This window comes from Glycine max, chromosome 3, assembly GCF_000004515.6.
Source record: "Glycine max cultivar Williams 82 chromosome 3, Glycine_max_v4.0, whole genome shotgun sequence".
Lineage (NCBI taxonomy): Eukaryota > Viridiplantae > Streptophyta > Magnoliopsida > Fabales > Fabaceae > Glycine > Glycine max.
The window spans coordinates 33,362,430-33,434,518 of record NC_016090.4 but is presented as its reverse complement, the minus strand read 5'-3'; the positions used below and the strand labels follow the sequence as shown (position 1 = coordinate 33,434,518).

Genomic DNA, 72,089 nt, shown 5'->3' with positions numbered 1-72,089 from the left:
TTGCTATTTGCAACCTTATGTTTGTTATTTCCAATTCCACTTGCCATTTTTTCCCCGAAAATGATTATTAAACGTGATTAAAGGATTGAAAGTTCATGTTCTTTAATTAAATTAATGTGAATGTTTTGAAATTATTGGTAACAGTAAATATATGTATATGCTATATATTTGCTTGAACGTGTTTGAATGTAAAACACAAATAAATGCAAATATTATTTTATGGCATGGAATGAAATTAATAAAATAGTTATGAAGTGCCAATAGCAATAAGTATGTGCAGACCATATATATTTGGTTGGAATTAAATGTATGTTGAATTTGTTAGTCACCAAAGTGATCAAATTTGTAAGGTTACTTAATTCCAAATTAATGATTATTTCAATTATACTTAGTTGGAATTAAATGTATGTTGAATTTGTTAGTAACCAAAGTGGCCAAATTTGTAAGGTTATTTAATTCCAAATTAATGAATATTTCAATTATACTTGATTGAAATTAAATGTATGTTGAATTTGTTAGTCACCAAAGTGGTCAAATTTGTAAGGTTATTTAATTCCAAATTAATGATTATTTCAATTATACTTGGTTGGAATTAAATGTATGTTAAATTTGTTAGTCACCAAAGTGGTCAAATTTGTAAGGTTATTTAATTCCAAATTAATGATTATTTCAATTACTCATAGAATAATGGATGCTAAATTATATGATTATTGGTTTATGGGTAATTGAAATTCATTGTTATAAGGCATTTATGGATCGCCCAAAGGTCGATTAGTTGTTCTTATAATTAATGAATATAATTGTAGGCGATTTGTGTGTATCATTAGTTTTATTTATATGGCTAAAGGAAATAGATACTACTAATTGGTGCATATTTAATTGCCAAATAATGTTAAAAATTTTTATTAGCATCATTATGTTTGTATGTTATGTGTTGGTGTATCACCCAAAGGAGAACATCAATATACGTTGACCGTTATTTGAATGAATTATATGTATGACATGTATTTTATGTCTCAAAACACTTATGTGAATTTTATTATGTAATACATGTTTTGAATTCATTGGAGTCTTATATATCATCTGTGTCAATTTTAATGGGCTTAATTTCTTTGACAAAAATGAACAAATCCAATTTCACCTTAGTGTTTTGGATCATGATCTTGCTATGTTGGAAGAGAAGTTTGTTACTATTATTGATGCTAGTAGCAATGAAGAGAAACCCACTATAAAGATTGGGAAAGATCGGATAGACTCAGCCTAATGTAAATGAGAATGATTGTTGCAAACAGTATTAAGACAACTTTCCCTAAAATTGAAAGCGCTGAAAAGTTTATGTGATTAGTGGGAGAGCGTTCTCAAACAGCTGATAAGTCTGTTGTTGGGACATTAATGAGTACATTGGCCACCATGAAGTTTGATGGTTCACGTACTATGTATGAACATGTCATTGAGATGACAAACATTACAGCAAGACTTAAGATCTTGGAAATATAATGGTTGTGAATGAGAACTTTCTTGTTCAGTTTATTCTAAACTCGTTGTCGTCTGAGTTTGGCCCGTTCTAAATGAACTATAATACCATGAAAGATAAATGGAATGTGCATGAATTACACAATATGTTAGTTCAGGAAGAAACGAGGCTTAAGAATCAAGGAAGTCACTCAGTCCATTATGTAAGCCACCAAGGAAATCAAAGAGTTGGAAAGAAATTTATGAAGAAGCATGATAAAGGCAGAGGGTAATTAAAAATCAATACTCTTTGCAAATCCAAAGAAAGGTATCAAAGGGAAATAATTGTCAATTTTGTAGGAAATTAGGACATTTCCAGAAGGATTACCTAAAGTGCAAGTCTTGGTTCGAAAAGAAAAGTGAGCTTAATGCTCATATATGTTTTGAATCAAACTTAACTGAAGTTTCCCATGTTACATGATGGATTAATTTTGGATGTATGACTCATGTTTCTAACATTATGCAGAGATTCCTTACAATCCAAACCATAAGCTCAAATAAGAAGTTCATTTTCATGGGGAATGAAGTGAAAGCTCCAGTGGAAACAGTTGAGACTTATTGTTTAAAACTCGACACTGGGAATCATTTAGATTTACTGGAAACTCCTTATGTACCTAGTTTATCTAGGAATTTAGTTTCATTATCTAAACTTGATGTTACTGGATACTCTTTTAATTTTGGTAATGGATGTTTCAATTTATTTAAGCATAATCATCTCATTGGTACTGATGTTCTTGTGATGGTTTATATAAATTAAAAATAGACAGTTTGTATGTTGAAACTGTTTTAACTCTGCATCATAATGTTGGCATTAAACATAGTTTAGTGAACGAACGATCTGCTTTCTTGTGGCATAAACGTTTAGGTCACATTTCTAGAGAAAGGATGGAAAGATTAATAAAGAATGAAATTCTTCCTTATCTAGATTTTACGGATCTAAATATTTGTGTGGGTTGTATTAAGGGAAAACAAACAAAACATACAAAGAAATGAGCTACAAGAAGCACTCAACTTCTTGAAATTGTGCATACTGATATTTGTGGACCTTTTGATGTTAGTTCTTTCAGAAAGGAAGGATACTTTATCACCATTATTGATGATTATTCACGTTAGGGTTATGTCTACTTACTGCCTAAGATTTCTCAGGCAATGGATGCCTTAGAAATCTACTAGAATGAAATAAAAAGGCAATTAGACAGAAATGTGAAAATTATTAAATATGATAGAGGTGGTGAGTATTACGAAAGATATGATGAAATTGGGCAACACCCAGGTCCATTTGCTAAGCTTCTTTAGAAATGTGGCATTTGTGCGCAATACACAATGCCCGGTACACCACGACAAAATGGTGTATCAGAAATGCGTAATAGAACTTTAATGGATATGATTAGGAGTATGTTAATCAATTTGACTTTACCCATATCTTTGTGGATGTATGTCTTGAAAACTGCCATGTATTTGTTGAATAAGGTTCCTAGTAAGGCAGTTCCAAAGACACCTTTGAACTGTGGACAAATAGGACACCTAGTATAAGGCACCTGCATGTTTGGGGTTGGCAGACAGAAATAAGGATTTATAATCCGCAAGAAAGAAAATTGGATGCAAGAACAATCAGCGAATATTTAATTGGTTATCCAGAAAAAGAAAAGGGATATATGTTTTATTGTCCTAATCATAGTATGAGAATTGTCGAAACTGGAAATGCAAGGTTCATTGAAAATGATGAAATCAGTGGGAGTACAGTTCCACGAGAAGTGGAAATTAAAGAAGTTAGAGTGCAAGTCCTTTTAGCTTGTGCCTCTAGTAGTAAGGTGATTGTTTCTTTTAGTTATTGTTACAAAATTAATGAAGAGGAGCAACACAATAATGAACCCATGATGCATAATGAACCTATTATGGAAGAATCGCAAGAAGTAGCATTAAGGAGGTCTCAAAGAGAAAGGAGACTAGCAATTTCGAATGATTATGTGGTATACCTACATGAAACAGAAACAAACTTAAGCATTAATGATAATGACCCAATTTTGTTTTCACAAGCTATAAGTTGTGATAATTCTGAGAAGTAGTTAAATGTCATGAAAGAAGAGATAAATTTCATGGAACATAATGGTGTTTGGGACCTTGTAGAATTACCAAAGGGTTGTAAGAGAGTTGGTTGTAAGTGGGTCTTCAAGACTAAACGTGACTCTCATGGCAACCTTTAACGTTACAAGGCTAGACTTGTTGCTAAGGGATTTACTCAGAAAGATGACATAGATTATAAAGAGATGTTTTCACCGATCTCACGGAAGGATTCTTTCAGAATTATCATGACATTAGCAGCCCGTTATGACTTGGAGCTACATCAGATGGATGTGAAAACTGCCTTTCTAAATGGAGATTTAGAGGATAATGTTTATATGGACCAACCAATGGGGTTTTCAGTTGAAGGAAAGGAACACATGGTGTGCAAACTAAAGAAATCAATATACAGTCTTAAAGCAAGTTTTCCGCCAATGGTATTTGAGGTTTAATGATACCATTGTTTCCTTTACATTTAAGGCAAATACTGTTTATCGGTGTATGTATTTGAAGGTCAGTGGGAGTAAAGTTATTTTCTAATTCTGTATATTGATGATATCTTGCTTGCAACTAACGATCTTGGTCTTCTTCATGAGACTAATAAATTTCTCTCTAGAAACTTTGAAGTGAAAGATATGGGTGAGGTAAGCTATGTGATAAGGATAAAAATATTTAGTAATAGATCACAAGGATTGTTAGGCTTATCTCAGAAAACATATATCAATAAAGTACTAGAGAGATTCAAAATGGAAAGGTGTTTAACATCACCTATTCTAATTTAGAAATGAGACAAAGTTAGTCTTGCACAATGTCCTAAAAATGATATGGAACGAAAACAAATGAAAGTAATTTTGTATGCATCAGTTGTTGTTGCATCTGAAAGCTAAATTTGTAGTATGTTTTGAGGCTACAATTCAGGCTAATTGACTGCAAAACTTTATTTCGGGGCTTGGAATTATCGACAGTATTGCTAGGCCGCTGAAAATATATTGTGATAACTCCGTAGCAGTATTTTGTTAAAACGACAAGTACTCTAAGGGTGCTAAGCATATGGAGTTGAAATACTTTGTCGTGAAGGAAGAAGTTCAGAAACAAAGAGTGTCAATAAAATAAATTAGCACAAACCTTATGATAGTTGACCCTTTGAATAAGGGATTACCGCCCAAGACATTATAGAACATGTTGAAAGTATGGACATTATTGTTATTGATGATCATTAAGTGTAATTTATCTTATGCATTTTAGTGACACTCTGAGCTCAATTATGATATGTTTCTGATTACCTGTTTTCTATGTTTGCATGCATGTTTGTGTTATAGTAATGTTAACAGGTTTTGTCTTGAATGAAAGACATTATGTTGGACCAATTATGTACTCCTAACTAATGGTCATATTAAGGAGAAGACTAATTTGTAGTAAATGGAAGGGATTATGTCAATTAGATGATGTACAACCGTCATGACTCGAATTGGTTCCTATTCTTAATCATGAAATTATGATGTACCCAATGTATAGAACAATTTAGTCAATTTTTAATGTGCATTATGTTAGTTAATCTATTTATTTATTTAGTCCATAATGTTTATTATTGTCACATGAGTCAAGTGGGAGAATGTTAGAATTAATGTCTCATGTGAAAGGCATGTGACTTATGTAGGGACTAATAAGTAAATAATTAATGATTAAGGGCTAGATTGTAATTGAACTTAATAGGAGAAGTTTTTAGAGCTAACTGCTACTTGATGAGAGTAGTGGTTATAAAAGAGGCTTAATAACCACTAACGTGAAATAAGGTCCCCTTCCTGGCATAAAAGTGTTTTCTCTCACTCATAGCCATCACGAATGGAGAGGGGCAGAAAGAAAGGTCAAAGGAAATGAAATCTTATTTCTCTCGTCTTTCAAGGAAATCAAAGTGCACCGGAGAGAAGTTCCTATAGAGAAAGGTACAAGTCTTCCTATGGAGAAAGGTACACATCATTATTTATTGTTTATTGATTGTTTGTGAGAATTATAGGTTTCAAGATCCTATTATTTCCTATAATTGATAATCTAGAAAACCCCTTAAGAATTTTTACACATGATTTGAATATCTACCTACCTATAATCACACCTAATAAATAATTAGATTATAAGTAAATATTATCACTATAATCATAACTAATTTTTAAAATATGAGTATATATAATTTGATATAACTAGTTATTGATTTTAAAATATAGATATATAACTAATTATATAACAAGTTATATCTAAAACCAATTATATAATTAATAAAAATAAGTTATTTAAAATACTCATTTTTATAAAATTAGTTATAATTTTATAACTATAACTATTTTTTAAATAAAAAAATAAGTTATTTGAAATATCCATGACTGTAAAATTAGTTACCTACTTTTATATAACTAGCTTTTATACAACTAGTTATAATTATTTTTTAAGAACTAATTTTTCTTAACATCCCTATACTTGCATTGGCGAGTGAATCTGCGCAAACATTCCCTTCTATGTTTGAAAGAAACATTCTTGTTCAATCAATTATAAAAAAACAAGTTTTATTTTTTTATACAAATATTTACAGTACTATTTAATATATAAAGAATGATTAATGTTATTATGAAAGTACCTTGATGCTGATATATTTTCATGAAAAACATTACATGAACATTCATATGCTATTTATCATCTAGAGAGATAAAATTTATAATGTAATAAAAAATAGATAAAATTGAAAATTTTATTATATGAATATGTGATGTGATGGTTGTTTCGTGCATACACATGTGTATTAATTAATGAATAAACAGTGTGTTAATAGAATGTAAGTAATGTAGGCAACTAAATGCAACGAATCGTGAGTTGTTATCATGCTACGCACTAGTAGTCTAGTACTATAGCCAGCTAGGTCACACTTGCCTTCATTAATTAATAGAAGAAAGAAAAAAAAATTGTGGCAGAAAGGCACGTGCAAATACTAGGGAGCTGCGTTATTAATGCACTTGCATATTCTTAACACAAAAATGATTGAGCATGCATATGCTATTTGTCCTCTAGAGATATAAAATTTATAATGTAATAAAAAAATAGATAAAGTTGAGAGATTTATTATATGATGTGATGGTTGTTTCGTGCATACAAATGCGTATTAATTAATGAATAAACACCGGTAAAGAAAAGAAAAAGGTTGTCGTTAAAAAATCAACGCAAATTTTTGTTTCCAAGTTATATGAAATGCAATTATAACATACAATAGGAGAAAAGAAAATAATATCACTCTTAAATAATGTAAATAGAAGTAATTACTTAAGATCTTGTCATTATTTAAGATCTTGGGGATATCTTTCCTTCTTTCAAACTTATGCATCTCATAACCAGGTTGAAAGCTAAATTGGATAAGATCGATGCATAAAAGGGTTGAAAAAATATATTAAGAGACATCTGAATGAAGGGCACATGATCTGTGAGAGCACTACTAAAATGAATGTTTTTTACGATGCACTTTCAAAGTTCGGTCGCAACACGACCGTCTTTGTATTAGGAGTGGTGGCATTTTAGTAAATATTTTACATATTCAATAATGTTTTTGTTTGGCACCGTTTTCGTATGCTAGACAGGGACATTTTTGTAATTATCAAAAAATTGACTAAGACAGTGTATCCTAAATACCGTCGTTGAAATCACTAAATCCAAAGATGGGTTTGAATTTGCATCGTGTGAACCATATGTTATAAAAGTTGTCATATGCTAGTTTCCTCACTTGTTTTTTCGTGAGTTTGAACGAAAACTTCCTGCGCTAACTTCCTCGTGAGTGAGTTTCTGAGTGACACTAGGTTTCGCAACACCTTGACACCTTCACACCAAAACTTCTTGCGCTTCCTTGTGAGTGAGTTTGTGAGTTTTTGAACTTTTGAGAACTCAAAGGTCGTTGCGGTGACATTGTTCACAGATGTAACACCGGCCTCGTTGCACGAAGAGTTGGGTGTGGTGGTTTGAGATATTGTATTTTCGTTGCACTAATATTGTTCAATTTTGACTTTTCAGGAATTTCAAACTTCAGAAACTTACTCCCTCAGTTCATAGGCTGGGTTGAGACCCTAGCTAGTTGTGTTTTGTGACAAGAAGATTTATCGCTTTCCAGGTTCGTGTCTTTAATGCCTAACGTTTTTTGTTTAATGAGATATAGGGTTTGTTGCTTGAATTCTTGTTTATATTTTGATTTCGTTGATTTGTCTTTTTCATTTTCATTTATGTTTGGAAGTACAAATTACCTTTTAAGTGGTGATTACAGGACTTGAAATTCCACGGTTCACAACCTAAAATAAACCCCATTTCTCATATGCTTCCCGTATTCTGCCTGCCAATGGCGTGAACTCAGTTCTTTGCCAACTTCTAAAAGGTCTATGACAGGAATAATGTGTTCTGTGGCGTGAACTCCACATTTTGTTCAACAACCTTGTCCTCTTTCTGGGGCTCAACTTACAAAAACCTCATCTGCTTGTGTCTCCTCTTGAGCCACAACCTCAACAGTCATGGTTAGAAACTGAAAATAAAAACAAAAACACAAACAAAAACAAAATGAACTTGACTTGAGACAAACCAGAACCTTAAAAAGGGTGTACTACAAATCAAAAGAGCTTTTATAGATAAGGATACAAATCTGTAATAGCTACAAATATGTATTTGGGATTAAAGCTCCTCCAATTATCATTTTGTGTGGTTTTTGATTTTATTTGAAGAATTTGATCACTGGCTCTAAAAATTGAAGGTTTTTATGAATTTGGTGCTTATAATAGAGTAATTAAATAATGAATTGTTGTTATCTTGTCTCATAAGTTTCAATTTTTTTGTGATTTTAAATTTCAGTTTAAAATTTATAAATACAAATTTGAGAATTTTTAAATATTTGTTTCATGTTGTGTTTTTTTGTTTTGTCAGCTTTTCTTTTAGTACGCTGTAAGAGATAAAATCATCGATCATGCCAAAGCCGAGGTACGTCGTTCTCTTAATTTTTTGGAAAATAATTATTTAATTTAGGATTTTCTCTTACGAATTATAATAACTTTATATCCTAAAATTATAATATCTTGTTTTTTGTATGAAATTGTCTTAACAATTTTTTTTGGTTACAGTCTTGTAATTAATATATATATATATATATATATATATATATATATATATATATATATATATATATATATATATTGATTTATAAAATTAATATTTAAATGATAGATTAAATATAAATAAGTTTACTATTAATATTAATTACAATGTTAACATATATTATTTTTAATTATTTTTATTTTTTGTGATGACTTATCATTCAGGAAAAATAAAAATAATTAAAAATAATATCTAATTCAAGGATGGTGCTCACATAAGCAATGCCTTTGAAAGTTCACAAACAAATTGTTTGCAAACTTTCAAAGACGTTGTTTACGTAAGCACCGTCTTTGTTTGTGAACTTTCAAAGACGTTGCTTACGTGAGCACCATCTTTGTTTGCAAACTTTCAAAGACGTTGCTTAAGTAAGCACCGTCTTTGTTTGTGAACTTTCAAAGACGTTACTTACGTAAGCACCGTCTTTGAAAGTGGATCCCTTTCTACGATGTTGGATTTTAACCCGTCGTTGAAAGGTTTTACTTTCCACGATGTTGGATACAACGACAGTCGTCCACCATCGTTGTATCCTATTTTCCACCGTCTTAGAAACAATTTTTTACAGTAGTGGAGTTAACAAACCGACCGTGGTAAGGGTTTAAGGACTGCATGTGTATCCAATGACAAAAGGTTTGGGGGGTTTTGTAGGGTTAATATATAAAAGGGGTAGTGCATGTATAATTAGAGGAAACCTTAGAGGAGGTTATTGTAATTTTCTCTTTTTATTGTAAAAACATATGTAAAACACTTTTTGTTCCTCTGTAAACGGGTGCATTTCAAAGATAGATCGATGAACGAAGTAAACAGACAATTTTTTTATAAATAAACTAAATTTGAACTATCTAAAGGACCAAAATATATATTTTATGGTTACTTTAGAGATTTAAATAACATATTTCATATACGACTTTCAAATAATATTTAAGTTAAACAAATATAAAAAAGGTTGCATATTTGCTAATTAAGAAAACAACAATGAAGAACACAAAAATAAAAAATATAACTTTTAAAAAAATTAACCATTTAATGAAGATGGATATCTAGGCGAGTTTGCTCAAATAAACTAATATAAGTTGTTTTTACATTTACAAATAGTTATAAGAATTACCTAATAGTTTGCATAGATACTTAGCCAGGTCAATGCATAACCAATTTGGTTTAAATCACTATCCTTTAAATTCAAAAACACCTTATACACCGAACAAAATAGGCAATAATCATATGTGTTGATTTGACAATTAGTTAGCCAGATACATTCAACAAAATAGGAAATAATCATATGTGTTGATTTGATAATTAGTTACGCCAGATACATCCAACAAAATAGGAAATAATCATATGTATCGATCGAACCATCTACTATATATAAACAACAACTCTGCATGCACATATATTTACCTCATTAAAATTTCAACAATTGTACACTTTCAGTGAAGACCAAATCTTCTCCATGGTCATCCCTATATCTTTTGCTTATATGGTCTGCAATTTTTATAATCGATGTTTTAATACTTTGCATTTCTATTTCAATCTTACTTAGTTCACCTATTTTAATGCATTTGCTTGAATTATCTACAAATTATGCATAATGGTGTGGTGAGAACATTGACCAATGTTCGTCACGTTCCTGATCTGAAGAAGAACCTTATTTTTGTGGGTGCGCTGGATGCAAAGGGGTTCGTCTGTTGTGTTGAAGGAGGGGTGATGCAAGTCAGAAAGGGGAAGTCTGTAGTACTGCAGGGAACGAGGCAAGGTAATCTCTATATCTTGCAAGGGTCCATTGTGGCAGGCAATTCCTCATTCATGTCACAATCTAAAGCCTCTGACAATTCTCTATGACACATACGTCTAAGCCATATGAGTGAGAAAGGTATGGAAATTCTATGCAAGAGAGGTTTGCTTGGCAACCTCAAGATGGACGCTCTTCAGTTCTGCGAGCATTATGTGTATAAAAAGCAGCACATACTCAAGTTCCTAAAGGGAGTACACACAACGAAGGTAACCTTAGACCTCATCCATGCTGATTGTTGGGGGCCTTTGAAAGTTCCATCTCTGGGAGGAGCTACATATTTCTTGCTTGTCATTGATGACTACTCAAGGAAGACTTGGGTATTCATGATGAAGCAAAAATCTGAAGCTTTCTAGAATTTCAAGCACTGGACGATGCTTATGCAGAACCAGACGAGTAAAAGGGTGAAGCGTCTATGGACATATAATGTCTTGGAATTCTGCTTTGAGGAGTTTAATAACTTTTGCAATGAGGAAGGCTTTGCTAGACAACACATTGTTCGTCATACTTCGCAGCAGAATGGAGTAGCTGAAAGGGTGAACAGGACCTTGCTTGAGAAGGCAAGGTGCATGTTGTCTAACTCGTGTCTGGATACCAGCTTTTGGGCTGAAGCAGTAGCTAATGGATTCAAAACCCCTGTTGAGGTCTGGTCTGATCAACCAGGTGACTACTCAATACTGAAGGTGTTTGGATGTCCAGCCTACTATCATCTGAGTGAGGGTAAGCTGGAGCTTAGAGCCAAGAAGGGTATTTTTGTAGGCTATGGATGAGGAGTCAAGGGATTCAGAATCTGGTCACCATCTGAAGGTAAGGTGATTTTGAGCAGAGACATTACTTTTGATGAAAAGTCTATGTTGCGTTCAATAGAATTTGAAGAGGGTAAAAGGAAGTTCCAAAAGGTTACTAAGAAGGTGTAGGTGAAGACCACTACCAGCAGACGCCAGGAGCAACCTCAGTCTAATGGGTCCGGTGGGGCTGGACGATACCCTCAAAAGTGCGTCCAACAACAATTCCATGGAGAGTTTGGTGTTGGGTCCAGCCAGACTGATCCTCAACCAGGAAACTCTGTAATTCAGAGGTTTGAGAGGAAAATCAGGGCCCTCGTGAGATATGGTTTCGAGGACATGGTGGCTTATGCATTATAGATAGTTGAGGAAGTTGACACATTTGAGCCAAGCTCTGTTCGAGAGGCAATCACTTGTGCTGAGTCTGCTAAGTGGATTGTGGCTATGAATGAGGAGATGGAGTCCCTTCAAAAGAACAAGACATGGGATCTGGTGAAGCTACCTGAAGGCAGAAGGACTGTTGGATGCAAGTGGATCTACAAGAAGAAGGTTGGACCTACAAATTCAATGCCATCTGAATCTGGGTCGTCCACTGCTGGTTCTTCCAATAATGGAGTCTCCAGGCCTGGTGCGTCCAATGTTGTGTCGTTCATTCCTGGATAGACTGAACCTATAGATGTCAAGTATAAGGCTCGTTTAGTAGCTAAGGGCTATAGTCAGAAGGAGGGTGTGGACTACAATGAGATCTTCTCTCCTGTAGTCAGACACACGTCCATCAGGGTCTTGCTTGCTCTAGTAACAACATTGGACATGGAACTAGAGCAGCTTGATGTCAAGACTGCCTTTCTCCATGGGCATTTGGAGGAAGAGATTTACATGGACTAGCCAGAAGGTTTCATGGCGTCTAGCAAGGACACTTGGGTGTGCAGGCCGAAGAAGTCTCTCTATGGCTTGAAGCAATCCCCAAGACAGTGGTACAAGAGGTTTGATGCTTTCATTGTCTCTTAAGGGTACGTCCAAAGTCCTTATGACTCATGTGTCTATCATAAGAAGGTGGAGGATGGTTACCGCGTCTACCTCCTTCTATATGTGGACGACATGCTAGTTGCATCCATAAACAAGGCTGAGGTCCAGACGCTGAAGTCACTACTTGGTAGTGAATTTGAGATGAAGGATTCGGGAGCAGTTGAAAAGATTTTAGGCATGGAGATCAGGAGGGATCAAGTCCAAAGGAAGATGTTCTTATGTCAGGAAGGGTATATTCTGAAGGTGTTGAAGAGGTTTGGAATGAGCGCGTCAAGACCTGTCTCTACACCTCTGACATTGTCCATTCGTCTATCGGAGCTCAATTCTACTCAATCTGAAGCAAAGAAGGAATACATGGCTCGTATTCCTTATGCTAGTGTTGTGGGTAGTCTACTGTATGCTATGGTGTGCACTAGACTGGACCTAGCACAAGCAGTTGGTGTGGTAAGTAGATTTATGAGCAATCCGAGAAAGGAGCATTGGCTTGCTGTGAAGCATATCCTCAGGTACCTTAAGGGTACATCTGACATCGGACTAGTATACAGAGGTGACAACTCTTGCTCACTTACTAGATACTCAGATTCCAACTTTGTTGTTGATCTGAACGCAAGGCGTTCTGTAACTGGGTATGCTTTCACAATTGACAACTCTCTTATCAGTTGGAAAGAAGCACTCCAGCCCACAGTTGCCCTGTCAACTACTAAAGCCGAGTACATGGCTTTGACTGAGGCTGCGAAGGAAGGGATTTGGCTGAAGGGTCTGATTTCTAAACTGGGGTTTCCACAGAAAGAGACTATCATCTCCTGTGACAGTTTGAGTGCAATCTGCTTGGCCAAAGACAACATCCACCATGAGAGGACCAAACACATTGACGTCCGCTATCACTTCATTCAAACAGATAAGAGGATAGAAGTGTAGAAGGTTGATACCAAGGACAACCCAACGGATATGTTCACCAAGCCTATTCCAAAGAGTAAGTTCATGCATTGTCTTGAATTACTCAATGTGAACTGCTGGAAGGAGCGTCTAGACGCATACATTGAGACTCTTGCGTCCAGCTCTTTTCTAAAGCTGTGTCCGCGTTCAGAAGAGTCCACATATCCGTTATCTCTATTTCTGTTATTTTGTTGTAATTGTTAGAATTAGTTACTGTTGTAACCATTTTTTGTTAGTTAGTTAGGGTCCGTCTGTATATATAGGGCCTTGTAACTAGTTGAAGAGAGATGAGACTAACTTTGTATTCATTGTATCTGATTAAATAAGAGAAAACTCCCTATTTTCTCTTGGCTGTGTTTGCTCTTCTTATTTCCTACTCTTCTTCTTCCTTATGTGTTAAATCTGCACACTATGTTTCTTAACTTTTAGATGCTAAATCCGTAACAGTACGTAAATTTTGTTGACATTTTTTCATAATTAATTTTTTATTTTAAAATTTTTATAATCTAAATAATAAAAATTTCAATTTGACTCTTAAAATAAGGTCCTGACTTTCCTTCAGCTCGACTGTGCTCGGTCACACCACTGTCCTACCTATACAAATACAGTACAGACAAAAGCTTACTAATATATATGTATATTAATAACGTTCCTTACAATATGACGCATTTTCAATACATCGCTCAACGTCATCTGAAGTAAAATTGAATGATAACAGCTGTCTCACTCAGATTCAATAAATGTGGCTTGAAGTCTTCCTCAGTCATCATCCTGTACATTTGGACACGATAAAAACGGACACATTGTGTAAGGTGGCACTATGGCAGCTATTGTTTATTTTCTCCTGATAAAAAGGTCAGGTTCTGAACTGTATCCATTGTAATTTCTAGCATTTTCCATGTTCTGTATTTGCGAGTTGTTCTCTAAGCAACATATATAATTGATTTGCTATTTGTTGGAACACACTATTCACTTTTAGTGTCTTTCTTTACTTTTTGATACTAACTGTTGTTAAAGTCATCTAAAATGCTTTCTTTTTCTTTTCTCTGTAAGCCATTTGGGAAAGTGATTGTTGTTTTCAGACTGGTTGGCAACCAAATTTCTTTCAAATATGTTGGTAGAGTGAGGGTGTGAAAAAATGAAAATGTTGCAGAGAGGAAACTCTGCTGTATGATCTGAAGTTTTATAGTTAGAAATTTAAACTAACCTTAAAGCATTTTTACAACATATTTTTCTTTCTATTCATGCGTTTTATAACATAGCCATGTCCATATTATTCTTCTCAAAATAGCCTAAGAAATTGGCTTACTGTGAAGAGATTGAGAAACGGGTATGTTGGTTTAAAATTCTGGTTTCAATTGAGACTTAAAAGAGTGAAAATGCAGGTTTTTTCAAGACTTTTTATTTGCAGGTTTCTCTGTCTAAGGTTGAATCCTGCCGTGATTAGATCAGGCTAAAAAGACTTATAGTCTGTTTGATTCTACATCTTGGATGTGATTTTAAGAAACTAATAATTGTAGTTTTTTCATGTCAAACATGATTTCTTCTTTCTTAAATGGGTTTCCAAACATGCTATTACCTTTAATTCAAATTTAAAAATTAGGGAAATTCGTTTTACATTCTCTTTTTTCTCACTGGACCACTGTATTTTTTACATTCCAAAAATTAGTTTCCAGTATGTATAATACAATTCAGAAAACTAAATAAGCAGGTGGTGTGAAGAGAAAGAAGTGTGCAAACACAATCACTTTAAAATTTAAAATTCAATACTTATATTTCATTGGATGGTTTCGTGTTAGCCGGACTCATTTTACAAATAGGTTTTTAATTGAATCTTTAATTGAAGAAAGGAAGGTACTGTTGTTCATGAATTTCACAGGTGTACAATAACGATGGCATAGTTTGATTTTGGTCTTTATATACTGAAGTTATGTGTTTGTTGAATTAGAGGAAGTTGAAGTTGGGTTGCTGCAACAATGGAACCTGCTACTAATAACAATCCTTCTCCTTCTGCTCATGCTTCATTACATGAAACCAAATATATTGAGAGGGTGAAACATGCCCTGATCGACTTTGGAGTCCCAGAAGAGCTAAGGTTGTCTGATCGTAGCATCTACAAGGTTCCTTGCTATCTCCGAAAGGTGAAGGAAGATGCCTACACTCCTCAGTGCATCTCAATAGGTCCAATTCACTTCAAAAAAGAAGAACTCAAGCCAATGCAAGAGCATAAGCTAAGATACTACCAATTCTTCGGGAGACGTGTTGGTGTCTCAGACGAACAAATGGAGGCATACAAACACTACCTTGAGACCGAAGAAAAGCAGATTCGACAATGCTATGCAGAGAAATTCCTTGACATAACCAAAGATACATTCGTGGACATGATGCTGCTGGACGCCGTATTCATCATGGAACTTATGTTGAGAAACTGCGAGTTCAAATCACACAAAGCCAAGCATGAGCAAAACCACAAGCGAACCGAATCCTTTAGAATTAAAAACAACAATGATCTGATCATGACACACTCATGGCTTAGCAGGAACATCGCTGGGGACTTGATCCTTATAGAGAACCAAATACCCTTTTTTGTGCTGCAGAAACTCTATGATGATGTTGTCCCTCGTGAAAGCAAGAAGGATGAACACACTGCGGGGTTTGTTAAGCTTGCTACTGAGTACTTTGCTTTCTATGACACCCAAATGTCTTCTTCTGGTGAAACCAAGAAACACTGTTCCTGTTACATACTCCACTGTCTGAAGGAACCTTGTAAGTCAAAAGGAAAAGATAGGAGTGAGATTTCGAAACGTCCTCTAGGAAGCAATTCTGAAGAGAATCCAGAAGGACCAAAACATTTCACTGATCTGATAAGGTGGCAATTTTACCTTCCCACCGAGTGTGAAGCCGGTCATGCTCATCAGGTTCTAAGAACTGCAACAAAGTTACAAGGCTCAGGGATAAGCTTTGAGAAAGGTGATGTGAACAAGCGGTTACTGGAAATAGCCTTCAAGAAGACCCCAATTCTGAGTTCATTTCTTTGCTTTGGTTGCTTTCCATTGTCGAAGCTCTTCAAAGCGCGTTTGAGGATTCCCCAATTGAAGGTAGACCACACAACTGAACGTGTGTTCAAGAACCTCGTTGCTTTTGAGCAGTTTCACTATCCAGACAAGCCTTACTTTTGCAACTATGTTTCTTTCATTGACTCTCTGATACACACTCAGCTTGATGTGGAGTTGCTGGTTGAGAAGGAAGTGATTGTGCATGAACTTGGGAGTGATAAGGAAGTGGCAACTCTTGTTAATGGTTTATGCAAACATGTTGTCACAAACTCAACTTGTTACCATCACATTATAAATAAGCTCAACGACCATTACATGAACGATTGGAACCACACTATTGCGGCTTTAAGGTTGGTGTACTTCAGAGATCTTTGGAGGGCAAGTGGCACTGTGGTGGGTATTGCTGTGCTGGTTTTTGCTGTCTTCCAATTCCTCCGTGTTTGTCGTTATCTCTTCTAGAATGAACAAAAATGTAACTCAGTTTGGATTATTATTGCAAATAACAGCTACAACCATGGAGTGCTTATTTTCTTCTTGTTTCTAGGGGTTTGATTTGTTGTTGTTTAGATTTCAGATTAGGAGTTCTGATTCTGTTTTTATATAAATTTAAAATATTTAAAATTATGTTGTTATACCTACAAACAATGGATGTATCAGTTATGTTTTGTGCTCTTTATATATACAGTTGTTTCAATAAAATATTAGATACTTTTCTGCACCTTATTTTTCTTCCTCTCATAAACCCAAAAACATCATATATGGCTTCCATGCTTCATCATATTACTCTTAATATTAATACTATAAACCTATGTTAGTTGTTGTGTCAGAAAATATCTTCTAGTGATGCATAACCAGGTTTTATCAATTCTTTCTAGTAATTATATTGAATATGTTATATGTCAAGTGAAAAATAACTAGTTGGAATTATGAATGCGCGCATAGTCTCAAATCATGCATTAATTTTTCCTATCGTACATGTATGCATGGATTAATGAATAAACAGTGTGTCAATAGAGAATGTAATCTCATCAATGCAATCAATTAATCCTGAATTTTTATGATACTAAAATTGTGAGTGGGTTGTGAAGTCATTGTTCGGCTTGGAATATTGAATGAATTAAATGATATGCAGTGGTAATTAGATGTCTAGCTTTATAAGGTTTCCTTGTGCAGGTGAAGGAAATTTAGCTTATGTAAATGGTACAAATTTTGGTTGAATTGGGTGTTAACAATTGGGAGGATTTGCTTAGTTGCATTGTGCTGAATGTTCTGAATTTTTTTTTTTTTTTTTTTATGTTAATTGGTTCTGATTAACACGTTTTGAAAATCTTCGTGACTTCTTTTGTTGCAATTTATGGTGTGGGTTGGGTTCCGTGATTTTTGGTTGCTGTAATGGTGGTTCCATGCTTGTTTCTTCACTTTCCTATTTTTTTTTTATATCTTTACGCATACTGCCCAAATGTTAAATGAGGAAGACAAGAATACGTTGGCCAAAAATTATTAAATATCATGTGCAACTCATCTGACATGTTTGTTAGCATTCCAAACACTATTTACAATTAAGGAGCATTTGGTAGCCGAAATTTTTTTTATATACATGATAATCATTAATGCAATCCTATCCTAGGATTCTCATAAGTTTTAGGATAGATTTTGAGCTTATAGACTAAGTATGAGTTCACTTATCTTTGTACATATGAGATTAGAGTTTCATTATCTTTGAGTCTTGTATTTAGGGCTTCTAGGGAGCAAGGTTATTAAACTCGAGAGTTTACGTAGACTCGTGAGAGTTTCATAGACTCGACTCGTGTACTCAACGTGTAGACTCGTAAGAATCAACTTCATATACAAATAATAACAAAATATCTATAAATAACATACTAATTATACAATTCAAAAAATAATAAAGTAAAATAGTAAATCATAAATTTTACAATACTTAAATAACCAAGTCTAGTAATGTATCACTACTAGATAATAACTTGCAGATGTTATAGTAGTGACAGATCATTCACATCAAGGATTTGATGTTATTAGAGAACAAGTGTTTGATGTTATTAAAGGTGAAAATTTTTGTATTTGAGAATAACACACTAAATGAAGGTATGTTGAATACTAAACAGACAAAAAATAACCTAAAATGATTTACATTTTTATCTATTTTTTTAACTTGTTGACTCGATAGTAAACTTGAGAGTCTATCAAGTTTACTTAGAGTTTATAAAGTCTACCGAGAGTCTACTAAAAAAAAAGAGTTTACTCAAGAGTCAATTCACAGAGGGTGAGTGAACTCGTAAACTCGAGAGTTTGATAACCATGGTAGGAAAGGTGCCATAGTAATATAGGATTTTTCAGTCTTGTATTTTAGGACACTTAGACTAGTTTTTGTATTGGAGATAGTTTTGTAATTTCGCATGCATTAAGTGCGCTATTTGATGTGTGTGATGGGAGATAAATTTAATTAAATTGAGATAAGTTTAATCCAATTAAATTTCGGACCAGCCTAAGGGGGAGGTGAACATTTACTTCTTACACCTCATTGTCATATCATATAGTCACACTTTGTACATGTCCTTCATGTTTTACATGTCTCATGACACCTAAGCATACCTAGTGGAAAACCTTAGATTTGATATTAGATTAGTGGGTTGAACCATAGCTGAAATTCATTAATCATAATTATTGAAATTTTGGCTCTAAATTTGACTCCACAAATTCAAATTCAAGTAAAATTTGAATAGAAATTCAAATTTTCTTAAAATTTTGTGACACTTAGGTTATAAATAGAAATCTTGTGTGTGTAATTTTTCAACTTTGATGATTTGAGAAATTAGACTTCAAAGTTCAAACCTCATTCTCCCTCTTCTCTCTTTCAAAATTTCGTTCCACTTTCTCCCTTTCCCTCTACTCATCTTTTCCTATCTCTCCAAACTTTTATCCATGTCTTCCTATGGTGGTGAGTTTGTCCTTGACTTATCTTCTTCTTGAAGTAGCGTCTCCAATTATCATTCCTCCTTCTCCATTTTGTTGCTATTGATCTTCAAAAAGCAAAGGATTCCATTGATGAAGAAGATTAAAGGCCTACAAGCTTTACATGAGTCACATTAATCATGATTTCTAAAAAACTCAACGACTAGGAATCATATGTTTGAGAATGTGTAAAATACATTTGATTAGTCTTAATATATTTTCTGGAAAATAAATATGCTCACGTTTGATTACATTGTAACTTTCGTGAGTATATAAGATTTTTTTACAAATATATCATTCATTATAAAAAACTTCCTACTAATTGAATCATTTCCTCAACAACTTTGATGTTTGTGTGTGTGATATATATAAGAGAACAAGTTTGAAACTTTGACTAGTCAAAATCTAGATTAGGGACTAAAAACATAAATCCAAAAAAATTATAAACTAAAAAATAATAAACCTTTTTCTTTTATATGGGTGCATAAATCATTGTCAACAACACCTAATTGGTCTTTAATCAATTGAAGCACACGGGTCCATTTGGTTTAAAAGAATGAAAGATATGTGAAAGTGAACAGGGATGAAAAAAATTAAATATTTGAATTAAAGTAAAATTTAAAGGTGTGAGACCTGTAATAATTTTTGAAACTTTCATCTCAAATGCATGTAAGTATAATTTAATCAAGCGCTATCTAAAGATTCTTTGAGAAAATTAAATTTGGGTCTTAAGTGGGCAATCCAATTCGAACCCCATGTGATTCAATGCCAAAAAATAATGTGTCTTATAATAGCATATTTCATAAAATATGTCAATCATAGGTGTTGTTTTGAGGTGTGTCTGCCTAGGTCTCATGGTTAAAGGGGTCCCAAAAAAAATTATGCAACTTTAATGTGAAAAGAAAAAGAAAAAAAAAAACCTTTCTTTTGGTAGCAAATTTCATCTTATTGACTTTTCTAAAACTCATTTAATTTATTAACTTCAACTTATCAACATTATTAAGCATATAGTTCGCTTTGTTGGGAGAGGCAAAATATATTCATGTGATCTATTTGCCTCGAAAGGTATTATCAATGGAAGAATACTTTTGGCAATTAAAAAAAAATAGGGATAATTGTGGGTTGGATTGATTCGATTTTAAGAGATATTTTGATTATAATCAATGTTAGCCAATGTGAAATTATTCAATTTTCTTTAAAAGAAATTGATAATTGAAACTGAACCAATTTGGTTACACTTGTTGTGTTGGTTCAAATCGGATCAATATTGGATCACTTAATAAAATAAAATAAAAATTAAAAATAACAAAAATGAAATATGATAGAGAAAAAAATAGAAAAACATAATAAAATGAAAAAAAACTAATGGATAATGTTATAAGTGGGAATTATAAAATTTATGTAGAATTATAAAATTATACAACATAAAAATTAAAAGTTTTCTAAAATAATGAGTTTGGATTGGTTTAAATTTTTTAATGTTGAAATTCAATACTCAAATCAATATCACCAGCCAATTTCATAATTTTAAAAACCAAATGGAATGGATGATTCAAACCAATCCAATTTTTTTCTTCTTTAATTTGAATTGGATTGATTGGGTCAATGAGTTGGGTTGGACTCACGCCCACCAATAATAAATTTTAATTTTTACCAAAAATTATAAAATACTAAATAAATCACACATAAAAAATTACTACATGCTACATGGATGGAAAGACAACATGTTTATTTTTTATTTAAAATAAATTTTAAACAACCATTAAAGAATAGCATTATAATAATAAGCTAAAAATATAATTAGGAAAAAACACATGCGGATACGAACAAAAAGCATAGCAAGTCTAATAGTCTAATGAAATAAAAAGCACATGCGAAAGAAAAACATTGCACATGGTCTTCGATCTTTTAAAAAAATTCTTGTAAATTAATATAAGGATAAATTTCTCCACAAATACTTATAATAGAAAATAAAATTTTTAAACTTTTTTATAAACTAAAATCAATCTATATTCACCTTAGCTTTTGGAGAAATAAAATGAAAAAAACTTCTATGAAAAAGTTTGGCATAAGCGAGAACTAACTTTGTTTTTTTACCTTGTTCTTTTCTTCTCCTGTAAACACTTATAAAAAGATTTGTCCAAACATAGTTTTAATCACTGCACTAAAATATAGTAACGTGGCTGCAAACCCAACAATTTTTTTACTGCACAACAATTAAGGGTAATTAAGGTTATTGTGTTACTGCAAACATTATTGGTGGTATTTAATTCTAGATAATCAGCATGACCCTATTTTATATATATTAAATGGAGGAAAAGAAAATATTATTTACACCAATTCATATCTATTGACTACATAAAGCAATCCTTACATTCTCGTATGTGACCCAGTGTAAATCGCTTATATATTATTGTGTGAATAGTCTATATTATTGTTCACAATAATTAAGGTTAGAACCTTAACATTAATGTGGTATGCAATAAAAGAACCTTACGTCAAACAGGATAGGGGTTAAAAGAATTATAATAATAATAATGCTATAAGAACGTTCAATTACCGCATGCATGAGCTAAATAAGCTATTTGGAAAAAATACATGAATCGTTTCACATTCAATCTTTAAATCTTTGTTTGGTAGTTATTCTGCCAAGTAAATGTAGAAATGTTCCATATGAAATTTGGATTCTAGAGTTAGAATTTCGTCATCCTTGATCTTCATATATAGTATCTGGTTTAGAATAACAATCCGACATTTTAATTAGGTAACTTCTTTCATTTTTCGCTTCCTTTTCTGTTTCATATCTTGGTGTTGAAATACATAAAATTCTTCACTCCTAAGTTAATCAAAGACATAAATTTAGAAAATGTGCATTATAGAAGTTAATATTTTACAAAGACAAATAATTAATAAAGAAATTTTACTATTAAAGAATATTCGAGACACATAAAGTTTAATAAAACTCAACCTATATCCCATGATAAAGATGATATAAGACTGACAAGATATATAAAAGATTACTTGTCCATATAGAGTTGTGTTGACAACACTAGTGTACATATGAGCATTACCATATATAAAGATATCTACCTTTTATCATTGAAATATTTGCTTTCTGGACATGAGGGAAGCCGATATGACCAATTCTTAGAATGTCATATTCTACCTATAACAAATTAAGAAATACATGTTACTAACTTCCTCACTATGTAATATATAGAAACCAAAATCAAACTAGGTCATGATTGTGTGCACATGTGAAATTCATCCACAACACTTTATATCTATATATCTGAAATAATCTTTAAAAAAACGAATTACCCATTTTGATAATTTTTTTAAAATCTATTCATTTTGATAATTTATTGAAAAAATGATATCATTTTGATAATAAAAAAATAAACCTCCAGACTTATTTTGAAAAAATCGGCAAAAGGTCCATAAACTCTAATTTTCCTCAACTTTAAACCTCATTTTCTAGATCAAAAAATGATACTCATATATATTTGTTTTCTCTTCCATCTCCACCTCATTCTTTTCTCTCCATCTATCTCTATCTCTCTCTTTTTTAATTTATCACTCTACCTATTATATTTATTACTTTTTCTCTCTATCTTCCATCCCAATTCACTCCAAAATGGAATAGACGAATATCAAGACTCTTTAAAGTCTGAACTGGAACAAGTTTGTTTGTTTAATTCACTATAATAACTCATGATGTGCATGGAGTAGCCTCATCATATCATGCTATGCATATATCTGGTTTTGCGACTTCTTCAAAGGAAGCCAATTTGTTAGGCCTTTTCACAATAATACTGACTTGGTTATATTATAAAAACATATGAATAGCAACAAAAATATGTGCTGTGAAAAAAAATTATTAAAAAAGAAACAGTTCAGTTTAATTATTAGTAATAATGATATCTAAATATCTTATTAATATCTCTCTTTTTTTATTTCTCTTTTTATTATATTATATCATCCATTATTATATTTATGTTGTTTCTCTTTTAACTCTTTCTCATTTGGAATATCCAAATATATTTTTTCTTCTTCTGCTACGAATCATAACCCGATTTAATTTGCTTTACTCTCTGCAACAGTTTCAGCTTTTCACAACTTCACTCTACAAAGTATAAACATATATCTGAAAGGAAATGGTTGCCAACCATTCCGAAAACAAATATCAGTTCCCCAAATGGCCTAGAACGTACCACTTGCATTTATAGAACATAATTTCTAGCTAGCTAAGAAAAACAATATGAAAAAGAAAGCATTTTAGAAGACTTCAACCCCAGTTGGCATATATCAAACCAAAGAAAGCTAGACACGAGGAGTGAGTAGTATGTCCCATCAAATACCCAATAAATTATGTAGCTTAGAGAACTTGCAAATATAGGAACAAGCAATAAATTGAATTACTATGATTTATAGCACCAAAATAGATAAATAAATAAAAAAGGAAAATAAGATGTGAATGAACCTGTTCGTCGGGAGATAATGGAGTGTTTCAGGATTATCTTTAATATCTGCCACCTTACTCAATTTCTCTGCTTCTATGATGGAACTTATCAAACTACATTATCTCTCGTGGTAAATGCTTTAAAGACTCATCAAATTGTTAATGTCTTGTTTCAATAAATAAAAAATGTTAATTGTATCTAAAGGAGGTAGTTCAGTTGGCCATCCAGGCTAAATTTATTAAAAAAAAGACTTTTAAATATATTTTTGGAGAAATAAGAGTCTTAAATATAACTAAATCCTGAATTCAAGTGATTATGATTGTCGTTAGTAAAAAAAATCCTAATTGTTACATCAGTTGGTGGAAAGAAACTTTTGCAGCTGATTATGTCCTTGATTGATCGAGTTGATCATGATTCTTGTAATTATTTTTTTTAGCACTTGGTGTACAATTTAATATTATTTGTTATTGCTGATAAAAAAAAATTAAAAAAATCACATTTGGAGGGTGATAAAGTCAATGTTAAAAAATAATTCATTCTTTAAGAATTAGGCATCTACTCTCTGCTGGATTATGCCTGCATCGTTCACGAAGATCATCAGCCAGAGCAAGCAGCTCCATCATGGTGCATTGGTGCTGCATGCAATCGGTATCAGAGGATAAAAACAGAAATTCATTGCATGCGTCAGAGAGAGAAAGAGAGGGATATATAATACAACTGAATAGGGTTTCACTTTTGAGTTTTGAGATAGAAACAAATGAAACTTTTTTTTTTTGTTGTTGAGCTTTAATCTTAACCTTTGCCTAAATCCAAGGGTCACAGTTACAGCTGGAGAGAGCCGAAGAGAGAGTGGTGCTGGAGAGGATACAAAAAGCCCATTACAATTCCTAGCATAATTCAGTAATTCACAAGTATACCCACAATTGGGAAAAATTCATTGTTTTCCACTACACCCCAAGATAAGGCTTACACATATCAATGATGCTAGTAGGCTTATACTGTCCATATCTCAACATATATCTCTAGAAATACAGAATATTTTTGTTAGTTTGTCTATCAATCCGATTATATAGTATTCATAATTAAGCTTACCCTATTGAAAAATATTAATAAATAAATAACTTTTAATTCTCAAATTATTTATAATCAAATGAATATAAAGAGAAGGTTACCAAATTCATGAAAATTTAATTATTTGTCGTCTTAAATAAGAAGACCAAAACTAATTAAAAATGACCAAAATTACAATTTACTTAACAAGTATGACTTCCTTCCTCGTGTTTGATATATATTTCAAATTTAATATTTAATGATAAATAAAATTAAAATCTCGTAAAAAAATAATAAAATTAAAAGCCGAAATCGTGCTCTACGCGAAAAGTGGCATGTTCAGAGTATGGAGTAGCAGTGCTAATAATACAATAACACAGTAACAGACTAATAGTGTGGTCCAGTGGCTCTTCACGCATTCCAATGGTTTTGCTATTTCAAGTTTTGGAGTAACAGTAATAATAGACTGACTAATAGTGTTCAGTGTTCACACTTCACAGCATGGAGTATGTTCTAACTTTTTCAAGTTTCAACCAACAAAGCAGACAATATTCACATGCTCAATCATTCAACTAATTAGAACTTTTCAATGAAAATTCATGGCTTCCATTTTATCTGTTATATGATACTTAAAATATATATCTGAAATTTGATTTGATCTAATGATCAAGATTCATGATTTACATGAAAGCAGAGCTTCCCCTGTATACCATAGCAAAATCCCATAATTTTACTCATGAATGGCTTGACCACTTGCTGTAACTACATAGTAAATGTATTTATGATTGTAATTCTGTTAGTTGATTTGTTAATGTAATCATTAAGTTTCCAAAAATGTATTTATGATAGCAATCATTGAGAAATACCCAAGTTCCACATCGACTGGCTCAATCTTTGGAGTGCAGTTTATATACCTGTTTGACAACTTCACTTAATGTCAATTGGTTTTAAGATGAAATCTAATATGATATTAGAGCCATATTTTTGCCTCAATCCTTGAAGAAGCATTTGTGAAAACATAAGTAACTAATTTTTCTATATAACATGATTTTTTTTATCAGGAAGATTTGAAAACAAATATCCAGGAATTTAGTTACATGAACATTGATAGATATAGTTTAACTTCTACAAGGAGGCATTTATTTTGTGCAAATTTCTATTTTCATTAAGGTAGGCTTAGTGAGATTCAGACAATTGATACAAAATTCTAAGTTCAAGCTTTATTAGTGTCATTGAAAGAAAAAAAAATTGTTGTAGATGATAAAGTTTAGATATTTAATTGAATTATTTGTGAGAAAAAGAAACTAATCTCATAATTGAGACACATTTCATTGCTATTGTTAAAAAAAAAAAAAAAATTTCAAACTAAGTGATTAGCATGTGCCAGGCAAAATTCTAAGATCATTAGTGTCAATAATTTGGACGAAACACACCAATAATCCTTAGAAAGTTAACAACAGCAAATAAGAAAACAGCAATTCCTACAATAGTTGAACTGAATCTCCAAGGGTCACGGAAGTACACAGATATCAGCATACCCATGTAGTGTTTCCAACAGCAGTTGTAGTGTTCATTGAGTTCCTTTGTGGTTTTGCCATAATAATTTGAAGTCACCAAAACATGCTTGCAAAGGCCATTTATCATAGTTGCCAATTCAGTGTGGCTTCCAAGTTCATGGTCAATGATTTCTGTGTCAACCAGCAGCTCCACATCCTCTTGAGTGTGAATCAAAGAATCAATTAGAGTCACATAGTTGCATATGAAAGGTTGGTCGGAATAGTGACACTGCTCCAAGGCAATGAGGTTCCTTAGAACACATTCTGTGACTTGGTCTACTTTCAAATGGGGTATCTGCAAACGAGCTTTGAACCATTTGGAGAATGGTAAGCAACCAAAACATAAGAACCAGCTGAGGATTGGAGTTTTCTCAAACTTTATGTCCAAATAGCTCCTACCTTGAACTTTCTCAAAGCTAACACCAGCCTCATTCAACTTTGTTGCAGTTCTAAGAACACATTCCACTTGACAAGGGGTGAAATGTTGTGATGGATTCACACTCACATTATTCACCCCCTCAACCTGGATTTTTGTAGGCAAGAAGGTGTATCTGATCAAATCAGTGAAGTGTTTGCAAGATTTACACTTCTTGATCATCTCCACTTCAAAACTTGGCTTGTGTGAAAAATAATAGTCTTCAAAGTAGTTAAAGGCAAGCTCAACAAATTTAACACTGTTTTCTTTTGTGCCATTGTCTCCAAGGATGACCCTTGTGTGCAATTCCTCCAACACAAACATGGGAATCTGATTTTCAAGTAGTAACAAATCACGTTGAGCCAACTTGCACACCCATGATGTGGTGAACATGTGATCATTCTTCTGTTCAGATTTGTTTGCTTTTCTCAAAAACAGCTCCATTATGAAGACAGAGTCTAAGAGGATCAAGTCAACAAACTTTTCCTCCTTGTGAAGTTCTGGCTTGGAATAACAATTACCTATCTTTTCTATGTTCTCTTCAAGGAAGGCTTTGTATTGTGACAAAGCTAAACCTTGCTTGTGAGATAGACGTTTCCAAAAAGCATGAAAATACCTTTGTTTCTGCTTCTCTTGCTTTAGTTCTGGCTTGTCACTGTGAAGAGGGCCTATTGAGATGAACTGTGGTGTATAAGCTTCCACATTCAATTTCAGGAGATGATGAGGAACCTTGTAAATGCAACATTGATCATGCACCTCAGGCTCCATTTGTTCAGGAATGTTAATTATGTGCTGGATCTGAGGTTTGTTTTCAGGTGAAGGAGTATAACTAGTAGCAGAAGTCATTGAAATTTGAAACACAACTTTTTCTTCCCTGAGAGTAAGAGAAAAAAAAATACATAAATCACTTGCAATAATACATTGAAACAGAACTAATAGCTACACTTTCAAGGTTTTAAATTGTAGTCACAATTAAAAAAAAAATTGCAGATAAATATGATCAATGCAGCTACAATTGCTATTACTTCGTGGTTGCAAAAACCTCCAAAACCTTTAACTGTTTTTTAAAACCTTGGCTGAGAAAAGATGGAAAACTATAAATTTTTTGAAGAAAAATTGCAATCACAAAATGCTTAATATTGTTCAAAATTGCAGGTAAATGTGATTGATGCAGCTACAAAGGCTATTACTTCGTGGTTGCAAAAACCTTCAAAACCTTTTATAGACTGTTTTTTTTTAAACCTTGGCTCTTTTCACCTTTCACAATGATCTGCATAGCACTTATATTTGAGAAAAGATGGGAAACTATAAACTTTGTGAAGAAAAATAATTAACAAGAAATTTGAACTTGACAATACAAAGACTTACACACGCAACACCAACACCAAATGAAAGATTTGTTTCACATGATAGAAGGAATCAAAACAAGGATGCCAACACAAAAGCCTTTTTCCATTGACAAATGAGACCAAGAGTTAAAAAACCACAAGCTTTGGTGGTTTTGGTAAAGTGGAATAGAAAGTAAGTGTTTCACTGAAATGGTTACAAAACTTTTTAAGGGTGTAAAGGAGTACCACCTACCGACCTCTTCCTTATGTTGCTACCTTGGTATGTGAGTTATTGTGAATTGTGATGCTCTATTTGTCTGTTTGTGCTTTTGCATGTGAATTTGTTTTCTGCAGGGTAAGAATTCTTACTTGTCGTCACTAATGGGAATATTTTATTAGAATTTCGAATAATTCAGATTGATACTTAATTATAATATTTAATTTTTTTATCGATAAATATTAATATATAATTTTGTTTGAGATGTCAGTTGTCAGAATTCGATCCTATCTCCAGTTAGGTCAACCTTAATTATAATGTTTTTTTTTTCACAAACTTGATTATAATATTTTATTTGATTATCATCATTAGATAAAAAAATTAATTCATTTTCACACACACAAAAAATAGTTCAAATTATGTATTTAGTTACAAATCATGCTTCGTATTTATTCACCAAAAGAAAAATCATGCCCGTATTTAAATATTTTCATTTATCACAATAATCAAGAATCTTGTATTTAGGTTGCAAACATGGGATTGAATTTTTAAATTAAATCAAATTCATTCTAATTTTATTGGTGAAAAATAGGATTCTAATTTGGGTTAATTATAGAGAATATTATTTTTTAAGGTTGAAATCTTTGTGAATGGATATATGTCTATATTTCTTATAGAATTGTTTTCGAAGGAAAGTATCTATATTGAAAAAGGAGAAAATATTATATCTAGTGAATAAGAAACCATAGATATTAGATTATCTTCTCAACTATCTTATAGGCATGTGGTCTTTCCCACTTGCTATCTTGTTTTACTTTGTTGTATTTTATTTTCTCACTTGCATTTACATTTGTCGACCAATTTAAAAACTTAAGTTCACTTTGTTCATTAATATTCATTAAAAAAAACATATTGTTATATTTATTTTTTCTTTGTCTTTTTTTGTTTAATTTTTACACATTAGTATAAAAAAAGTTCTTTCTAATGAATTAGAGAAAACTTGAAAGACGTGATTGAGTGAGACAAGGCAGAATATGATAGATCATATTTAAATCTCCCAATTATTTTCTTAGAGTGAAGTAATGTAAATACAATTATTTTCAAGAATTAAAAGTATTTATAAAACATCTTTGAACGAGAATAACAGTCTAGTAAATATGAATATAATCAAATTCGCGAAACAAATTTCTTCTAAGAATTGAAATTAATTGATTTGTATATCTTTTATTTCCCATTATATTTGTACATTTCTTTTACTCTCAGGACCTACAAATCACAAATATTAAGAATTAAAGATATAATATAACTTTAAATAAGTATTGGACTGCATAAGAGCTGCAAAAATCATTTTGTTAAATCAGCAAATGATGGACTGCATAAGAGCTGCAAAATTTCAGAATAATGAAGCAGGAGAATGTTAAGGAGCTGCAATTATTTTTTAAAATCAGCAAATATATACTTGTATATCTAGATATAAAAATATAAATAGAATGGCACCAGAGGTACCATTGTTTACAGAAAACATAATTTAAGAGCCCACACTTGACTTACAGGTTAATAGATATTAATATCTCAACTGATATAAATATATGTTAACCCCCATGGTAAGGTAAGGAGCTGCAATCATATCTTATCATCTTTACATAACATTCATGCTTAGTTTGTAAGTCCGCAAATGAATCTAGTTGTTCATTCTTTTGCAAGAGAAATAAGATATTTTTGCTTGTCAACAAATTTTTTTATCATGATTTTTCTTGTATTGAATCTTTTCTAATGAGTGATATAATATAATTTTATTCCCCTCAGACCAAAAAACTTTATACATTATATTTTTTTTTTTACTGTAAGTTTATACATTTTTTTTGCTCATTTACTAAAGGTTTCTGATAATATATTCATTCATTGATACGCATTTTTAATATCAATAAGACAGTAATGAATACAGATTGTTTTAATAATAATAATAATATGTTATGTGATTTGCATAAGATTTTTAACGAAATTTGCATGCAAAAAGATGGGAAATTTTCTTTTTAGAACTTCTCCACTTTAATAATAAGGGATTATTTTATAAGAAGATTTCATCCTGAAAATTATAAAATTTATTGGCTTAAAAATAATGTGGTGTTATTAAATATATTTTTTCTATTTTAAGATCTATTTGACTAGTTTCCAATCAATGATGAAAATTAAGGATACTAATTAATGATGCAATTAAGGACTGGCCATATGGTTATTACTTTGTTAACCGTTCGATTTAGATGAAAATCAACAGGCGTGCTTCTTGGTTCATTTACTATATAGATTTATGATAACATATTCATTGATTCGTGTTTTAATATCAATAAGATAATAATTAATACATATTGCTTTAATAATAATATCAATACAATTTTTTTAGTGAAGTTTGCATGCAAAAAATGCGGAAAAAATTGTAAAACTTTTATGCTTTAATAATAAAAGATTATATCAATATCTTGTGATTTTCGAGAATTTTTTTAGCAGGATTTGCATGCAAAAAAGGCAGGAAATTTTCTTTGTAAAATTTCTCTGCTTTACTAATAAGAGATAACGAGTCTTCATAACCAGTATCCATATTGATTAAGAAATTAAAAAAATATTTATTATAGAAATCATAAAAAAATATAAAGTTATGCACTTCACAATTTTAGGTATCCTAATAAAAAAAATTAGCTTCTTAATCAATATTCTAAAGACACTAATTAACATTTTTCAGGAAATATATTTTGTTTCTTCTATCTTAGATATAAGGTTAATTTATTTAAAGTTATTTGTTAAAAAAAGTATTTATTTTAATAAATATAAATAAACACCTTTTATTTTTTTTAATGTGTTTGTCTAAATTATTTTTGCTTAAAAAATAATTTTCTACTTATTTTGATAAGAAAATCCTATCTATTTATTAAATAAGCACTCTTTTAAAAATTATTTATTTTAAATTACTTATTTAAAGTTTAAATTACATATTAGTATATCACAAAAAAAAAAACAGAAATCGTCATTGGTAGTATATAGCATGTTTGGTTACAATTTGATGACCTGATTTTCCAGGTTTCTTTTGAAGCTAATAAATGTTGCTTTGTGTTTTTTAGCACCTAGATGTGGTTTATCACATTGCATCATGACTGTATTTCCAAACACATGGTATGTTGAGAGTAATTTTTTTTTATGTTTGAAAGTAACTATTTTAAAGATTAATAAATTTATCATATATAATTATTTATAATTAGATAATAGCTTGATTAAGTGCATGCGTACACTATTTCCTTTTTTTTTTAATCCAATTCATATCTCTTTTGGGATCTACAATAAACATCATTATTATATCTCATTCCTTGCATTTTCTAGAAGTAACATACATATAAGGTCAATTTTTAAATAATGGATTAGTCCCTCTAACTGTTTTATTTGTGGATTGCAATATTGTGAAAAATTGTATATGTGGTTCTTCTTGTAAATTATTCTCTCCAAAGTATTAGAGTGGTGTCTTTATTTGAGATGTCATCGGATCTGCGGCAAAACCTTCTCGGTAGACCTCCAAAACCAACCTTCATACTTTGTCCAATATCAATATTATTGAAAAAAAAATGGTTAAGCCAATATCAATATTATAAAGGATCCTTCATATACGTCCTCATTTAAAAGTAAGACTACTTTTAAATTCTGCCCCTCTAAAACAAATCTCTCATCAGGAAACATCATATTTACTGTTCTTTAGATTTTTCGGAGACAATATATATACGTAGTCATGTTTCTAGCACGCTAACTACAAATATATTTTGCGGCTTAATTATGTGATGATTTATTCATTAATTGTCATGTTTATTCAATATTTCATTCAAGAAAAATCCATAAACCATGAAATGCACTTGCTTCCTATGTAAATGTTTTGTTCTAGTTAATTAAATCCTAAATCAGGAGGTTCATGTTGTTGGCGAAGAACTAGCATGTTCCATATAAATGTTGCTAAATGCCAAAGACATAATGGGTGCATCCTTTAGGCCAGTTTCTACTATTTCATTTTGTTTAATTTTTTTTATTGAGATCATGTGAGATCTTCCATTATTATTAGGATTAATTCATTGTTATAAAAAATGATTTGTTGATTGAACCGGTTGAGATAATGGATCAGTGGTCCAATCGATGAGGTAGTAATTGGTCCGGTTTGATCCAATATATATTAAAAATTCAAAATTATATATGGATCTATTATATATAAGTACATAACTAATATTATTTGATTAAGAAAAGTTTATCCATACTCCAAAATTCAAAATAACAACTGATAATAATGAGACATCAAAATGACATTGTAGAGGTGGTTCATTTTTTTTCGCGTATAGTCCAGTGTTTGTAAAATCGGGTTCCCTCAAAATTGGTCAGGTTTAACCGAATCATCCTGAGTCATATATATGAACGGTCCAATAACGAAACTGACCCATCGGGTCAAACTGGATTTCATAACATTAGATTATTGTATCTTTAAGATTTTATAAGATTTTTCATTAATTGTGATCAATTTAATATGTTACTATAATTATTCTATAGTAATAGATTAAAATATTGATTTAGTATATATATCTTTACCGATTATTATAATTATCCTATAAGCTCCATGTTAGCTAGCTTGGAATATGATAATAGTAAGGATTACTTTCATAGTCCATAAATATATATGCAAAAAATATCTTGCTCCTTTTGTTTTCGAAAAGTGTGATATCATTTCTTAGAAGAGAAATGATAATTGTACTAATTTTTTGTACAAGTCTCGTGCACGAAGAACATGAGACTTGAGATGGCTTAAATAAAAGAATATGAGATGATCTCCGTTTAATCTTTTAATGATATTTATTTGCTATATTATATGATTATACAATAAAAAATGAACAAGAGTAGATATATAAAAAATGAATAAGTAGGATTTGCCCAATTTCTTACGAATAGTCTTAGTAATCGTATCATATAATAATGCTCAATATCAAGTAAAAAAAAAAACTAGATGAGAGAAGGACACCCACGGAAAATAACGTACAGAAAATATTCTTTCTTTTTTTGTTACATACAGAAAAATATTCTAAAGTACAGTATTATTTTTGCAAGAGATGGATAAAGTGATACTTACCATTCATGACCTAAGAAGATAAGGACAACTTTATTAGTCAAAGGAATTAAAAATTCCCAGTTTTAGGTTTTCCGATTAATAAATGCTTCCACAGTTCCTCGGGTAGCTAGGTAGGCATTAGCTACTAGCAAAGCTCGATCGGAAGAAGTAAACGAATGGGAGAATTCAAAAGTGGAGTATGATTAATTATTCTTCCACATGCATCTAGCTCAAATTTCAACTTATAAATTAAAAATGTTGACTTGAATAATCCAACCCTAGTATTTTGATTAAGAGGTTTAGTAAATATTTCACCGTTCATACTTTGCTTGTCTTTTGTACAGCTCATAATTTTTTTTTTTCTGAATTGTACAGGCCATATTTCAGCACATCTGCTGATATTTTTCATTGTTTGTTATCATTGACACCAAAATAAATATTGGTCCATATCAAAGAATGAATCAAATTATAATAGTTTGTAATCTATTTTAATAAGTGGCGGACTTAGAGTCATATAAGGGTGTGTACTTATATCTCCTTATTTTTTAGAATTTACCAAGTTTATAAATAAAATTTTATATTTTTATATTTTATTTCATTTATATTTATATAATTAAATCCACTAATTTTATTTTTTATAATTTGTACTTATTGAATTAGGATTTTTAATTCGCCAATGATTTTAATGATTAGGTTTTGCAAAGAAGCCTCTTCACATGATCTCTTATAAACCTTTGCATATTTAGGTAAGGAAAATATCATACTTACGCGTTATACCTGTAAGAGTTTAGACGTGATATGTTAATGTAAAAAAAAATAATTAAACTGTCAATAAATAAAAAGTCATTATTTATATGACTTAAAATATAACAGACTTATCTGCATATACTCTACAATCACGCGCGTATAAACGCACCGTTTATTTAATTTTCTTATATTTATTTTACATACACACAATTTTTTTTATATTCATATAAACCTTTTGATGGAAAATAAAATTACATGACAACTATTACCAATGTCTCATAATTTTTTTATGAACCAACGTCTCATAATTAATATATACGTATATAGTTAAAAATTAAAAACAAGTAAATAAATGCCTGATGCAACAAATAATTACAGTAACATTATGCACATCATTTTAAAAAAAAAAGTACATTCACGTGATTTAGCATGTTTTTCTCAAAACTGATGAGTTAATCGCCTTCTAATTAATGAAACTTTAACCAGACATGCATCTAGATTTATTACTGGCTGAACATTGATACAAGGAAATCAAGTAACTAATTAATTAAATTACACCACCAAACAGTTCAGTTATTTTTATATCAAATACATATATCTTTTACATATGAGATAATTCTATTGGAGTCGAATAAAACTACTCAAACAATTCAGTCTTTTGGATGATATAAATTGGTAACTCGAAGAAAGTTGACAATAGCAAACAAGAAGATAACAACTCCTACAACAGTTGAGCTGAGTCTCCAAGGGTCACGGAAGTACACTGACCTCAACATACCCATATAATGTTTCCAACAACAATTGTAGTGATCATTGAGTTTCCTTGATGTTTTGCCATAATAATTGCAATTCACCACAACATGCTTGCAAAGACCATTTATCATAGTTGCCAATTCATTGTGGCAGCCAAGTTCATGCACAATGATTTCTTTGTCAACCAACAACTCCACATCCTCTTGAGTGTGAATCAAAGAGTCAATTAGAGAAACATAGTTGCATATGAAAGGTTGGTCTGAATAGTGACACTGCTCCAAGGCAATGAGGTTCCTTAGGACACATTCTGTTGTTTGGAGCACTTTCAACTGAGGAATTTGCAAACGAGCTTTGACACACATAGAGCATGGTATGCAACCTAAGCATAGAAACCAGCTCAAAACAGGAACCATCTTGAACTTTATGTCTAACAAGCACTTGTGGTGGTGCAATTTCTCAAAGCTAACCCCTGCCTCATTCAACTTTGCTGCAGTCTTAAGTACACATTCATTTTTACCACAAGGGGTGAAATGTTTTGATGGCATCCACTCCTTGACATGAACCCTTTCTGGGAGGTAGAAAAGCCTTATCAAATCAGTGAAGTGGTTACAAGATTTGAAGTTCTTCTTGACCATCTCTTTAGTTTGATCATAATCACTTGTTGTTGTTGATTTGTGTGGATAAGGATAATAATCTTCAAAGTAGTTAAATGCAAGCTCAAGAAAGCTAACACCATTTTGCTTACAAACCCTTCTATGTAACTCATCCAAGACAAAAATTGGAAGTTGATTTTCAAGTAGCAAGAGGTCTCTTTGTATACCCTTGTAAATCCATGGTGTGGTGAACATGTAATCCTTTTCTTGCTTAGATTTTTCTGATTTTCTCAAAAACAGCTCCAAAATGAAGACCGAGTCTAAGAGGATCATTTCCACAAACTGATCATTGCTGAAGCTAGTAATCGGCTCTGAATACCTTTGGCGTATCGTTGCTTCGATGTTTTCATTGAGGAAGGCTTTGTATTTGGCCAAAGCCTTTTTGTTTGTGACACGTTCCCAGAAGGAAAGAAAATACCTTTGCTTCTGTTTGTGCATTGGCTCTAGTTCTGGTTTGTTGTGATGAAAAGGGCCTATTGAGATCAAAAGTGGTGCATAGGCTTCAACCTTCAAATTTTTGAGATTAGGAGGAACCTTGTAAATGCAGCACACATCATGCCATGCAGGTTCAATGTCTTTAGGATTGATGTTAATTATGTGTTCAATCCGGGGTTCTGTTTCAGGTACTGCAGTGTAACTAGCTGCAGAAGAAGCCATTCAAACAATACTTCCTTTTTCCTATAGCAGTTCAACAAAGAGAAAACTAATCAACCTACAATAAATCACTTGTTACTAACACAACCTTGTGTAAGAAAAAGGGTGTTTAAAAACACATATTGTGGAATAAAAGGATCTATTTTATATTTAAATTATATTATAAACAGATGACATATTAAAAAATATACTTATTGATGACCTGTCAACAACTTTGACAAGTGAAAAAAAATAAGAAGAATAGATAAGTGATATTGGGATAATTACAACGTGCAGCCTAAGGCTCTATTTATAACACGCTAAAACTATCAAATTTTTCATAAAATTAAAATCATTATGGATAGTATCTTTTTTAAGCTATATTATTTTCTTGTTACCTTTTATTGCTAACCATTTAGCAATTAAAATTGAAATAATAATTTATCAAGTCAAACTTGTATTTAGTCGTCTTTTCAACCAAAATCTCAAATAGATAATCATACATGTTTGTTTTTCTTCTTTCACTAAATCTTTCTTATTATCTATATTTTTAAGTGTAAGCAAAAATATAATAATATTTCACCTTTTTGAAATCAATTAATTATCTTATCATATTAAATTCTCTAATTTAATTAATCATCAAATATTAAAATAATTTCTTTAACAGAGATTAGAACATTTGTTTGTGTGTAGGTTCAATACTAAGTCGGTAGTATATTAATCAAATTAATATACTAATCAAGGTAGATGTCTAGTAACACTCCTTAACGTCCGAATAACATGAAATAACATTTTACTTTCAAGAACCATTAGAAAAGTAGTGTAATAATTTCTTCCATCTTTACAGCGGGTTAATTCTAGAGTATGGTATTACTGTCAAACCCTTTTGAGTTAACTCATAATGACTTAAAAAACTCATTTCTTCTCTCATTTAATCTTACTGACCAGGATATAATTTTATTCATAGAGCTCAAACTCATTACCAAGAGTTGATGGATTCATTCTTGATTAATCATTAATTCTACAGGTATTTAATCATATCCAATATCCATTCAACAAGTGTTCTAAAGCATTAGGTGTCCGGAATTAAAATACAACAAATAACTTGTTAATTACTATGACAATCTCAGGTCAAATAAAGTTATTATACCTCTTCTTGAAAATCTTCTATTGACAATTTATGATAAATTTTAACCATTAGAAAATTTCAATTGAGTCAATTCAATGATCACATCAACATGTGACTCATCTATACATGCAAATTAATAAATTAGATCTATTAATATTTATCTAATAAATACTATCACATATATATTAATCTATCCGGATTATTGATATCTTATTTATAATAATTTTATTATCAAAACGGTTTAGATTAGAATTAGAATAAACTTGTTTTTCATTATCATAATCTTTATTATAATAACAAGTCTTTAATTTTAATCAAGGACATTATCAAATGGACCATTTAATCAAATAGTGAAATATGATAATGAAAATAAAATAATATTTTATTATTAAAATTAGAATTGATTACACGATGACTTTGATCATGAACAAACAAATTTATTCCCAACACCTTGTGTCAAATTAAGCATTTGTATTTAGGCCAAAGTTTCTAAATAAATATCTATAGTAAAAGAAACTATTTTCTAACTTCTAACTTCTGAAAAAGTTTACACAAAAGACCTTTATAAAAGTTAAAGTTTGGTTTTAATTTGGTAAAAAATAATTAATTCATTTTATGTTCTTGTTTTCTTATATTTATTGAGAGATTTATCTAAATAAGGTCCTAATCTTTTTTTTTATGGAAACAAAATAAAAACATTACAAAATAATCAAGTATCAAAGAAGTTATTACCAAAATTTCCATTGAAAGATACGTCATCCACAATTAATCACTTTAACAATGGAAAAATTAAAACATGGAACACAGTCAGCACACAGTATAGAGTGCCATGCAACAAATTAATCTCTATATTACATCTGTAAATTGCATTGAAACCATTTGTTAAGTAAACACTATATTTTACATGCGATAAGTATTACATTTGCATTGAATTCAACTCAGTTCCGAAACCTAACTCAGAGAAAATGATTGTCCATATCTTATAATAAATATTCTAATTAATCAACTTTGTAGATCTCAACAATATCAAAGGAAATCAAGATGTGCCTACAAACCCAGACCCAAAAAACTTTTTTTCCATTGACAATTAAACAGAGGAACATGGCTTGTTTAATTTGTATTTACCTGTGATGGAAGGCTCTGTCTTAGTTCAAATATTTACTTTCTTCAGAAATGTATGAAGCTCTCTCTTCCCATACCCTTCCTCAACTGCTTTGCTTTTGCTAATGTATCTGCAATTTTTCATTACCATAGCTCTAGGAGATTAATTTATATATGTGCAATTATTATTCTCCATCGATCTATGTTTCATTTTCTATTCGTGTGTCCCGCGTGATATGTTCTTAATTAGTTTCCCACTTGCTATTTTATTTTTGCATTACCCACTTGCTATTTTATTTGTGCATTACCCACTTGCAGTCTCAGTCCATTCAATTCAATATTATTCATTCAATTTCCATCATTTTCTCGTGTCTTTCTCCTCTCGATTTCAAGACACTTCCCATACAAATATTAATATTTTGAGAGCAGTATTATTTTTTCTCCATCTATTAGAATTCAAATCTAATGTGAAACGCTGCAGGTCTAACTTTTGCCATTTTTATTGTCAAAAAATGAAGTGTCATGATAGTTGACTTATAGATAAATGACTGATGCCAGACATATTATTTTAATGAATCTGGGTCTTAATTTCCAGATCAGGTTATAGTTTATACTAACATTCATATTTTGTTGAATTATATAAAATATTGTTGTTTTTTTTAATTTTTATAATAACCTCCCTTATAAGAGTATATGGTGCAGCATAATGTTTGTTAAACCTTAAAGGGATGTAACGCAAAAAAGAGTGTCAATCTAGTATTTCTAAATAATTATGGAAGGTTTTGTAGAGATAAAAAATAAAATAGATTTGATGGCTTTCCTTTACATTCTTGCAAATATATTTTCATAATTCATTCTCCTTTTAAAAACAACTTCTTATAACATTTTTTCCTTTCAATGTTCTCTTCTTTCAATAACATCTTTTACTTAATGTATATTATTAATTTATTTAAGTGTACTTTAATCATATAATTTTAGATGATCCAACTCAACATAAAAATATAATCATATATAGACCATGGTGAAGAACCTATAAAGAATGATAAAAGACCCAAAAAAAGAATTATTTTTGTTCTTGAATACATGTCATGAAATTATGTTCGTTAAAAAAATAAAAATAAAATTTACCGTCGACTAAAATTTACTTTAAGATACGGGTTAGTATTTATTAGATCACTTATTATCTTCATATGCTAACATAATGGGTACTATCTAATTTTGGATGAGACAAGCATGACCCTATCTTCTTTTGTCATGAGTGATATCATAGGCTTTTTGACCGAATGGAGGTAAAGATTTTTTTAGAAATTATCGAATGTTGGTAGTTTTTCAATAAATTCTCAATAAAGGGTAAGTCGTATGTGGAAAGCACAACTCTCTTGTTGAAGTCGTATTAATATCTACGATTTATGTATTTTTCTTTTATTAATAATTTATTCACAACTTTTTATTACGAAGTCGTGTTTGTATTTACGACTTGTTACTTTTCTCTTTTAAAAAAAATAGAATTGTTATTAGAAGTGGGAATCAATTGTATGACTTAATTTTTCTTACAGAAAACTAATTCAGTTGTTGTGTTTAGCTTTTTTTTTTAATTATAATCAAGGAGTCGTGAACATACTAAAGATTTCATTCTTTTGTTTTTTTTTTTTTTTTGTTTTCATTGTTTACTTTTAGTTTAGAATTTTTAAATATAATATATTAACGTTATATTTCTATGCAGAATTTAAGCATTTTATTTACACCATTTTTTCAAAAAATTGAAAACAAATAATTAATTCATAATGTTAGAAAAATACAAAAATTAACACGTTTTTAAAATTACTTAAAAATAGCATCAACATTTTTTCAAAACATAATATTTATAGAAAAAAATATGAAAACTTTGATAAAAAATATTTGGAGGAAAGGTGAAGTCGTGCCTAGATTCACGACTTCTCTAAAATACTTTAAAAAAACACTCTTTTAACTAATATAATATTGATTTTTCACTGTTAAAAGTAAAACTTAAAAACAAAGTCGTATTTCTTCAAGCGATTACTAAAAGAAAGTGACAGAGTTGTGTTTTTTAGTTTTTTTATTTGTAAGAATTGAACATAATATTATAAAATTTAATTTATAATATTTACAATCAATTGATTCTTTTAATTAGTAATTTGCACACACGACTTTGGTGCAGAAATTAATTAAAAAAATTCTGAATGCAGAAATCATCAAAGTAGGTAAGTCTTCAACCCAAGAGTGGTGTTTTTCATATACGACTTATCCTTGATTGGGAATTTATTAAAATACTATATCATTTGGTAATTTAAAAAAAAAAATACTCCCTTTCAGTCAAGAAACCGATATCATACTTTCGGAAGCGCAAGGAGAATATATTAGTGGAGGACAACAGATTGAGCAGAGACTTATGTTAAAAAATGTTAATTAGTGTTTATATGTGCAGTGATATTATTACAGATTAACCTTAGTTGATGTTACTAGGATATCCTGATTTGTAAACTTTGTATTCATGGGTACCATCTTTATAATATTTGTTTTGCTTAATAAAAAAAATACTGTATGAACTAACCTTATTGGGCTCAATAAGCGAAAAGTGAGTATAAATTAAGATTGGGAATGGCCGTAGAGCGGAAGCAATAAGATGAACATTAATGAAAATCCTCCGATAAGAGGAAAAATTCAAGGGTCAAACTCCGAAAACTATTTTATTATATTAAAAAATATTATAATATTTTCTTACTCTCTTTTAGATATAATATAGTATTTTTCGTGAGACTGACTTCTATTCAAATACTATATTTTTATAATACCAAAGAGCTATAAAATCAATACTCACCCAGTATATTTTTCCTATACACTCAAGATTTATTTAACTCTATTTTTTCTCACAACTATCCAAAAGCTTTGTTTTGCTTTTGCTCTCAATGATTTCCTTAACCTCCTATGTCTTCTATTTATAAAAGAGAAAAAATACTGTGAATTTTTCCCAAACTTTTCAACAAAAGCATGCATTATAAAAGATTTTCAATGTTTTAAAAATTTATCTGCACCCCTAGCTACACATCTAAATGGGGCTAGTGAAAAAGATTTCTAATATGCATGCAAGGTGCATTCAATGCACGTAGACTTTTGGCTGGCCCCTACAATTCTAATGGGGAAATAGGTTAACACAATAACAAACTCTATAACAAAATAATAAGTAGTGGAAATAAATTTTTTCAAACTTGTAAGAATCTGTGAGAAACATCAATAAAATATAAAGTACAAAATTGATGAAAGCAGAGACGTAATTTGATTAATGTGGAAAACCCTTCAATGCAAGAGTAAAAATCACAGGTCGTCCAGACCAAAGAAATAATTTCACTATAATCAATGAAGATACAAGAGAACCTCCAACAAGTACACTAAAACGTGCTACAAAAACAGTTAAATCAAAACAAATCTCCAATTGGTACAACAAAGACAAGAAGATAAAATCTCAAAATATAGAGCAGATAATGCGAAACACTTATTCCTCTCTACAGATATCTTTTTGCCGATTCAACTAGACAATTTGAATTATCACGCGCATAGAATCTGCTGTCCAAAAATTAGCCTGATCCAACGGTGAACGAATCTGTAGTTGTAATCTGAAAAACGCTCTCCAGTGGGTATGCGAAAATCACAATGATTTTCCCTCTCCTTCTTTCTCTCTCAATGATTTGTAACTGTTTTCTCCTCTCAAATGAGTCTGTCTCACTGTATCTCACTCTCTAATATGACCCATCTCCACTTAAATAAGTGAGACATACGAGCCTTCTCATTTGGGCTTTTACTTCACATAAGAAGGGAGCCCCAAAAACCCAACAAATCTCCCCCTCACAACTATGTGGAGGTGACTGCCAAACTGGCGATCTCAGAGAAAGCTTTAAACTTCCCTCTTAGTAATGCGTTAGTCATCATATCAGCACCATTAAAGGATTTCACCTTCAAAAGGACCACAAACATCTGAATGCACCAATTCAAGCAACTCATATTTTCTGGAAGGAGGGTGCTCCTTGAAGGATACTCTGGTTTGCTTACCAACCATGCAATGAGAACATTTCTCCAAATTCACATTCTTCAATCCTAGCTAGAAGCATATCCTTCTTGGCTAAACAATCCAGCCTTTTCTCACTGATATGACTAAGCCTTCAATGCCACAAAGATGCCTCCATATCCATAGCATTCACATTGTCTCTAGCAACCAAAGCTTTTGCCAAATACAGCTTTGAAAGTTTCTCCCCCTAGACCACAACCAGGTTACCCTTGGTGAGTTTCTATTTTCCAGAACCAAAGTGGTTATCATAACCAACATCATCAAGTACCTGCACAGAGATCAAATTAAACCGGACATCTGAAGCATGTTTCACTCCTCTAAGTAGCAATTGCATTCCCATGTTGGTTTGCAAACAAACACCACCAACACCAATCACCTTGGACACGCTATCATTACCCATCTTCAAGACTCCAAAATCACCTGGAGTGTAAGATGTGAAGAACTCCTTCCTAGTTGTAACATGCAGTGTAGCACCACTATCAATTATCCACATATTCTCATCAAATACAAGATTAAGCGAATCAGGGTCATGGAGAATTACAAGATCATCACTGATAGCAGTAGTCACACAGTCATCATCATGATCCTTCTCTTTTTGCTTACCCTTCTTATCTACTCTCTTTCTTCCATAGAAAATAATTCCTCTGGATATGCCATGTTCTGTGACAATAATGACACTCAACATTCTTATATCGAGACCTAGAGTTGTTCCTGCTCTCGTCTCTATCACCCTTTATCATCTTCTTTTGGCTTCTCCCCCTGTTTTCAGTAACAAACACCTCTGACTGAGAAGAAATACCTTGTGCCTTCCTTCTCATCTCTTCATTAAGAGCACTAGTCTTTGTCATTTGCAAAGGAACAACACCATTAGGGGCAGCACTACTCATGGAGACCCGGAATGTCTCCCACGAATCAGGTAAAGTTATTAATAGGAACAATCCCAACACATCATCATCAAAGTTGATACATGCGTCCTTGAAATTCACTCAAGTGCTCAATAAATGGAGCTTCGTCCTTGTACTTCAATTCAACAAAGCTCTTCAATAGATACAAGTTATTGCTCCCTGATTTAGAAGCATACAAGGACTCAAGAGTTTTCCACAGAATTCCTGCATGTGTCTCATGAGAAATAAGATTATAAATGGATTCATCTACAAAGTGTCTAATAAAACCACATACAAGTTCATGTTTGAAACCCCACTCTTCGTCACACATAGAATTTAGCTTTTGTGTGCCAAAGATCGGAAGATGCATATTCTTCACAAATAGTAAGTCCTTCATCTTGCCCTTCCAAAAGTGATAGTTTGCTCCACTCAAGGATACCATCTTCATATGTGCCTCCATCGTTCAAGCAAGTAGAAAAAAAAAACCCTTAACCAAGAGCTCTGATACCACTCTGATGGGAAGAAATAGGCCAATACAATAACAAACTCTATAACAGAGTAATAAGCAGCGAAAATAAATTCTCCCAAACTTGCAAGAACATGTAAGAAGCACCAATAAAGTATAGAGCACAAAATTGATGAAAACAGAGACACAATTTGATTAATGTGCAAAACCCCTCAATGCAAGAGTAAAAACCACAGGTCGTCCAAACCAAATAAATAACTTCACTATAATCAATGAAAATACACTAAAACGTGCTAAAAACAGTCAAATCAAAACAAACCATCAATTAGTACAATAGAGACAAAAAGATAAAACACCAAAATATAGAGTAGATAATGCGTAACACCTATCTCTCTCTACAAATATCTTTTTCCCGATACAACCGAACAATTTGAAGTATCACACGCGTAGAATCTGCTGTCCAAAAATCAACCCGATCCAACGATGAACGAATCCACAGTTGCAATCTGAAAAACACTCTCTAGTGGGTATGCAAAAATCACAATGATCTCTCAATGATTTGTAACTATTTTCCCCTCTCAAATGAGTCTCTCCCACTGTATCTCACTCTCTCTAATATGACCCATCTCCACTTAAATAAATGAGACATACGGGTCTTCTCATTTGGGTCTTTACTCCACATAGGAAGGGAGCCCAAAAAATCCAACAAATTCTCCCCCTTAGCCAAAGGAAAAATATTTTCAATTGCTCGCAAAGGAAAAATATTTTCAATTGCTCGCAGGCAATCCGTGCTGATTAGCTCAACACAAAGTTGAAGTTTTTCTCATGTTACAACTTTTGTCATCATATTTGCAGGGTTTTTATTGGTGTGAATTGTTTTCAACTTGAAGTGTTGTTCTTCTACTTCTCTTGGCAACCAATGGTATCTTACATCAATGTGCTTTGTCCCCTACAATAGTAAACAGAATTCCTGAAGTAGATTTTCCGAAAATCATTAGAGAATAGCTTATAGAAAAGCTTTAAGGTGGGTGAAAATGCGCGGTTTTCTCTGGTACAACATGTTGATGATTCACTTCAGCATAGTTTCTTATGTGTCACACTGCAAGCCCAACTTTCTTGTCACTGCAATTGTATATCGTTTATTTAAAGTATAAAATGGGAAAGAATGTCAACATAAAATATGAAACTGAAACACAAGTAACTGCACACACCACAAACTAAGAAACGAACACGTTGGTGTAATCGCACAATCACCTCCCACGATTTGTATTATTCTTTGCGGATTCAATATTGTGTCTCTCACCTTCTCCATCTCTAAACCCTCTTCTTCTCCCTTCATTTTATTTTCATTTCAGTGTTCTGAAATTCATTACATTATCCTTTTATTTCCAGGCTAGATCTACAGCCTTAGCTTGAATTAAGCCTTTTCGCCAAATCAATTGGTTGAGTGGTTTACTGCTATTTTGGTAAATGATGTTGATACGAGTGTTAAATAGTCCCTGTCAGTTATGATAAGGTCAATGAACTTCCGTGACCCTTGGCGACTCAGCTCAATTGTTGTAGGGGTTGTTATCTTATTTGCTATTAACAACTTCCTTCGTGTTACCGGTTTATATCATCCAAAACACTGAACTGTTTGCTGTATTTTAAGTAATTATTTCATTTCCATTTACCATTTTGTTCAGCACTTCAGCCAGTAATAAATCACGTGAATGTACTTTTGTGAAATGATACACAAAATGTTCATTAATTTGCTGTATCAGGCATTTATTTACCTTTGTTAAAAAAATAGTTAGGCTTAATTGCCCATTATATTGCCCAATGATCATCATTTCGCGAATTTTATCACCCTAGTTTTTTCCGTGCATTTTACCAATCAATGTGACAAAGGTGAGATGGATATCCACCCTATGAGTGTCTAGCTAAAGGGATGACCACAACTTGGATTTGAAAGAAATTGCATGGGATACTGATCAGCTGCCTTACATCAGTTACATTGGAGTGTTTTAAAGCCATTACTAATGATGTAAAAGGGTCTGTGCTAATTATGCAGATCTTCAAAATTGTATAACTCATAACAGTTCTGTAGTCACTCTGGTGGCTTTCAACGTTGCGTGGATGGGGTGGAATCAATGCAATATGCATGATGAGCAAGATATATGTTTAGTGTGAAGGACTAACAGCTTGAAGAGGGAGTAGCTGGCATGTATGGAAACATGCTTCATTTTTGGGGAAATATAAGGTTGGTTGCATTGTTGATAAAGAAAGGAAGGGAGAAAAGGTCGCAGGTTCGATCCCCCTACTAACAAAACTAACAATTAACATTTACCGATTAAAAAAATAGCATGCTGCATTTTTTGGTGGCTGGTGTAGTGAATTTTGGGACAGGTTTTATGTGCGTTACTTGAACAATATGCTGCTGGTTGTGTGGGTTATATGGCATTACAAAATGTTGTTTTAGAAAGTCAAGAATTTGTAGCACAATCTGTATTTATCATTTGAGAATGTTGTACACTCTTGTAATATCGGGGTTGGCTTCATTGTGGACGCTTGTGTTCCAACTAAGCTTATTAATATACTTCTTGCTTCTTTTTTTCATGTTACTTCCATCAATTTTCTCCAATTTCATCTCATCCTTCATGCGGCACCTTGTGTTCCTTCATATAAAAAATAAGACTCTAGGACCTTATGATCCAAATACTGTGTACTAAGATTACAGTATCATTATAGCTACTCAAGTTTTGTGCTCGGGAAATTATAATTAAACTTCCAAGTTCTACAATTACATTACCCCTTAATTACCTTTTAGTTTTGGACAGGCAGGAGAGAAGTGGTCTAGATATATTGATCTTATTTATAGAAAATTTTCCCTCATCATTTGATTTTCTTAAAATATCAGTCAATAAAGTGTCTGAGAAAATCATGCACAAAGCTTACACAAGAAAGCAAGAAATTAATCACATTAACCAAGTTTGGCAAGGACATCGTTCAGAGAAGATACAGTAGCAGCATAGTACTTCTCTGCTTCCGGGCTGCTCTTAATTTTTGCTGCATGATCCAGCTGTGAAACAAAAATTAACAACTTTCATTAATACTCTGATCTCATACTAAGAAGGACAAAACTTGCACGCACTTCCTTAAGTACTTTTGGTACTGTTCTCCAATCAGAATTAGAATTTCACCGTGATAATCTATGTTCATCTTTAATGCAAACTTTATTGTGTGAATTACCGAAGAGAAACTTCAACTCTAATCGAAGAACAGATCAAAAATACCTAAAGCACTATCGGGTTAATTAATTATCTCTTCTTTTTTTTCTCTGTTTCAACTTACATTGCTGATATCCTGGAAGAGCTTGCCAGTGAGTTCCTTGAGTGATTTCTTCTCATCCTTAGGCTTTGCAGCAATGACAGTGTTGAGATCAAAGCGCAGATACTCGGCCCTGAGACGCAGATCATTCTGAACATATGGCCAAGCCTTCTTTTCAATCAACTTCTTAACGCCAACAATTTCCTTGGCTGATTCCTTTGCCCTTTGTGCAGCATCAGTTGGAGACAATGGTTGAAGGAAGAACCTATCTTTCAATGGCAGCTTAAGGTCTCTTGGTTCATCTGAGTTCAATGTTCCAGCTGCCATATTCCATAACACACCCACCATGGTTATAATTATAATATCTTCAAACTCCATTCTCTAATCATGTCCCTAATAACAACCCCATTTCAATAATTCTTTCTTTTCTTCTTTTGTTTTCATTGTCTTTGCCTCTAACCCTATATCATAAATGAAATCTACTACCAAAATCAAACTGAATTCTAGCTCAAACTTTTCTACCCCATTTCTATTTTTCTTCTGTCATCATTTAATGCAACATGCATGACCTATTTTCTGTTCAAAACTTTGCTGTGCTGTGGTACAATACACTACTATGTCACAGAACCCCATTTCTGATTTTTGTTTGATTTCCTGTCTTTGCTTCTAACCCTGTTTACTTTAATGAAACTTACTAAAACCAACCCCAAATCTACTTCAACTTCTCTGCCCCAATTTCCATTTTTCATCCTTCAAGGTTCATCATTCAATGCAACATCCATGGCTTATCAATGATTTCCACTTGACAAGTTATGATGATCATTGCACACACATAGATGGTGTGCATCAAGTAAGAGATAAGAGGCAAAAAGGAGTTAATCTAAACTATTCATTTTACATGAATAATCAAATCAAAATTAAATACAAATTTGAAAAAGTTCAGTTTTAAATAAACAATTGTTTCTAAGTTCTGTAAAGATTTTTATTGTTAGACTCTCAACTAATCAGAAATCGTCTTAGGTAAGTTAAAACGTAATTATTATAAAAGTCAACAAACTTCCTATCCAGATGACAATTTCTGATTACAAGACAATTATATTTCCAGAGCATTCTAATTAAATCAGAAACAAAAAATCTTAATTTCTTCAGAATGAATTGAATTATAAGAGGAGAAGGAGAGGGGGGAGAGAGAGAGAGACATACGTAATCCGCCAGAAGGTGGGGGAGGTGGTCCAACTTTGATAGGTTTGGCATCAGCAAGCACAGCTTGAACAAAAGAGCCAGTGGTCAAACCAGCAGCAACAAGTGAAAGCACTGCCCTACGGCTACTTTGTACCTCACCACCATTCACTTGTTGTTGCTGTGCTCTAACTGTGAACCCTGCACGTGTGACTGAGGCCACCCTGCTTCCACTCCCCACATTCAAGCGTGTGGAGCCAAGGCTACCTTCCAACACAGCCTGAGAGGAACCACGTAAGCTAGTCATTGATGCCATTGCTTGAGCCATTCTCTTTGATCCTTCCTTAGCTTGTAGCTAAGTTCTTCTTCCCTTGTAGTACTTGGTTTTTGTGGAATTTGACAAGAGTGATAGAGAAGCATGAAATATTACTATAATTTGGATTTGTGGCTACAAGTGTTGGTGGGGGATCATGATTGGTGTGTGTGTGATTATGAGAGTGCCTTATCTCATTATTTTCCACTTGGATAAGTTGGATGTGGTCTTGGCCAATCATGGTGGATGAATTGTTGCTGCACCTTGACATGCTGGATTCTGTGTCCAACTTGGACTTTTACCACTCTGACATGTGGATTTCAGAGATTATTGAATAGTTTCTCTTTTCCATTGTATATACTTCTCGGTTTAGAAAATTTTTGTTCCTACAATTGTTTCTTATGCATTATATTTCTATAATTCAAAAATTATTTAGTAACACACTCTTTTAATACAATAAATTATTTGGTAGTCTATAATTATGATGGTGTCAATTAATCTTCACATGACATTCAATTTAGTATTATTAATTATTTCTATACATATGTGTCACTTAAAGATCCGTTAGATTTATAGATATTATGATCTAAAACTATTTAATAATCTCTCTTTTAACAGTCTTTTTACCACATTTTATTCTATTCATTGAAATTTATTTAAAATTTAAAAATATGTGAATTTCACTCTTTATTTCATAAATTTCACTCATAATTTTATAATTTTTAATAAATTTTAACTAATAAAAAATTAAAAAATTTGTCAAAGAAAATATATTAAAGTGTGTTATCGGGCGTTTTCATCTATGATTAAGAATGAGATTTAGAGAGAGACAAAAGTGTGAAATATAATAAATAATATGATAAGAATATATTATAAAATTATAGAATTGTTAAAAATATATTCTTTAACATTATTTTTTAATATATTTTTATTATTGAATGAAATTTATTAAAAATTAATATTATATAAGTTTCACTCTTTATATAATCAGCTTTACTCATAATTTTATATTTTTTAATAAAATTTAACTATTAATTAAGAATTTATTAGAAAGTATATTAAAAAAAATTAACCTGTACAAAACTTAAAAAAAAAACTATTAAAGAATATATCATATCACTGTTATACTGATACAATTATTCCTTTTTTATCCACTTTTCTCTCTCTTTCACTTAATGAAAGCTCAACAAATTGACTAATGTTGATGTCGTCCTAAATGAGAGAAAGAAAACAAACGTTATAGATAAATTAATTTAGTCCTTACAATATATATATATATATATATATATATATATATATATATATATATATATATATATATATATATATATATACTTTTTTTATCTTAAACTGTTATGTATATCTCTTTAAACAATGCCAAAAATATTTTAAATAATTAAAAAATGTTATAACAATAAAAAATAAAACAAAAATATTTTACAAGCATTAAAACAATAACAAAAAATACAAGAACAAAAAAAATAAAAAACGCTAAATTATAGGAATTTAAAAAATATTTAAACCTATTTTATTTAACGGTTCACAAGTACATAGATATCTTTTGAAAAAATAAATATTTTCATTTTTTATATAATATTTCATAATTTACACATTTGAACTTAAATAGAGTACGTGCTTATAGTGGTAATATCTACTCATAATACTCTTTAAATTTATTGAATAACAACAAACCATCAATCTCATTCCTAAAATATTACTCTCTTCTAAATAGTCCTAAAATATACAAATTATATATGTAAGCTCTCGTGTTTAAAAATTATACTAAATAATCTCATAATATTAAAAAAAAAACCTTCAAATGAATCCTGAACTTTAAATAAATCAATGTATGGACTAAATTAATAGATATTTAAAAATAATTTAAAGAGCACTTATATAATTTTATTACTCCAAGAACTATTTAGGGAAGAAAAAAAAAGTAATACATGACAGAACAAATTAGTGATTTACTCAAATTTATTTAAAAAGATTAGTCTTCATAAAAGAACTAAATAATTTAATTTAGTAAAATCTCATCTCTAAGCTCACGAATCACGATGTAATAACTATACAGTATTTGGATTATGCTTGGATTAAAATTTGAAAAGTAATTTTACAAACTCTATTTTACAATAATGAATTCCATTTCACCAAAGTCAATTGAAGAAGGAAATTTTTATTGATTCAAGGTAAAGTACTTTTAGACTCTCCCAACTTTAATCCAAAGTTGCACGCTCAGAAATTCATATCAAAATGGCAATTATTTAATCGTCATACATTTTAATCATTGGAAGATGATTAGATGGAATTGAGCGAGATTCCTTCATTTGATGAAAGACAATTTCTTTCTTACAACAAAAGACAAAACAAACAATCAGATAAATTGGTAAGTTACCTATTACTACATACAACATTGTGAATGTGTATCTCAAGTGTTGTTTTCTATTGGCTAACTATGCGAAATCAAACATGTATATCACTTACACCAATCACCCGTTAAAATAAAAAATTTATTAGAAATACTAAAGTGTAGTCAACATTTTTTCCTCTAGGAAAACTTATTAATTGATGTTTAAAATCAGTTCTAAGCACTGATATTAACATTTTAAAAAAAAAGGAAGTATTAATGTAGCTAGGCATATGCAAGCTTCTCTTTCAATTGAGCTAAGGAGGTTGGAAAGCAAATGCAGCATATGGGAACTCATATTCATTTGGGCCTTTGTGTTGGTCAATGTATGTGGGTCTTGGTCTTGCGATATTCAAGGGACATTTATGATAGAAAATGCATGTTCTTCTTGTAGATGACAGAATGAGCACAGAACATCTTCTAATTGAATTAACTTTCGATGGTAGCCTATTATGAAAGAGTCTCCACAAGAGGCAATAAACTTTAGGTAAGGCACCCAAATTCTAGAGCCTACTGAAGAAAATGGGGTCTGCAGTAACACCACCGTCCTTGACTTCCATAATTGCAAAATATGCTGAACCGACCATTAGTTTCAACTTGCTTGCTAACACCATCCGTCCTCCCTGTCCTGAACCAATCTCACACTTTGCAACTTTGCTTCTAACTCATTTTTTAATAAAGCCTCCTTTCTTTCAATTTATGAGCTCTATAATAGAATTTGGAGGGTTAAACTTGGGTTTGGGAAAAAACTTACTTAAGCATATGTACCAAAACAACAAGCCAGCCAACTTGAGTTATTTCCAAAATTCCAGTTACAGTAGTTTCACAAATATTCAACACAATTACTAGTATTTTTTTAATAATTCCCACCAAATTAATAATTTACATTCCATTGAGTGCTAAGGAATAAATATAAGCCTTAATTCTAAAATTTTATTTCAAGTTTGACAAATGTGGATTTTCCAAAACAATTTCTGTCATCCACAGAAACAAAAGCACACACATAAAACAATAAGCTTAAACAAAATTTAATAAGGAGAATCAGATATTCTGTACATTACAATATGGCATTGCACATGAAGATGCAAGAGAAATGGATCACAAGAAAAGAATAATCTTCTAGTTTAATGGGTCAGAGCTTGAAGGAAGTTCAGGTTACCAATGAGCACCTTGATTCTCTGAATTTTTTAGAAAGAGACATTTTTGAAAAAATGAAAGAAAATAGAAAATAGGACAGGTTCAGATGAAAAAAATGTAGAAATAGAGTGTGCATTTGGGTGAGTACATACATGAACTGCCATGTTACCTTGTTAAGGCCGTAATGGAATGCAGTGTTACTATTAAGAAAGAATGAACTTCTCTGTTAGCTGCTTTGTTACTCAAGATTGGTTAAGGCCATAATGGAATGCAGTGTTACTTTTAAGTAAGAAACAGGAGCATCACCCTCCAACATCTCAAATAGTGATTGTAATACACAAAAATCTCGAAGGGTGTTTGAAATCTGCCTCAATTTCAGTCTTGGTGAATGGCAGCCCTACGGCTGAGTTCCTACCCCAAAGGGGTCTTAGACAGGGGGAACCCTTAGCACCTTTTCTCTTCAATGAGGTAGTGGAAGCTTTGAACGTTTTGATGAGGACAACTGTGGAGGAAAATATGTACAAAGGTTTCCCTGTTGGCTGCAATAATGTAAGCATTAGCATATTGCAGTATGCGGATGACACGATCTTTTTTGGGGAAGCTACTATGGAAAATGTAAAAGCTATAAAAGCTATCCAAAGGACTTTTGAATTGGTTTCTGGTTTAAAAATCAATTTTGCTAAGAGCTGTTTCAGCGCTTTTGGCACAACTGATCAGTGGAAGCAAATAGCAGCTAATTATTTGAATTGCAGCTTGCTAGCTCTTCCTTTTGTTTATCTTGGCATACCCATAGGGGCCAATCCGAGGCGGGATCATTTGTGGGAGTCCATTATCCAAAAATGTGAGAGAAAACTAGTTAGGTGGAAGCAGAGATATATATCCTTTGGGGGGAGAGTGACACTTATCCAATCGGTGCTTACATCAATTCCTATTTATTATTTCTCTTTTTTCAGGGTGCCTCAAACAGTGATGGACAAGCTAGTCAAATTACAACACAAATTCCTATGGGGAGGGGGACATGACAACAAAAAGATTGCGTGAATTTCATGGGAAACAGTGTGTCTACCCAAAGACAAGGGGGGTCTCGGCATCAAAGATATCAATACGTTTAATCTTACTCTTCTCGGTAAATGGATGTGGCATCTTTTGCAGCACCAAGGGAAATTGTGGGCTAGAGTTTTGGAGGCTAAATACGGGGGGTGGAGGGGTTTGGACGAAGAGGGCAGGTCAAATTTAGAATTAATATGGTGGAAGGATTTAAAAAGGGCTATTCATCATTCACACCATGGTAAGGTCCTACAAAATGGACTGAAATGGAAGGTAGAAGTTGGGGATAAGATAAAATTTTGGGAGGATGGGTGGATTTGTCAGGAGGAATCATTATTTGAAAAGTATCCTAGACTCTATATGATTTCATCTCAGCAACACCAGCTTATCCGACAATTGGGAAAGCACAAGGATTCTGGTTGGGAGTGGAATTTTAATTGGAGAAGACCGTTGTTCGACAGTGAAATTGACTTGGCCATCACTTTCCTTAGTGAAGTTGAAGGTAAGTCCATTCAGCACCATGGATCTGATGATTGGGAGTGGACAGAAGATCCATCGGGTATATATTCTACACATAGCGCTTATTCACTGTTTTGGGAGGAGGCAGCAGCTAGAAGCCAGGAGGATTGTTTTGAGGAGCTATGGAAAATAAAGATTCCTAGTAAAACCGCGATTTTTGCAGATGTCCTCACGGAACAAATCCAAGAGATAGCGCCGAGATGCATGCTTTTTGCAGATGACATAGTCCTCCTTGGAGAGTCGAGGGAGGAGTTGAATGAGAGGTTGGAAACTTGGAGACGAGCTCTAGAAACACATGGCTTTCGCCTAAGCAGAAGCAAATCGGAGTATATGGAATGTAAGTTCAACAAAAGAAGGAGGGTTTCTAACTCAGAGGTGAAAATAGGAGACCATATTATCCCTCAAGTCACACGGTTTAAATATCTTGGGTCTGTAATACAGGATGATGGGGAAATTGAAGGGGATGTGAATCATCGCATTCAAGCAGGATGGATGAAATGGAGAAAAGCATTCGGGGGTGTTATGTGATGCAAAGGTACCGATCAAGCTAAAAGGAAAGTTTTATCGGACTGCGGTAAGACCGGCGATTTTGTACGGAACAGAATGTTGGGCGGTCAAGAGCCAACATGAGAATAAAGTAGGTGTAGCGGAGATGAGGATGTTGCGGTGGATGTGTGGTAAGACTAGACAGGATAAAATTAGAAACGAAGCTATTAGAGAGAGGGTTGGAGTAGCGCCTATTGTAGAGAAGATGGTGGAAAATAGATTTAGGTGGTTTGGGCATGTAGAGAGAAGACCGGTAGACTCTGTAGTGAGGAGAGTAGACCAGATGGAGAGAAGACAAACAATTCGAGGCAGAGGAAGACCCAAAAAGACTATAAGAGAGGTTATCAAAAAGGATCTCGAAATTAATGGTTTGGATAGAAGTATGGTACTTGATAGAACATTATGGCGGAAGTTGATCCATGTAGCCGACCCCACCTAGTGGGATAAGGCGTTGTTGTTGTTGTTGTTGTTGTAGTAAAACCGCGATTTTTGCGTGGAGGTTATTTAGGGAAAGGCTACCCACAAAGATAAATCTGCGAGCTAGACAAGTGCAGATTTTGGATATGACATGTCCTTTTTGCAGAAGGGTGGAGGAGGATGCATCCCATCTTTTTATCCATTGCATTAAGATCCAACCTATATGGTGGGAAACAATGTCTTGGATAAATATTAAGGGTGCCTTTCCATTAAATACAAAACACCATTTCCTTCAACATTCGTTTCTGCAGGTTGAAGGCATCAGGGTAAAGAGGTGACAGTATTGGTGGTTGGCTGTAACATGGTCTACTTGGCAGCTTTGAAACAGAATCTTGTTCTCCGACGCAACATTCGATGGAAACAAACTGTTTGAAGATGCGACTTTCTTAATGTGGACTTGGCTTTGTAATTTGGAGAAGGATTTTACAATGCACTTTAATCAATGGTCGAGTAACCTCCGACAAGGTTTTTTGCAGCAGTAGGGGATAGTTTTATTTGGGTCAATAGCAGATGTATAATCTATTTTTCATAGTATGGTTCCTATTCAGACTCCTGTTGTCTGATTGAGGAACCATTTTTATGGTTTCTACCCCTGTAATCAGTACCTCTGGTACTTCCTTTTAATATATATATATATATATATATATATATATATATATATATATATATATATATATCTCTTTGCCGATCAAAAAAAAAATATACAAAAATCTAAACAAAATTAAATAAAACCAAAGAGGAAAGAATCGAACATTCAAAAATTATCCTAATATAAGTTTCCACATTCCAAGGCCTGCAATAAAGATATCTTCCAATACTAAAATACTAATAATCACCCAAATAAGTTACCAACATAAATAAGATTTTAGTAAAAGAAATCTTCCAACGATATCCCCAGAACTAGACAGTTCTGAACAACAATAATAAAAGTTGCAGTATATAAAAGTTGCAGTATATTTCACTGTGGCCGATACTAGTTTAAGTCAATTTCAAACTGATTTTCTGTGAAACTTTTAAAAAAATCATATGACAGTCAATGCACAAGATGTTTGATACATAAACAGTATTCAGAAACAAGGTAAAACAACTAAACAAGACCCGCAAAAGCACTAGAAGAGCTAGAAATAGTCCAAGGAACATTCAGAAATCTAGAACCAGAATGACTTGACATAGGCTTGCATTCATTTGTACAATCTTCCATCCTAGACAAAAATATCATTTTTCTGCCAAAAATGCAGGTCAAGGTTGCTATGGTATAACATGCAGCAGAGCTTTAAAATGCACCTAGTATTACTTTAGGTCATGTCATTTCTTATAACTTTTCATAATGGTATTTAATAAAATATGGTAACATGCAAATTTTCAGGAACGATTGGATGGTCTTGTATAAAAAGGCTTCATATCATTGATTCTTCACCTTGGGGTCCATTAATAGGTGTTACATATAATAGAAAGTAACCTTCTAGACCTTCCTTTCCCTTTCCCTAACCCTCATCCTACCTAGAGAGGAATGGATTTGTTCTCAGTTCCTTGCCTTCACTGAAAATGAATTCATCAAAATTTAGATTTCCCCATTTTGCTACAGTAAAATAACTGTAAAGTGAAGATATTAAGTGATTCTAGAATTTCTGGTGACTTTTTTTACCAACTCTCTGGATAACAGATAAACAACTAATCTTTATAGAGGAAACCAAATAAAAAAATTGTGAAAAGACAAGCAAAAGTGAATGATAAAATCAATACTATTATTCATAAGCAACACTGGATCCAAGAGAGGAAGAGAAATAAATACTTAAAACATTTGTTCCCATCCAATCCACTTCCTCAACAACTATATCATTACTCATTAGGAAATATATTTTTAGATTGTTAGTGTTAACAAGTATATTGGGAAATAATTAGGATAATCTGATCTTCTATGGTAAAACCTTAGAGTCCACATAGATGTTTCTCAGAGATCTAATAATATCTCCTTGAGGAGAAAGTATGCATATGTTTGGTTTGTTTAATTTTACAAAAACAGTTTTTCAGCTACAGGTTCTCACTGCAGCATTTTTCATTATAAAATTTTGAGGAAAAATATAAGATATTCCAAACATGCGCTAAGTTCAATATTCTTAATGTCTGAAAATGTTTTTATGATTAAAAGTTTAGGGTAATGGAAAACTCCCCCCATTCTAAAGGTTATGGTAGACTCTCCCCATTCTAAACCTTCTAGAATGTAATAAAGTTTAGTACCAGTATATGAGCCAACCTCTGGCCTTAACCATGCCATCAAAATTGCACTGAATTATTTTATCATATACACAATTTTAAAATTTAAAAGGAAAAACAAGTTCATTTGAAAGTATCAAATCAATGAAGTCATGTTAAAAGTACAAATACTTACAAATGGTCGGCCTACCTATGATATAATCACTTTGAAGAAGCACAACTAATGGTTCGCAGAATTTGTGGTTTGTTTCTCTCTGAATCAGAACTGAGATCAGGTCATAGGAAATGAAGTAAAGCATAATAAGAAATTCGCAGGCCATTCTTGATGTCTCACTATCACTGCAAAGCATATACACCTCTCTCACAACTTCTCCAACAACATCCAAAAGGTTTGTCTTCAACTCCAAACCAAAATATAGGAAGTAACCAAGTTTAAGAATCTGTGCAAATTCAATTGGAATAATTGCTCGAGTTTCATAGACAACCACAATTGTAAAAAAATCATTGTCATTGCACTGGCAAATTTCTTAGATAGAATTGCTCAAACCAATGTTTTAGAGCAGCTGGGTGAATTTTAAGAGCGCGAGCAACAAAATTCTTGTCGCTTGTTGCAACCATGCTTGTAATGGAATAATTTTTGGAAGACAGACCCTTTTCCATAATCCACATATGGAACCTGTACCTAGGCTTAATGCGGTTCTCTAAGTCAAAGCACAAGAATGCTGGAAAAGTGATCAAATGCTCCAGTGAATATCCCATTTCCTGACAAAAGAAATTAACCTTTTGCTCTAAATTTTGAGGGTTTTGGCTAAGAATCTTAGGATGAATTGTGATCATCTTACAGATCTTCGAAAATTCAATCCCAAGACGTAGAAGGCAATTAAATCTCTTTTGTAATTTGCCACTTGTTCCATGCATCTGAGCATACACATTCATGGTCAAAGCATTTTCGCCAAAGCCAATGGCGTGCAAGAAATTCAACTTGCTAATGTTGTGAGTTGGGGTTCTTGATGCCTTAATCGCCTTCAAACGACCTAGATAGCCTTCATCTTGGAATTCACCGGGACAGCTCGTGACAAAACTAACTAACAATTGATGATTCCCATCCTTGATCTTATCAAAGAACCACTCACGTAAACCTAACGCTCTCATCACATTGGGCAGATTACCCATCTTAACTGTCCCCAATACATGAGCATAATCCCTCCTAACATCCTCGACATCATCCGATCTCATTCCAAAGTACTTCAACAGCTTCACCACATCAACCACCCATGCCTCCAAATCAAGCTCCAACAACTCCGGTCCGTCTACAATCAATCGTGCCACATCCTCCTTCTTCGCACCAAACCTACAAAAATACTCAGCTGCTTGAACCAACTCCTCTTCCCCATGCTCCACAATGACACCAACACCACCACCATTGTTCCTTCCAATGAGCTCCACTAAGCTCTTCCCACCATTCAAATCATAAAACAACCTTATCTTCCTACACACCCGAATCCAATCATCGACACTATAGTTCCCCTTCCCCTCAACACACTCAGCCAAACCAAACTCCCCAAACAGCAACCCCAGATCACGAAACAAAGCCTCAACCTCATCATCACCCTTTTGGCCATCAAACACAAAGGGAAAAGCCATACACACCCCAACAACCTGCTCATTGCAAAGACCATACCTTTTGAACCCACAAACCCTATCCTTCAACTCAGAAGCACCCCAATTGAGAAAACAGCCACTCTCCACATACAAAACCCCAAGCCTATCCCAGGGAAACCCAAACTCGTAAAGAACACAAGCAGCACTCAAAAGGGTATCATCTTGGGAGAAAAAGAACTTGTCTTGGGGCAAAAGAGAATGGAAGTTGGAGGGGTGAATGCCAATGCTCTCGAAGAAGAACTCGAATTCGTTGATGGGGTGGTACATGAGGAACTTGTTGAGGTTGTGGGGGAAGTGGAGAGGGGAGAAGGAAGAAGTGCCGAGAGTGGTGATGAGGGTGGTGAGGGAAGTGAGGGAGTTCTTGGCGATTTGGTTGGCGTAGGCGTAAGGGATGCTGCGCGTGGCGTGGAGGTAGTCGGTGAGGGACTTCTGACCCTGTGATATGGCGAACTTCTTGTACTTCCAAGGGATCGCCATCGTTGCTGTTGATGCTGCTGCTGCTGCTGAGAGCTTTGAGGTTGTGCAAACATGGCGGAGGAGAGACATGTTTTTGTTTTTTGCTCTGAAACTCAAGCCAGGGTTTTTGCTTTACTTTCTGTTCAACTGCTCTCTTCAAAGATGTTTAATTTGCATTTGCCCAAGCATTGCCACATTTCAAAGTTTTTTTCTTCATACCTCCTCTTCTTTCACAAATACGATACTAGGATATAGGTTATCAAATTAATTTCTAACTTATAAATAGATAAAAAGAATAAAGCATATGTCTAAAAAAATTACATAATCATTTAGTTTAGTTCACTGTGTATAATAAATTTATTAAATTTTAAAATAATTAATGTATTTTATTTTATATAAGTGAGTTGATTGATTTAATGATTTTTTTATCCATATAAATTTGAACTTAAATCATAAAAAATTTACAACATCTTAAGTACACAATTCAACCAAATTACCTTGACTCTCTTAATGATAATTATTTCACCAAAAAGATTCTCTTAATTTAGTTTTCTATGCTTAAAATATTGAGGGAAAAAAAATCTGATTTTATGATTTTTGTTTGCTACAATGATTTGTAATCAAAGTATAATTATCCTAAAAAAACCAAAGTATAATTAAGGAATAAACTAATGGATGGTTGTTAAATTTATTTTTTATAATTTGCATAAAATACTATTTTAGTCTGTGATGAGTGTTATTACATTATTCTTGGAAAAAAGGAAAATTAAAAACAAAAATAATCCCAAAACAGTGTATTTCATCACTAAGTTAGTTCAACTGTTAAGTGAGGTCCATTAAAGATTCGTTTGATTTACTAAAATACATGGTACTTAAACATTATTATGTGTTTATTTTAAATTTAAAAAAAATCATGCTACAACACAACTTAAATGAAAAAACAACAAAAGTTGATGTGATCTCACAAGTGTACAAAGTCATCAAGTAATAAATATCATTTTTTTTCTCAAAGACCGCATGGGTGATTCAATTATTATTATTATTTAATTAAAATTAAAGTTGAAATGTTCAAATTGAAATAAGACTTTGATTATCAAAAGACTTAAATTTAATATATTTTTGCCCCCTAATTTTTTCATTTTTTTGTTTTTAGGCCCTAACAATTTTTTAGTGTATTTGATCTCTATATTATTTCTATTAATAGTTTTAGTCCCTGCTATCAAGTAACAACATTAACTGATAATATAACAGTCATAATGATAGTCCAAAAATATGTCACGCCATCAAAGAATATGAGTCAAGATTAGGGATAAAAATGTAATTTTAAAGTGTTGGTGTGTACTTAACAAAAAAGGGTATGTGTAATGAACCAATTCAACCCAAATTTGTTATTGTCACAACTAGATTTACTATTGACACTACCAAATGGGATGAAATGTCTCTTTTTCCTACAAGTCAAATTGTGTCACCCTCCTCCAGTTGCGTCATTGTGTCATGCCACCCCTCCTTTTATCATGTCGTGTCACGTTCAAGATTTAGTGGCTCTGCGTCATGCACGACCTCCTCACAACGCCACCACCCAACTGCACCATCTTTTTCCCCAAGTCTAAACCTCTGAGGCTTTGCACACTCAATCCCAATGTTGGCAGCACCACCATGGTCCAACAGATCCCTACACGCGTAACCTCAACCTCTAAGCCTTCGCTTGCGCGCCCCCCTTTACCATTGTGTCATTTGTGCACCCCCGCCACAACAATCCACCATTTCTTATATGTTTGGAGCGAGGTGTTTTGAATCTGTGTTGTTGAGGGGTCAATTGGGAAGGGATGGGGGGAGGAAGGGTTGTGGAGAGGAAGGGTTAAGGGTAGTAGATGCTTCGATTTGGGTTGGTCTGATAGGTGAGGAAGGGTTTGGCTTGATCTAAAAGGAAGGGGAGGGGTTACAGGGAAGGGGAGGAAGGATTGTCAAGCCAAAAACTGGAAATACAATTCTATTGTTGTACAATGTATAGCTAAATCGTATTTTTGTTGCACGCGGGATGAAAAAAATGAAAATATGATTTCCATTGTACATTGTACAACATAATCGTATTTTTGTTATTTTTTATTTTTTCACACCCCATTCAACAGCAGAAATACAATTTTGTTGTCTGTATGAGTGTGGGAAAAAATTACAATAAAAACACGACTTTGTTGCACACTTATATAATAGAATTGTGTTTTCATTGTATTTTGCTTTTTTCATCCCCCATTTAGGTAACAAAAACATGTTTCTATTGTGTTTCATCAAAAGGGTAATTTCACTAGATGATTAAAAGGCAGTCACAAGGGTAGTGCCATTAGCAGTATGGGCAGTGTGAATAGCAACTACCTTGGTTTAACTAGGGGCCTGCTGAAGATTTTGACAAAATGTAAATGATGGGCTAAAATTTAATAATTAAAAGGTTGTTTTTTCAACAAAAAATGTTAAAATGGGAAGGAGGAGCATAGCTATCGAAATTCGAAAAACCTCAACAACAACAAAAAGAATCTTGTTTCACAGATTTTTTGCACAACATTCTGATTGTTCTCGTTAGTGTTCGGCCTAGGTTGATTCACAAGTAGGGGTGGGAATAGGTCAGGCCGGTCTACAGGGGCCTATGACCTAACCTACGTAAAGTCTGGCCTGAACTGACCTATTTAATTAAAAGGTTAGGCTCAGACTTTTTTAAAAACCTATTAAATTAAATAAACCGGGCTTGGGCTTATTAAAAAGTCTGATAGGCTTATATGTATATATACTTACATTATTTTTTGGGTACCAATGTATACTTATATTATTTTTTGGGTACAATTAATATTTTTTTTTAAACTAGTAGACTTTAATTACACATTACTACTCCATAACTTTCATTCATATAATCAAGTAAGACTTTAATTACGGTGTGAGTCATGTGTCCCTTTATATTCCTCATTATTTTTATTGGCTTTCATATTCATGATGTGTGTTAACGTTTCCTTTTCCTATTAGGTTTCCTTTTTCTTTTAACTTTCCTATTACGTTCTTATTTCAGAACAAACAAAAATCATATTCTTTTCACTTCAAGCTTTGATAGAGGTAAAACTTTAAAACCTTGTCATTTTTTTTTTTTGCATCTTCTTATTCCTTTAACATTTTTTATTTCATCTTCTTTTTACCTTCTCTTTTCCATGCATATAGGATTTAAAAAAGACTATCAGGGCAGACTAGGCTTTTTAAAAAGGCCAGACCGAGCCAAAATAAAAGTCTTTGATAGGCTATAGGCCAGGTTGAGACCTCAAAAATTCATCATAGGCTAGCCTTTTAAAGCCTGGGCTGGCCTATTCTCACTCCTATTCACAAGTTAAACAAGGCTGAAAAGGGTGTTGCTAGGTGCACCCAACAGTATTATTGGTAAGTGATCTTACGGAAGAAGCTTCTTCCGTAAGATCCTACGGAACGTGTCTTATGTTTTTTTTTTTTGAAAAAAGCACAATGCTGTAACCAACTAAGCTAATGAGTCAATTACGTTACAAAATAAATAATGTTGTTATACATAACACTAAAAATTCTAATGTATATTTAATGCGTATGTAAATTTAAATAATAAATTTTGTTATAATTAATTTTGATAAAAATCATACAAATTATTTAATCCGTATATTTTTTTAAAAATAAAAAATATTTACTATTACAAAAAAAATTAATGCACAAATGAGTAATTAAAAAAAATAAAACTTTAAGGAATTAAAAAAAAACCAAAAAACCAATATATATAATAAAAATTTAAGGAATTAAAAAAACAAAATTTAATTCCTTAAAGTTTTATTTTTTTTTAATTATTAATATGTTAAATTACTCATTTGTGCATTAATTTTTTTGTAATAGTAAATATTTTTTATTTTAAAAAAAATATATGGATTAAATAATTTGTATGATTTATATCAAAATTAATTGTAACAAAATTTATTATTTAAATTTACATACGCATTAAATATACATTAGAAATTTTAGTGTTATTTATAACAACATTATTTATTTTATAACATAATTGATTCATTAGCTTAGTTGGTTAAAGCATTATGCTAATAATCTAAAAGTCAGAGGTTTGAGTCTTGCTTGGGCCACTATTTTTGAATTAATTCGTAACCATTCTTTCGTGTGAAGGACAAAATTGGAAAAAAAGGAAAAATATTGGGTGCACCTAACAATACCCGGCTGAAAAATAAAGCTCAAACCACATGTTTTAGTGGGTCAAAATACACTATATGTGTCGTAGACATGGCAATGGGGCGGGGCGGGGACGGGTATTGTTTTCCCAATCCCCGACCTGTCCCCGTACCCGATACCCGACGGGTTTAAAAATTTCATCCCATCCCCATACCCGTCGGGTATCGGGTATCCCCGACCCCGATCCATACCCGATTCCAATTAAAAAAAATTTTAAAAATATTAAAAATTTGATTTTAAAAAAAATAAATTGATTGTTAAACATTTATTTTCAACTACTTATATATCATTAAATTTATTATAACATATGTGACTACAAAATTCGTTAAGAAATGAATATTAAATTATGTAAAAATTCTAAAATAAAATTAACTACTAATAAATAAAATAAAGACTAACACATCTGTCAAGCATGATTCCATAATTTTTTAAGGTAAATAAAATACGTCAAATATAAAACAACATAATTCAAATGTTCATTAGTTCAAATTACACCAAATTAGAAATAAATAGAAAATGAAAACAATGTCCATCATCAAAATAACCACCAACTTCACCAAAGATGTCATCAACATTTCTTCTTCAGCACTCAACCTTATATTTATAAAATCAAACATCATATTTTAGATGTTTCAAATCTTAAAATCACACATCACATTAGTAAATAAGTATAGTTATTACTTTACCGATCAACAATAATGTCTACTAATCTTGCAAACATTGAGTAATGTTACTGACCAAAGATCCACCTATATTTTAAAAAATTTGAAAAATTAGATATGTATAATGATATTAAAAAAAATTAGAACAACTAAAAGTGAATATACCTTCATCATCGGATTCAATCTCATTAGTAAAAGTTGATTCTTCAATTGATCTAGAACCTATAAATAATAATTATAAAATAATAAATAACAAGTTATAAGTTTTAAAAATATAAGCAATTCATAAAGTATCACATAAGCATTTAGAATTTTACCTGCATTCTCTGAATTCCATAACCAACTTTTAGAACACATCAAAGCTTCTAAAGTAGTATAATGAAGTCGGCTACGATGAGGAGTTTTTAAAAATTATAAAATTACCAAACAACTTTAACTTTAAATTTAAAGCTCCATTCCACATTTTGTTCTTACACCCTTCAGCTGCTATTTCTCTAAGGAATTCCTTGTTTTGCCTTCTTATAAATTTTGGACATGTCCTAAGTCCCTGGACCAATATTTGAGGATTAGCTTTCATGATTTTGGTAGATGTAAGGAGAAGCTAAGTCTAAATGTTTTTCGCTAATATGAAATTTGTGCTACTATTTGGTGCACAACTCTCTAAATTTTAAAGGTGGGTTTATAAGGGACAACAGTTGATTTGGGATAAGACTAGGCATTAAATGGCTTTTGTTTGGAGTAAAGCACACAGTTATGTCAATGGGTTTCTCCAATAGTCTGCTGAGGGATTGGAAAGCTTTGCAACATTATTGTTTTCTTTTTCTTTATTGCTTACTAGTTTTGTACTTTCTCTTACATTATGGAGGATTCCTTATCCTCAGAACTCCCTAATTTGCTGTTTCACTTTATCTTCGTGGATTTCTCCTTTATTAAAAGGATAAAAAAACAATTTCCTTAAAATCTTGAGAGCTCCTTAGTCCTAGCCAAGGATATTTTCCATGATTGAACCAGTAAAATAATCCAGTTGTCTATCCATTACTCGTTGGCAACAAAAAAAATATAATTCGTTTAATCCATCCTTTGTAAAGTCAGTATCAGTCCCTACAAATAAACCTTTAGCAGTTTTTCTTATTGTTTAATTACATCACCAAGGGCCAACATAAAACACTGCCAATACGTTGGCAACTCCAACATATCCCACAAGATTTATCATAAAGCCCTTTCCTAATGGAATTTGTTCAATCCAAAATATAAGATACAAATTTCTAGTACTTTTTTAGGGCTGCAATGGATTTCCTAGCTGCATATAAAATTCTACTATACCCCTCCCCTCAAAATCCTCTTCTTGAAGGGGAACAAATAGTTCAGGAAAAGAGGTATGGGCATCCTCCTTCCCAATACAAACAGTATTTTCAGCAAGATTAGCACTCATGCTTTCAAATGCTAAGTCTTCTGGATCCCATAAACTTTCAGAGATCAAATAACACATCTATGTTTACCTTCTACACATCAGCAAGCAATGATAATTAAAAAAAAAACTGAGCTACAAAAAAGTCCACCTTCTTTCAATGTTTGTCTTAGCAAATTTCCCCTTATTAAAAAAAAAAGCAATCTCCTTCAAACTTGAGAGCTCCTAGACCTCCCCTAGCCTAGGCAATTTCCCATGATTAAGCCATCAAAATAGATTCAAAGATTCATGTAATCTCCTCAACATACAAGAAGCAAAATTAAAATAATCCAGCAGTCCATCCATCACTCTTTGGCAACAAATAAATGTAATTTGTTCAATCCATCCTTTGTAAAGCCAGCATCACTAGAAATAAAACCTTCAGCAGTTCAACCAAACATCAGTTTTGTTAGTTGCTTAATTATATCTCCAATTGCCAACACAAAATATTGCCTGTATCATGGCCAATTCCAACCTACAACACGAGATTTATCATAAGCTCTTCTCCTAATGGAATCTGCTCAATCCAAAACATTAGATACAAATTTCTTATACATCCTCTAGTACTGCAATGGATTTCCTATCCTAGCAGCATATAAAGTATAAAATTCTACTAAAAATGACAAAAACTTACTTATATAATACTCCCTAAAGATTTTGTAATAAATACAACATTTGCTTTAGTTATGTGATTTATACTAGTATTATTCTTAACCCTGGATAGAAATTTCTCCAGTATTTTAAAACTCTCGTTTACCAACATGAACTGATATTAATACATTAATTATAACAACCAAAATCTACATATATATAATATATGTAGGAGAAAACGTGGAAAACAATACACAAAGTGTTGGATTGAATAGTAGTATTATTAGATTTAGAAGAAAAGTTGTAGTGGGTAGAGAAATGTGTAAGGAAAGTGATGGGTAAAGTAATCCAAAAAGGTAGTCTGTCCTGCAGTTTGTTTCTTCAAGCAACTCAAGTCCCTATGTTTTTAAAGTTAACGAATCTTAGCTTATTGGACAACTTAGATTTGGATTAACCAGGAATTCTCAAGTTCATAACTTGACAAGGTAGTCTTTCCAGGTGAAACTAAAAAAAGTAATAAGCACACTTTCATTATTTCTAGTGGAAGAAAGAACACTACAGTGAGAGATACCCTGACACAGCAACCACCTCAATCAATCTTTCAGCCCATTTAAAACTGAGGAACATATTGATACTATATTTCATCAAACTCTCTTTAAAATGCATGAAAGATGTTTAACTTTATTACAAATTGAGGGCATGTAGATCACAGATTCAAAGGTGCGGAAAATGAAAAGAACTATTAACATGAGGGAGAGAGAGAGATATAAAACAAAAGCATACAACGAGATAAATATATACCAGACCACAAAAAGCATAAAAGCAAACATTTTAAGAAGAAAAAGCTTTAGATGGAAAACCTGTGGTGATGCGGTTGGGCAACTACACAAAGCACAACGTCGTGTTCAGCTCTTAGGGGAAATCCTCCTATATCCAAGAGACCACTAATGAAAATCCACATTCAATCCAAAGCAAGGAACATAAAATAAAACCAATGAAGAGGAAGAGGAAGCCATAACAGCGCAAGATCACCGATTTCCTTCCGGCTTGTTCGCATGAAATGTAAAGAAAACCATTAAAAGAAGAAGAGGAAGGAAGCCATACCTGATTACCTAAAGGAAGAAGAAGATAAAGATTCAAGGTCTGAAGTTAGGGTTAGGGTTGGGGGTAGGAGGTAGGATGTTGTTTGGACGTTTGGTGATATAATGCAGCTAATTAGCTTTTCTCTCTAAATCTGAATGTCGCTTTAGCTTTTTTAATGTGCGGACCCTATTTATTTATGTTATTTTCAGGGTCGGGGTCGGGGTCGGGGTGGATACAGGAATCCCATACCCGTACCCGTACCCGACTTTTGGTTATCGGGGAAAACCCGAACCCGAACCCATACCCGGTCAACTCGGGTATTACCCGTCAAAGTCGGGACGGGTTTGGGCGGGTACCCACGGGTACGGATTTTCTTGCCATTTGAAGTTGTATTATTTTTTCCTTCAATGAAAAGAAAATGTTTTCATAATACATGAGAGGCATATTTACAAGTGCAACATCGATGCTTCCACTTTCAAAATTAGAGGAATGTTGGTATTGGTGTCTGCATTAAAGGAGACCCAGGAAATTTCATTGCAGCAAGCACTTTGCTTTTCAGTGGCAATCCAGAACCAAGGGAGGCTGAAGCGTGTGGTCTAATACATGGTCTACTTTGGGAAAAAGATCTTGATCTTTCTAACATCATTTTTGAATCCGATTGCAAGAAAGTTGAGGACGAAATCGCAGTACACTTTACAGGAATTTCAGATTTTCATTTGCATCTATATAAATGTAGAGATTTACTTAACACTATTCCAAATTCATGGGTAAATTTTGTTAGGAGGGAAGTGAATATTGTTGTTCCATTCTTTAGCAAGGACATTAATATCATATGCTAGCTTTCAAGATTTTTATCATGTTTCATAAAACCCACCGTTTCACTTTTCTTTTATATACATACAATAAATAAATAAAAAATCACCCCTCCTCTATTTTAACACCCCAAAGCCCCCTCATATTTTCTTTCTTTCAGAACCCACTCCCAATCTCTCAAATCCTCCCTCTTCTTTTCCATTTTTTCATCTCTCAATCTTCCACTCATTTTCTTCTATTATTCCAAAATTCATTAAGTTTATTACATCCTTGTGTCACTTTCAAACATGGGAAGGTGGTTGAAGTAAAAGGGAATATCACTCATTTCCTTAAAAAAAATTTATTTGATCTCTTTAAGGTAAATTTATAGCCCATTGAGTTAGATGAGTATTTTATAACATAGCTTAGTTATGAGTTGTGTGAGAAGGGTTAGAAAACTAAGTATTAGGAATTATTGTGGTTTCCTCAAAACCCTATGTATGCTAAATTTGAGAATTTTGCCTAATCTCTTGTTCTTTTTATTTTAAATTCTTAGATCATGTGGAAAATACCGTGGTTGATCCTCCTGACGGCATTGGAAGACATTAATTACGTTCTTTTTTTTGTGAGTAGCTAACCTACTTGGCGGCATTTTTAAATTCTTTTGGGAGAAGCAAGTAAACTCCAAAACATATTTTTTGTGATCTTTGAAATTCTAAGAGTACTTGAAAATGAAGTAAAATGTTTATTTTTACTTGATTGGAATTTTTTATTTGAGATCTTCGATAAGGTATTTTAAGAGTGGATATTGGACTATTTTATTTATTTATTGTGATTTGTGATTGATTATTGTTCGCTATAATGAAGAGATAATATAGCCTATAAATCAAATACTCATAGTATGTGTGTGTGTGTTTTCCGTTTGCTACAACAAAGAGATAGTGTAACCTATGAATCAAACACTCATAGTATATATGTGTGTGTATTTCCATTTGTTGGAATGAAGAGATAATGTAACCCACGAGCTAAATGTCATAGTTCTATAATTATCATTCACCACAACGAAGAGATAATGTGGTCTATGTGCACATAGTAGAATGAAAGTTTGTTTACAAAGTTATTGTTCTTGAATACAAGTTTACATGCAATTCTAAAAGTTCAAAGGGAGTATACAATAATTTCTAAAAGTGAATTGTACTTATTTCGCTTTTATTTAATCTCATTTAAATTCTTTTTGGATGTAAAGACCCGTGCTATGTTGTTATGTGACAGAGGGTGGGGTAGTGCCTTTGTTCGAGGCAAGGCTCTTCCTGAGAAAGTCTGATACTAATTCTAAGCTTTTCTGCATGCATTTTATTCATTTATACAACTCTTATATACTGCAATTATTTACATGCATAACTAACTAAACAAACTAATGGTATTAACAACTTGTTGGTAACTAACCCAACAGATTTAACTAACTATCTACTATGCTTTATTGGTTGTAATGGCTTCTTCCTAACATTCCCTACCCCATCAAAAACACCTTGTCCTCAAGGTGTTGGGTAATGAAAAAAATGGAAATAGGGAAATTCGCAGCAAAAGTCCCACCGGGATAAAAAAATGAGAGCATTCTTTGCACCAAAGCTGATGGTCTTTTTGTGGAGTCCATTAGCAATGGCAGCCAACATTCCATTTCTACCTCTAAGAAACTCCTCCACCAGAGGTTTCAACATTCTCTTGTACACTTGAAAATGAGATGAGTCGGACGAGAAAACGCGCGAGAAGCCTCCATAAGTTTCTGGTGTTTGTGTTGTGGACAAAACGTCTTCGTTTGGGAATGGCGCGATCTTGGGTAAGTGGAAGCTTTGCGGCATCGTTTGGGGAGTGACGCGAGCTCTCCGAGGAACGGTGATTGTGCCAGGGCACCGTGGTGAGGTGTTCGGATCCATTGTGTGGTGATGTTCCAGCAGTGTCGTTGGCGCTATGGAATCCATGGAAGGCGGCATGGTTTGCAGAGCTGTGGTACTAAACAAGCTTAATAGATGGTGCTGAGTACTTGCAAAATCAATCCCAATGGATTGAGCTGGATGTACATAAAGAGAAGGAAGGGATGGCTCCTGCAGGGGTGGTTGTGGGTGGTGTGTTATGGCATGGCCGGGAGTAGAGGTAGAGGCAGCCATGGACGGCAGGTGGGTGATCGAGAATCACGGGATATCTAATTTGGCTACATTACGTTGATGGAGCTGGGTGTTGGAATTGAGATGATTATGGTTGGGTGACCGCAGGTGGAGGTGATCGAGAATCGAGTCCACCTTGCCGGAAAGTTCTACGTATTTGTCATGGAGGGAAGCTTGATTGTTGGATAGGCGGACGATGGCTTCTTCAAGGCGATCGGTGGTCGTCTTTCTGGTTCCGTGGTCGGCCATGGCAATGGTGGCGGTGGCAGGTCGGACCAGTTGTTATGTGACAGAGGGTGGGGTAGTGCCTTTGTTCGAGGCAAGGCTCCTCCTAAGAAAGTCTGATACTAATTCTAAGCTTTTCTGCATGCCTTTTATTCATTCATACAACTCTTATATACTGCAATTATTTACATGCATAACTAACTAAACAAACTAATGGTATTAACAACTTGTTGGTAACTAACCCAACAGATTTAACTAACCATCTACTATGCTTTATTGGTTGCAATGGTTTCTTCCTAACATTTGTTAGCTTTCGAGGAAGGGAGGGAGAGAGAAAGAGGTAAGAAATGCCTTATTCGAGGGAAGGCTCCTCCTGAATGTACGAAAAGCTTTTATTTTCTGCATGCATAGTATGTACATTTACCAGCTTATATGCACAAGCCTCACGTGCTTATTACAAGCTAAGCCTCACGTGTTTATTACAAGCTATCAGTTATAACGTCCTAACTAACTAATAACGGACTAACTACTCAAGCTTCTAGAACCTGCATGTGCGTTTTGATATGCTACTTGCTTCTTGTTACTCGAGTACGTAATCGTGTAAGTGACGAGGTGTGGTTGTTCCTCTTCGGGTTCTAGTTACTTCGGGTGCTGGGTTATGCATGGACATATCAATACTCCCTTCCCCGAATACCACCTTGTCCTCAAGGTGGTAGGAGTTGCATAGCTCAGGCTAAGACTCCCAGGTGGTGTCTTCGGGGGATTGACCTTGCCATTGAGTGAGGACCAAACGCGTAGGGGAAGATGTAGAGTTATCCATTTTCGAATCTAAGAAGCATAACGGGCGTGGGATTGGTTTGTGATCAACAACCTTCAAGGGCCATGTGTCTAAGGAAGATGACGAAGGACTGTGATGAGCGCGGAGGAGAGAACAGTGAAATATGGGGTGGATGCGTGCATTGTCGGGAAACCGGAGGCGATATGCGATGGGACCTATGCGATCAAGGATCTAGAAGGGTCCGAAAAACTTGTTCGAAAGCTTGGAATTGGTATCTCCTGTGACTGAACGTTGACGATGTGGTCGGAGCTTGACGTAGACCCACTGGCCAACTGTGAAGGATACATCTTCGCGTTTGGAATCCGCGTGGTGTTTCATAGTAGCTTGTGCCTTCAATAAACGCTGCCGAAGTTTGGTGTGGATCTCCTGACGACTGGTAAGCATGGAGTCAACTGCTTCGTTAGTGGTGTGGCCTGGAAGGTAGTGAGGTAGTGCCAGTGGTGGTTTGCCGTAAATGACCTCAAAGGGGGTGAATCCAGAGTTGGTATGAAGAGATGTGTTGTAGGACCATTCCGCGAGGGCTAGGTAGCGGAACCAGTTTGCCGGCTGCGAGTGAACAAAGGAGCATAGATATTGTTCGAGTACGCGGTTCATTATCTCCGTCTGGCCGTCGGTCTGCGGGTGGTATGCCATACTCATGCGGAGGAGGGTTCCATGCAATCGAAATAGCTCCCGCCAGAATGAGCTCAAGAACACAGGGTCGCGGTCTGAAACGATGTTGCGGGGAAACCCGTGATGCTTGCACACCAAATCGAGGAAGAGGGTTACAACTTTGTAAGCCAAGAAGTGTGCGGGTAATGCTCCCAAGTGCATTCCTTTGGAGAAGCGATCTACAATGACGAGGACGACTGTGTAACCATGAGAGGCTGGTAAATGGGTTATAAAATCCATAGAGATATCTTC

The 72,089-nt window shown here is 33.0% G+C and overlaps 5 protein-coding genes across 11 annotated transcripts; 1 reads left to right on the top strand and 4 right to left on the bottom strand.

The window, feature by feature from the left end:
* The first annotated feature begins 13,936 nt into the window (after nt 1-13,936).
* Nucleotides 13,937-17,043, top strand: LOC100802731 (UPF0481 protein At3g47200). Of its 2 annotated transcripts, none has more exons than XM_003520391.4 (2): nt 13,937-14,124; nt 15,218-17,043. In XM_003520391.4, the coding sequence occupies exon 2, from the start codon at nt 15,246-15,248 to the stop codon at nt 16,782-16,784; it is 1,539 nt and encodes a 512-aa protein (XP_003520439.1). In that variant the 5' UTR covers nt 13,937-14,124; nt 15,218-15,245; the 3' UTR covers nt 16,785-17,043. The 2 variants fall into 2 exon arrangements, with proteins under 2 accessions (XP_003520439.1, XP_006576735.1); XM_006576672.4 differs by having other exon boundaries at nt 13,964-14,124; nt 15,149-17,043.
* A 9,146-nt stretch (nt 17,044-26,189) lies between these two features.
* On the bottom strand, nt 26,190-28,349 carry LOC100801669 (putative UPF0481 protein At3g02645). 4 transcript variants are annotated; one of them, XM_006576669.4, is made up of 2 exons: nt 28,148-28,349; nt 26,190-27,653 (listed from the first exon to the last, which is right to left on the bottom strand). In XM_006576669.4, the coding sequence occupies exon 2, from the start codon at nt 27,623-27,625 to the stop codon at nt 26,219-26,221; it is 1,407 nt and encodes a 468-aa protein (XP_006576732.1). In that variant the 5' UTR covers nt 27,626-27,653; nt 28,148-28,349; the 3' UTR covers nt 26,190-26,218. The 4 variants fall into 4 exon arrangements, with proteins under 4 accessions (XP_006576732.1, XP_006576734.1, XP_006576733.1 ...); XM_006576671.4 differs by lacking the exon at nt 28,148-28,349 and adding an exon at nt 27,805-28,141; XM_006576670.4 differs by lacking the exon at nt 28,148-28,349 and adding an exon at nt 27,970-28,141.
* Nucleotides 28,350-34,742: 6,393 nt separating this feature from the next.
* Nucleotides 34,743-38,674, bottom strand: LOC100801122 (UPF0481 protein At3g47200). Of its 2 annotated transcripts, none has more exons than XM_014773698.2 (2): nt 38,487-38,674; nt 34,743-36,311 (listed from the first exon to the last, which is right to left on the bottom strand). In XM_014773698.2, the coding sequence occupies exon 2, from the start codon at nt 36,254-36,256 to the stop codon at nt 34,844-34,846; it is 1,413 nt and encodes a 470-aa protein (XP_014629184.1). In that variant the 5' UTR covers nt 36,257-36,311; nt 38,487-38,674; the 3' UTR covers nt 34,743-34,843. The 2 variants fall into 2 exon arrangements, with proteins under 2 accessions (XP_014629184.1, XP_003520436.1); XM_003520388.4 differs by having other exon boundaries at nt 34,743-36,277; nt 38,487-38,673.
* An 8,146-nt stretch (nt 38,675-46,820) lies between these two features.
* On the bottom strand, nt 46,821-48,785 carry LOC100499794 (uncharacterized). Its single transcript, NM_001249214.2, is given in 3 exon segments — nt 46,821-46,954; nt 47,227-47,522; nt 48,406-48,785. Coding segments are annotated over 3 exon segments (699 nt in total). The 5' UTR covers nt 48,710-48,785; the 3' UTR covers nt 46,821-46,855.
* Nucleotides 48,786-50,997: 2,212 nt separating this feature from the next.
* LOC100800581 (transcription termination factor MTEF18, mitochondrial) lies at nt 50,998-59,371 on the bottom strand. 2 transcript variants are annotated; one of them, XM_006576668.4, is made up of 2 exons: nt 57,232-59,371; nt 50,998-51,807 (listed from the first exon to the last, which is right to left on the bottom strand). In XM_006576668.4, the coding sequence occupies exon 1, from the start codon at nt 59,247-59,249 to the stop codon at nt 57,549-57,551; it is 1,701 nt and encodes a 566-aa protein (XP_006576731.1). In that variant the 5' UTR covers nt 59,250-59,371; the 3' UTR covers nt 50,998-51,807; nt 57,232-57,548. The 2 variants fall into 2 exon arrangements, with proteins under 2 accessions (XP_006576731.1, XP_003520435.1); XM_003520387.5 differs by lacking the exon at nt 50,998-51,807 and adding an exon at nt 56,136-56,366.
* Nucleotides 59,372-72,089: the final 12,718 nt, after the last annotated feature.

What these genes read in the sequence shown, in the direction of transcription:
- LOC100802731 (XM_003520391.4), top strand. Translation starts at nt 15,246, where the DNA reads ATGGAACCTGCTACTAATAACAATCCTTCTCCTTCTGCTCATGCTTCA.
- LOC100801669 (XM_006576669.4), bottom strand. Translation starts at nt 27,625, where the DNA reads ATGACTTCTGCTACTAGTTATACTCCTTCACCTGAAAACAAACCTCAG.
- LOC100800581 (XM_006576668.4), bottom strand. Translation starts at nt 59,249, where the DNA reads ATGTCTCTCCTCCGCCATGTTTGCACAACCTCAAAGCTCTCAGCAGCA.
- LOC100801122 (XM_014773698.2), bottom strand. Translation starts at nt 36,256, where the DNA reads ATGGCTTCTTCTGCAGCTAGTTACACTGCAGTACCTGAAACAGAACCC.